This window comes from Anoplopoma fimbria, chromosome 1 (assembly GCF_027596085.1).
Source record: "Anoplopoma fimbria isolate UVic2021 breed Golden Eagle Sablefish chromosome 1, Afim_UVic_2022, whole genome shotgun sequence".
Lineage (NCBI taxonomy): Eukaryota > Metazoa > Chordata > Actinopteri > Perciformes > Anoplopomatidae > Anoplopoma > Anoplopoma fimbria.
Genome location: NC_072449.1, coordinates 5,047,780 through 5,119,868, shown reverse-complemented (window position 1 = coordinate 5,119,868; position 72,089 = coordinate 5,047,780). Strand labels below are relative to the sequence as shown.

At 39.6% G+C, this 72,089-nt stretch overlaps 5 protein-coding genes across 5 annotated transcripts in view; 4 read left to right on the top strand and 1 right to left on the bottom strand.

Annotated features, from left to right (window-relative positions):
* LOC129095621 (gap junction delta-2 protein) overlaps positions 1 to 6,465 on the top strand; it is a 22,091-nt gene extending 15,626 nt beyond the window's left edge. The window contains exon 2 of the mRNA XM_054604142.1: positions 5,415 to 6,465. Coding sequence (XP_054460117.1) covers positions 5,415 to 6,264 — 850 coding nt within the window. The 3' untranslated portion in view covers positions 6,265 to 6,465. The remainder of the gene's footprint in view (positions 1 to 5,414) is intronic.
* A 30,334-nt stretch (positions 6,466 to 36,799) lies between these two features.
* Positions 36,800 to 42,334, top strand: dmac2 (distal membrane arm assembly component 2). Its single transcript, XM_054603009.1, has 6 exons — positions 36,800 to 36,884; positions 38,235 to 38,425; positions 39,647 to 39,727; positions 40,579 to 40,718; positions 40,910 to 41,072; positions 41,163 to 42,334. Exons 1-6 carry the CDS (start codon positions 36,867 to 36,869, stop codon positions 41,335 to 41,337), a joined length of 768 nt encoding a protein of 255 aa, XP_054458984.1. The 5' UTR covers positions 36,800 to 36,866; the 3' UTR covers positions 41,338 to 42,334.
* A 1,210-nt stretch (positions 42,335 to 43,544) lies between these two features.
* sirt2 (sirtuin 2 (silent mating type information regulation 2, homolog) 2 (S. cerevisiae)) lies at positions 43,545 to 50,683 on the top strand. Its single transcript, XM_054597726.1, has 16 exons — positions 43,545 to 43,689; positions 43,812 to 43,855; positions 43,981 to 44,029; positions 44,707 to 44,817; positions 44,924 to 44,965; positions 45,086 to 45,192; positions 45,627 to 45,683; positions 45,844 to 45,912; positions 45,997 to 46,126; positions 46,210 to 46,269; positions 46,457 to 46,512; positions 46,612 to 46,688; positions 46,953 to 47,004; positions 47,116 to 47,183; positions 47,796 to 47,862; positions 49,494 to 50,683. Exons 1-16 carry the CDS (start codon positions 43,674 to 43,676, stop codon positions 49,635 to 49,637), a joined length of 1,149 nt encoding a protein of 382 aa, XP_054453701.1. The 5' UTR covers positions 43,545 to 43,673; the 3' UTR covers positions 49,638 to 50,683.
* A 767-nt stretch (positions 50,684 to 51,450) lies between these two features.
* rinl (Ras and Rab interactor-like) lies at positions 51,451 to 61,919 on the top strand. The gene is given in 12 exon segments (XM_054597595.1): positions 51,451 to 51,687; positions 51,847 to 52,110; positions 55,233 to 55,344; positions 55,961 to 56,033; positions 56,281 to 56,369; positions 56,489 to 56,571; positions 57,515 to 57,731; positions 57,885 to 58,568; positions 58,671 to 58,829; positions 58,832 to 58,987; positions 59,079 to 59,210; positions 60,415 to 61,919. Coding segments are annotated over 11 exon segments (2,382 nt in total). The 5' UTR covers positions 51,451 to 51,687; positions 51,847 to 51,894; the 3' UTR covers positions 60,876 to 61,919.
* An 8,898-nt stretch (positions 61,920 to 70,817) lies between these two features.
* Positions 70,818 to 72,089, bottom strand: part of meis3 (myeloid ecotropic viral integration site 3) — a 10,137-nt gene continuing 8,865 nt past the window's right edge. Inside the window, exon 12 of the mRNA XM_054600157.1 lies at positions 70,818 to 71,185. Within this exon, the coding sequence (XP_054456132.1) occupies positions 70,986 to 71,185 (200 nt within the window). The 3' untranslated portion in view covers positions 70,818 to 70,985. The remainder of the gene's footprint in view (positions 71,186 to 72,089) is intronic.

Below are 72,089 nucleotides of genomic sequence, written 5' to 3'. Positions count from 1 at the left end.
CGAAACCTTGCGCTCCTTATCGATCTCTGGACGATAATTTCCTCCTTCTCTGCCTCATCATCCTCCAACAGATTTACATCCTTTGTCCACAATTCCATGATTTGGTGCTTTTTCTACTCCGCGTCAACCTTTGTCCCTGTTTCTATCTACAGGAGGACAACATACTTTGTACTTTGCAGTGGACACGATACAAAAAAAGTGCCTCCCAACAAGTGTGCACATTTTTCATTCCTCACTTAGCCCTAAAACTTCAGCTCTAATGGGCAACACACAAGCTCCCACCTCACCTCTACTTCTATTTTTATGCAGCTCACCCTTTCACCCACTTGCCATGTAAATAGGGTTGGAGGTTTCATTAGAAGAGGCTGACATTAAACATAAAGAAAGATCTTCAATAATATCAAGGGAGCTACACAGTGATTGCATTTCAATTGCTCTGGAAGTTGAATATTGCAGACCGCCGGTGCAGAAACACAATTTGTGTGTGTGTGTTGGTGTGCACAAGGAAGAGGCTGGTGGAACTAATTCTCCTGTCACATGCACATAATTATTATTTTTCACATCATTGAACACGTTTAATTTTTGACAATTAACCCCACGTTCTCAATGAGAGCTTTGAAACTGAAAAACGCCCCCTCAGTGCAAGATATCAGCGTCAGGCAATGAGGAGGAGTGAAAGAAAAGACAGCAGGTCGGGGACACACAATTGCTGGAGGAGAAGAGGCGTTTTTTGGACTCGAGTTGCGACAATGTTCCTGCATAATCACCAGCGCCTGTGTGATAACACAGTCAACATATTAGTCAAAGGGAACAACAAACACTGTCTGCCGCGGGTGAGCTGGGATGTGTGCTAACATGTCTGCAAGCTGCATGTTTGATGCACTTTGAACTTTTTTAATCTACAATTTGTAAAAAAAAACATTTTTTTTAAATCCCATGAAAAGTCTAAAAAGAAATCCTAAAGGGATGTCTTCAAATTGTGTGTTTTGTCTAAACAATAGTCCAAAGTATTTAATTAACAATGACATAAAACACACCTTTGAGAAGCTGCACCAAGCTTAAATGAAAACTGAACATTGTTATCGATTATATTTTTTTCTGTTTCTATGGATTATTTAACTAATCAATTCAATAGTGACTTAAATGTACTGTAAACGTTCATTTCCACAAGAGTGTGAGTGTGCAGAGACGATAAGAGGGTGCCTGAGAAGGACTTTGGTGTTTTAAATGCCTCATCTGACTGTTTGCAGAGAAAGAATGCTCTTCATAGAAAAACTACAGTAACAATCTGGAGATTATTCCTGGCAGAGAGAGAAAGCGAGAGAGAGAGAGAGAGAGAGAGAGAGAGAGAGAGAGAGAGAGAGAGAGAGAGAGAGAGAAAAAGGGCCACAACAGGAGCCCAGGGACTGCAAATGAAATTAAAAAAACAGAAAGATGCTTTAGAGAGAAGAGAAAAAACAGGTGGGGGGTTTGCTGTGTGGCGTACGATAATCTAAAGCTATTCGATGGCATTAACATAAAAAAAAAAAAAAACTAATGCAAGAATCCTCCCTTGGCCCAGCCACAGATTACAGCAGCGGGTTCGCGTGTGGAAGCTATTATATAATTCATTCTCTATGATGAGATTTTCCTCCATTGCTGGTTTTTCCTTTTTCCCGCACTGGCAGGTTTCTCTTTTAATTTAAGGCGGAGATGTCCGAGCCACACTCGGTCTCTTTTTTTGGTGACTTTATAATCTTTTTATCCCTGTCTGGAACTAATTCATCTCAAACAGCGATTTGAGGTCTTCTTTCAGTACTTGAGTTAGTTCCAAACGGCCTTTACTCACTGTCAGGGTGCTGTTTTTGTTGTACGGATATGTGTGCGTGTGTGCATGTGTGTGGCCTTACAGAATACATGTGTGTGCACGCCTACTTAGTGTGCACGCCTACTTAGTGCGACGCCGTCTCTCTCTGGCATTGTGAAGTCTCCGCCCGCTAAGCTCCTTAATGGAGTCACTGCAAGGGCAAAAAGCATTCACATCTTTTTTCAGTTATTGTTTTTCTCCCTCCCTTCTACCCCCCTCCACATGCCAGCTGATCACAGGTGCACAGATTGGCATTAAGTCCTATATTTTTCATTTTGGAGGTCATCGCAGTTTTGATGAGATGGTTACATGTGAACTGCACGCCGTCAAAACTCTGGACAGGATTAACTCTGCCCTTCGACTCCACATCTGCGCCGCGGAAAGACCGGCAAAGCCACTGTGTGATTGGTAGATGACCCTCCGCACAGCCAAATGCCATCTAATGATTATCTGGCATCGTCTGAGGTGCCGGTAACGTGGGCCTCCACCGTACCGTCACAGTGTTGTCCACATAAGCAGATCTTTTAATTTGATACAATCTTTCACAAATAGAACTCTTTCTGGATAAATGCAGTGGATTCGGCCCGAGGTGAATTCACGTCACAGCTACTCTCTCTTGTTGATTCTATCTATTAAATCCAGACTTATCTCGAGGGAGAGCTGCAGGTGAAATGGAGGAGAGAGGTTAAGGTGGGATTTGAAATGTTAAGCTGTGTACTGAGGCGGCTGTTAGAGGAGAAAGTGTTTGAGAAATGTTCCACGTATGAATATAAAAAACACATGAAGCGTGAGGGACTGAGATTAAAATGTTTTTGAAGTTTATACATTAATAAATCTTTACTATATCTTCATTTTTATTCAGCCATTCATCATGGACATGATAAGAATACATCATCAACCTACAAAATAACCAAAATATCTGTTCTTGTGTGTCAATGTTGCCATGCAGCGACTATATTCCATTTCAGACATTGGATTCATCTGTTACAGTGATGGCATTCTGTCTTTTATGCATACTGCATTTGTTGCATGCGTTTGCTGGCATTGTTATTTATTTATGTTATGATTCACACTTGAGCTGAGTAGAACATTGTACTGAAATTTTAAAAGGTCCAGAGCATGCAGAATGATTTACATTCACACAAATGCCGCCTGGTATCCTAAAATTGTAGGTTGCGATACAACAAAAGTGCATTGACAATAATGCTTCAAACATATTTTCTCCAGATTACAATTGCTTAACAAATACATTTGTAAACATAGTCTGCATAAATCCACATAGAGAGGAGATAAGGGTGGGTGGGTGGATCATACAAACACAGGACTTTCACCCAGGAAACCGTTGTTTGTGTCTCGTGTGAAACCAAAAGTCAACATTGAATTTAATAATGTAACAAACATACATATTTTAACCCAAATCCTGATGTACTGACTAAACCTAACCAAGTAGTTTTGTAACCTAAATATAACCAAGTCATTTTACTGCTTTGTAGTTAAATTATGGGGCAATTTACAAGCTTAAAGACGTGTTTAAACTGCAACCGCAATCTGGTAGAAAACTAGTTTCCCTCGAAAAGTAGTTGTGAATGTAGTCTTGTTGTATGAAAATGGAATTTTGTAGGAGACAGGGATGAAAAATGACATTGTGTGCAATTGTGTGCAATATGTAAAATTGGTGGGGCAGCAATTTGCCATTGATGTTTGAAAGGCGCAAGTAAGTTTCTTGCGAAGCTTCATCTATTGAAATTGAAATGCTCTGTGTTCTGCACTGACTTATTCTCAGGAATGAGTGGCTCTTTCTACATCTACACCAAAGCCATATTTATATGTCATCATCTATTGACTTGAATGCACTTTTATAAAAACCCATAAATCCATGATAAATGTGATGAGGTCAGGTTTTGATGGGTTTCTGTGATGCCGTTCACTACGGGTTCATATGAAGTAATGACAGCGATTTATCATGCAGTTATTTATGGGATTATCATTAATATAAAATGTTAGTGATTAGTGAGAGTTGATCTCGCTGCATGCAGAACTCATATCCGTTGGATTGAACTACAACGCAGAGATCAATCAACAGATTAGCAACAATGTCCGGAGGCCCGTCTGCAGTCTGCAGCAGCCTCGGTCCAGACTTTAGTCACAGATTACAGACAGAACAACTGGCTGGCTCTGACTGGAGAAGGGAAATAAAAAGGCCTGCTGTCTTAAGTGCTTGCTTGGTCTCAGATCTGAAAAATAAATGAGGAGAAGAGAACAAAGACAGAGAGATGTCTGCAAGAGAAGGGAACAGAACAAGAGGGGGGGAGGAGTAGAAACCTGTAGTCCGTCTACTTTGAGTGACTTCATGAAGCACATAGACACGTAAAGACTTCAGGATATGCAAAGTCAGCGCATTTAAACATACGTTAGAATAGACACACGTTAACGTGCACAGATGCACACGGAGAGAATTGAAGTTAAACCAACTTCGGCAACAATTCTCTCTCAGTCTCAGCACACCCCCACACGGAAATAGCAACTAATCTGCAAACGAGGTTCACCTCTGGGTCACCTGCTGCAGAGAGAGAGTCGGCTACCTGTGCCAGTGAAACGTCAACAACTGAGGGATTAGTCCATATAATCGTTTGCGTGTGTGTGTGTGTGTGTAAACTGATCACAGATCCAATTTATGTGAGCCTCAATCAAGGCTGCCATGGTGACTTTGCCTGATGATGCCAAAGGACACTAAAATTAGACAAGATCACGCATCTTTTTTACCTGTATACACCCTCACATAACAAACACACACACACACACACACACACACACACACACACACACACACACACACACACACACACACACACACACACACACACACACACACACACACACAAACTGCATCTTGAGCGCTGAAGACACATCGAAGCTCAGCTCGCAACTGTTCTTCTTCTGGAGTGTTTACTTTGGAGCACTCTTCTTCTCTGGTTCTCATCAGGAGAAACAGTGACTTAATGGTGACACAATGTTCCCCCCTCTATCATCAGTACATTATTTTCTGCCTTCTCTCCCACTTCTCTTTTCTAATTAAGGAGTTTGACGTCCTTTACCAAGCTCACTGCTGTGATTTCAATCTCTAATCCCTCCTCTCAACCTTGAGTCTGAAACATGCAAGCTTTTGTCACAATAGCTCTCTGATCTGCTCTCTTGTTTTCTCCGTACTGTAACTCTTATTTTAAAGTAGAAGGTGTCACCAGGCCTTTAGGGATTTGCTTTTAAATACTAATAATAGAGAAGAATATTTTTAAACAGAGACATTTTTAACTTTTACACTTTGTTTTATATATTTTCTATTTATACTCTTTTCAAAACTGATTATGCAAAATTCTTGATGGATCATCTTTCTTCTGTTCAGGCTCACTTAGCTCTGTTCTTCATCTTTCTTGCTTAATCACACTTTCACACTCATACGTATCTGTAGAGGCTCTGCTGGAAAGGAAATCTGAGGACATCTCATCCTTCCTGACAAAGTAAATCACTCTGCGTCTCTGACCCAGTTAAATCTCTCTCTTTCTCCTTCTAGGATCCTGCTGACAGTAGTGGTGATCTTCCGTATCCTGATCGTTGCCATCGTTGGTGAGACCGTGTACGAGGACGAGCAGACCATGTTCATCTGCAACACTCTGCAGCCCGGCTGCAACCAGGCCTGCTACGACAAGGCCTTCCCCATCTCCCACATCCGGTACTGGGTCTTCCAGATCATACTGGTGTGCACGCCGAGCCTCTGCTTCATCACCTACTCCGTCCACCAGTCGGCCAAGCAGAAAGACCGGCGCTACTCCTTCCTGTATCCCATCATGGAGAGGGACTACGGGGGTAGGGACGGGGCGAGGAAGCTCCGCAACATCAATGGGATTCTAGTTCAGCACGGCGGTGACAGTGGAGGAGGGAAGGAGGAACCCGACTGCCTGGAGGTGAAGGAGATCCCCAACGCCCCGCGGGGCCTCACCCACGGGAAGAGCTCCAAGGTTCGCCGGCAAGAAGGGATCTCCCGCTTCTACATCATTCAGGTGGTGTTCAGAAACGCTCTGGAGATCGGCTTCCTGGCGGGCCAGTACTTCCTCTACGGCTTCAGCGTGCCTGGGATATTCGAGTGCGACCGCTACCCGTGTCTGAAGGAGGTGGAGTGCTACGTGTCCCGCCCCACTGAAAAAACGGTTTTCCTGGTGTTCATGTTCGCGGTGAGCGGCATCTGCGTGGTGCTCAACCTGGCGGAGCTCAACCACCTGGGCTGGCGCAAGATCAAGGCCGCCATCAGGGGCGTGCAGGCCCGCAGGAAGTCCATCTGCGAGATCAGGAAGAAGGACATGGCGCATCTGTCCCAGCCGCCCAACCTGGGGCGCACCCAGTCCAGCGAATCGGCCTACGTCTGATGACGAGTAGAAGATTAAAAAAGAGGAAGGAGGAGTGGGGAGAATGTGCAAGAGAGAGAGAATGACTTAATTATGATTTTAATTTAATGAAGATGGTGCGGAGATGACCCCCATCCTCTGCGATGATGTGAATGAAACAGAATGTAAAAAAGACAAAAACCTCCGGCTCTTCGACTTTGAGAGTCAAGAAGGAGGAGGGGAAGAGGGAAATAAAAAAAAGCATAAAGGGGACAAAAAGTCCTGCAAATGAACATGATGAACACATTTCGGTCTCATGGGGAGATACTCCAACTGCCATTTTATACTTTTGTCTTTTCTTTTCTTTTTTTTTTAATACTAATTACCTTCTCCTCTGCCCCTCATTTCTTTGAAAGCGGGGAATTAACTTCTCAAGGGGCTGGAGAAGGGAACGAAAGGATGAAGAAGATGAGAAGATGAGAAGAAGGGAGAGGGGAACAGATGAGGGGCTGTTTTGTATTCTTTGGGGATATTGGAAGACGACGGCGGTGTTTGATGCATCCCACGGTGCTTTTTCTTCTGGACTGTGTCAGCCTCAGTGAAAAAAAGGGGAGGACGAGATCAGGGATGGGACAAGGAGGATGAGCAGCAACATCATTAAAAGAGGAATGGAAGAAGTGTCAAAGAGAGCGAGGGGAGTTCGAGAGAGAGAGAGAGGGAAGGTGTGAAAACATACAATATACCCGAAGAGCAATTTCCCCGCTGCGGGACTAATAAAGGATTATCTTATCTTATCTTAAGAGGGAGAGAAGAGAGTTCTTCTTTCACTTCCTCTCCTCGTCGGAGACTCAAAGCAGACCGAAGCCAAGAGAGAAATATCTGCCTCTGATCAGTGTCAGCCTCGCCTCTGTTGGAACATCGTCACGAGCCAGAACCCGGGAAAAAGACTGACGATGTTTATGTTTTGTCTCTTGGCAAAAGATGATTCTAACACAAACACAGCGAGCACCATAAACACTCTGCTCTCAACGATCTCTCGCTCTCTCTCTGCTCTGCGGTTGGCAGCTATATAGAACCCAGAGGGCTTCTTCTGATGACAGTAATGACTCTCGCTGCTCTACTTCTGCGTAAACCTTGGAGAGGAACTAATGAACAAACGGACAAGCAGCGTGTAAACGCCGGCATCTCCTCGAGCACAAACCACACTTCCCTCCTCTTCGGCATTCCAGAGATGCTGAGAGGCGACGGAGAGACAAAGAGAGAGGAGGGAAGGGGAACAGGCGCTCATGGAGGAGAGGAACACATCACTTTATTACAACTTTAAACAAATTTTATAAAAATATATCACCATGAGTTATGATTTTTTTTTTCAGAGAAAGCGATGGTGCCATCCTTGAGATATTTAATTATTGTTAAGAAAGTTACATAGAGTATATCATGGTAATATTATTTATCCATTTAGAATATATCCAAATAGAGTTTATTTATCTTTGCGTTGGTTGGAACATCATGTTGATGTTTTTTTTTCCAAATGTATAAACTGTCTGTCTTTTTTTTTTTTGTCATTTTTGTTTAGTTTAAAGCAATCCTCATTGATGAAACTGATGAACGGCATGTGGGGGCGGGAAGGGGCGAGTTTGTGAGCTTTGTTTTGAAACGTACAGTATTGGGGCTGTGCAGCTGATTTTTTTTGTACGTGCAAATATTTAAAAGAATCTTCTTTGAAATTGTTACTTTCTTGCATTCAAAATGTTAAATAATGCATCTTAATGCGTTTTCTACAGAGAGCCTTTTTCAAAATCAGCTGCACAGGTTCGGGCGATGACGGCCTGTGAGCCATTTGAAAAAAAAAAGCATGTTTACATGATGCAATGTTTCTTGAATGAACAAGCTGTGTAGCCGATGAGTAGTTACTCCCTAGGGACAGTCGTGTTTTTGAATCTCAGTGGTTTTCATTTTGCATTTTCCTTCCTGACAGGATTTCAGCATGCATGCCTTGTAAGAGAAAAAGAACGTCACGAAAGAAAAAAGATGAAGATGACAGAGAGTGTTGCACCTTCATTAATGCAGACGAGTGGGAGAGTGGCAGACTGAAGGAACTTGTGTCGGCGGCATCTTGTCCTACAAGAGTGCATCATTTTAAAAAACAGGGAGCTTTCACACTGCGAGCCTGTGAAACCAGACATAATGACAGTTTCATTAGACAACATGTGGTGGTTTTTAAAAGAAAATTCACACATGTACCGTCATGTTCCTCATAGCAGTTCATGCATCATACAGCAGGTCTAAACACAGTGTAGCAGATCAGTGGTCTGAGCTTCAGCATCTTATCTACCACTGAAAACTGAACGGCCTTATGTAGCTCAACACAGTAGCTTAACACTGCCACGTTTGAGAGTTTGACTCTTACAGTGTTTGTATGGAGCGTGTCTATGTTCTCTAATTTTCATCTTCCCTAAACCCTATGTTTCCTTAACCCCTATGTTCCTTCAGCCCTGCATTCCCTTAGTCCTTAGTTCCCTTAACCTCAACGTCCCGCAGTCCTATGTTCCCTCAACCCTATGTTCCTTCAGTTCTACATTCCTTCAGCCCTATTTTTCATTACTCCTATGTTCCCTTAATCCTTTGTTTCCTTGGTCCGATGTTCCCTCAGGTCTTTGTTCCCTAAGCCCCAACATCATCAGCCCTATGTTCCCTCAGCCCTATGATGCCTCAGCCCTACGTACCCTTAGTCCTATGTTCCCTTAACCTCAACGTCCCGCAGTCCTATGTTCCCTCAGCCCTATGATGCCTCAGCCCTACGTACCCATAGTCCTATGTTCCCTCAACCCTATGTTCCTTCAGTTCTACATTCCTTCAGCCCTATTTTTCATTACTCCTATGTTCCCTTAATCCTATGTTCCCTAAATCCTTTGTTTCCTTGGTCCGATGTTCCCTCAGTTCTTTGTTCCCTAAGCCCCAACAGCATCAGCCCTATGTTCCCTCAGCCCCATGTTCCCCAGTCCTATGTTCCCTTATTCTATGTTCCCTCAACCCTACGTACCCTTAGTCCTAAATTCTCTCAACCATATGTTACCTCAGTCCTATGTTCTCTTAGCTCTACATTCCTTCAGCCCTATTTTTCATTACTCCTATGTTCCCTTAATCCTATGTTCCCTAAATCCTTTGTTTCCTTGGTCCGATGTTCCCTCAGTTCTTTGTTCCCTAAACCCCAACATCATCAGCCCTATGTTCCCTCAGCCCTATGATGCCTCAGCCCTACGTACCCTTAGTCCTATGTTGCCTTAGCCCTATGTTCCCTAAACCCCACCTTGCCTTACCTGCTTGTGCGCTTCCATTAACGATTTCCTACATTTCCCATAATGCCTTTGGACAGCCCCTTGGTCATTATGCTGAGGGTAAATAAAAGGAAAATGAGTTGCATCAGCACTATTCAAAACCCCTTATGTCTATCTTCAGTCAACTATAGTTTATACTTTTGTCTATTTTCTCCGTCTTTTGTAGCTTTCTTAAGAAAGAACTTGCTTGTCATCAAATGGCATTGCAGCTGCTCTGGAAATACCTTGACATGACAATAAGTACTTCTGTGTCAGCACCATAAACACACGTTAGCCGGATCTCCAGTGGGACTTGAAGCAACAGTGACAGCAACAGCTGACGTAGCAGAAGAAATCCCCCACCCCCAACCCCTGACTCTCTTTTCCACCATTCACTCCCACTGTCATAATCTCCGTGTTTCTTACAGGTGATTATCCCCAGACTTAGACTCCTCTGAGCAACTCTGTGGGGAACACTGCAGTCTACTGTATGAAGGACGAATGCGCTGAAGGGGGCACGCTAGAAATCCTATTAATAGAGGTTGAATCATGGCTTCCCTCAGTCGCTGATGCTTCTAGCGAAAAAGGCTTACACGCTGACCTTGAGCTTAAAGGCCAAGCCGATGTCCTGTATACAGGACAGCCACCGCACAGACCACGGTCTAATCGCCACAGAGCACAGGTCAGCGCTGGTGTGAGGCCTATTTCTGTGAATCCATTCATTCTAGAAAGAAAGAACAAGCACATCTGGACGTCAGTTTGGATTCAGTTGTTATGTCTGGTTTCTTACAGGTCAGAAACACGTAGTGGTGGGACATAAATATGTCCTGGTTCTCTTCGGTTAACATTTATCCAGTGTTCATTAGCGACTCACGACTCCTGCAGCGATACAGCGGTGTCTACACCACTTTCTTCCAACAGTCCACTACTCTCCACGGTCTACTTTTTTCTATTTGTCAATGTGAAATGAATTATGCAATTTTTTTTTTCTCATTTGCTTATCTTTTTTGACTTGTGGATTCATTTTGTTGTCTGTTGCTCTTTTTGTGCAGTGACATATCAAAAAAAAAGAAAGATGTTTTTTTTTTTCTATGTAAAGGAACAAAAGCTTTTTTTTGTTTTTTTAATTGTGTAAAATCAAGGGTAAAATGTTGAAATATAAGACTAGCAGAAAAAAATATGTTATATTTCCTCCCTTGCCAAAGTGATATGCAAAATTTAACTCATTTTCAAAGATTTTATAACTGCATGTGTAATGGCTAAAATAAGCATGTTTCTATGTTTTCTTCAAAGAGAGACTTTTTTTTAGTCCAAATTATGAAGCAAAGCTTTTAAGTCTTGATGCCAAGTGTGTATATTAATTACCCAGTTCTTCAGACGGTACAGAGCCAGGCAGACAATACCAACTCAGTGATGTTAAAAACTTCCTGTTACAGTTCATCAGTCTCAGTTTAGCCTCCCAAAAGATTTTTAAAACAAATACATACAGTAAATCTTCTACTTTAAGAAATTTGCACATGAATATATACCTTTATAATCTGTTGTAGAAGATGATTTATGAGCCAATCAGTCAAATGATTTACTGTAAAACACAGGGTACAGCGGAATATATAAGCCTACAGGTTGAAGACTGGCACCACGAGATGTCAGACGCCAGAACATTCCAGGGTTTAGTCCCCAGCACAATGTGTAACCACCCTTCAAATCTCAGCCTCTTTATGTGTTAAATGTGATGAAATCCCCACACTGACAGCAGACTCAGGAAAGAAAAAAACAATGCTGATCTTTTACACCAATCTTTTCTAGTCAAAATGCTGTTTTTCTGCATTGGCACACAAGAACGCTTTCAGAACTTCCCGTCGACCATCTTACCTTGTACTTAAGAAAAAAAAATGTCTCCAAGCCTGATTATTAAGCTGTTGGTGCTATTGAGGTTGGACTCTTTACCAAAAACATGAATTCAGACATATTCCCTTGTCTTCAGCACACTACTGCCCCACATATCACAGGTCATGTAGCAATGCAGGTCTCCTTAAAAAAACATCAATCTGTTACTCTTGACTGTTATAAACGAATCCACAAAAGCCACTAACAAACTTTGTTCTGCAGAACAGTAGCAAAGGATTTGATTCCTCAGGAATGCAGCATCTAATTGAGCTGCTTCATCCATCAACCCAGAGCTCTCTGAACTACCACTTTACTCTTTGTACTGCCAAAAAAGGACGTTCGATTAATTTAGAAATCAAACTATGTAGCCAGTCCTAAGGGCTTGTTGGTGGCCCTTGAGCAAGATTTGTAAACGCCCCTCTTTTACGGTCAAGGGCTTCTTACTTATTACAAACTTAAAGCCATAGTTTTTAAAAAAAGAAGCTTGACTCAGCACCTCATTTTGAAAGAGTACAATGTGCACTAATGAGAAAAAGATGAATCACATTCATATGTAGTCAATTAAGCGATCATCTTTGCATTTAAATTGAAAATAAGACACCCCGTTTCAAATGAAAAACGTTTTTATTGTCGAATGAGAAACGAAAATGTCCGTTATAAAGCTCTTTTTATCCAGATGTTCAGCTTCAATTTTCATTTGAGATATAAAATGCTCCCTCCTCCTCCCCCCCTCCACCCCTGTCTGACCGTTTCAGGGTTCAGAGAAGGACCTCTGAACCTCCCACCAATCTGTCATGATATCAATCGTGATTACTTCGTCTAATTACGCTGAGTGGCAGATACAGGCAGAGCGGGATTTAAAAAAACAAAAAAACACCATCCGGATTTAAACCAAATAGCCACCGGTGCACCTCTCTCATCTCTCTCTCTCTCTCTCTGCAACCACCTAACTGTCAGAGGGTTAGTGGATTTGAGATCATGTGACCTGAGAGAGCTGCAGTTTTTGGCTCTAAAATGCATTGTTGATTTATGGTTTTAATTGGAAAAAGTAGATGTAAATACCTCTCATCTTCCCACTTCCTGATCCTAGACCAGATCACCTCTATATCAGCTGTGTGAGAAGCTAGAAGTAACAATGAGAGAGATGAAAACCTGAATGGGGAATGGGGGAGCAGTGTCAAGTTTAGCCAATATTTGGCATCCTATAGTGGTAAATTAATATATATATCTTAGCCCTAGAAACTGGTCATTCTTGAGCAAAGCTTCTACTGTGACATCTGTACGGATGCAAAAGCACGGACTGAAAAACAGAAAACAGTGAAACGGACTCTCGAACACACTCACGCTTTGAAATCTTCAACTGCTGCATCTGACGGCAGATTTTATGGTGTACCTGAGGGACCTTCGCTGAAGGTTCGCTGTATATTTCTGACTGGTGTACTGTATGTAAAGACTGAATAAAACCTTGAATGTTACATCAAGCCTGAACTGGCCACGTGCCTTCTGATTTACGACCTGTAAAGCGTGTGTGTTCGTGCATTATGTGTGTGTGTGTATTGTTTCCCGTTCAATGTGATGTGTGTGTGTCTAGCAGTAAAAAAAAAACGTGACTGGGAGGATATTTGAGCACGTGGGAGTGATGCAGATTTAGGAAACAAAAAAAAGCCTGCTTTGGTGTGAGGGAAAGCAGACGAAGGTGGCTACGATTCATATTGGTGCAGCTCTATATTTAGCTGCATGAAAACAATATTTGCAGAAAACCACAGCTGGTTGGCGTGATGACATTTTTGAGCTCAATAGGTGACACTGAAACCTTTCAGCAGGATTAAAACCTTTAGACCATGGCCAGTGATGAGAGGAGAGGAAGAATGAATGTGTGTGTGTGTGTGTGTGTGTGTGTGTGTGTGTGTGTGTGTGTGTGTGTGTGTGTGTGTGTGTGTGTGTGTGTGTGTGTGTGTGTGTGTGTGTGTGTGTGTGTGTGTGTGTGTGAGAGTGTGTGTGAGTACAGTCCTTTTTCATTTAAACCCCCTCTCATTTAATGCACAGTTTATGTGATTGGAGCATTGTGTGTGTGCACGAACGAAATACTGTAAATGCATTTATGCGTCATATCACCAAATTATGGAGTGTGCATGTGTGTGTGTGTGTGTGTGTGTGTGTGTGTGTGTGTGTGTGTGTGTGTGTGTGTGTGTGTGTGTGTGTGTGTGTGTCCAGCCCCTACCCCCCACCCCTTTCCTCAGCAAGGTCACATGGTGGCTGCGCCGGACTGGGATTGAAGGCTCGTTGCCACGGCGATAAGCCAGCCGGTAATATCTCTAAGCACAGCCAGGATTAATCTGCCGACAGATGGCCGGCTGCTCAGCGTCACTTCCTGAAACACACACACACACACACACACACACACACACACACACACACACACACACACACACACACACACACACACACACACACACACACACACACAGAGGATTCATATTCACCATCATCATCATCATCATTGTTCACTTATCCTTTTTACATTACCACCACCTTCACTTCTCATGCATGCAATCACACACACACATTGCACATCACACACATCATCATCATCATTGTTCACATCACACACCACCTTCACTTCTCACATGCAATCTCACACACACACACACACACACACACACACACACACACACACTCAAAGAACATCATCATCTTTCTCCCGCCAACATCATAATCAAAGCCATCCACCGTTATCATCATTACTGCACATCCTTCATCATCACCATAGTGCCTCCATCATCCTCTTCCTCAGCCACCACAGCCTCCACTCTTCTCTCCTTCGTTGTCGTATCCATTACTAACACTATCATCTGAAACACAATGGTCATTATGGAAAATCACCTTCGCCCCGTTGAGGGATCAATACTTCCAGGCGGCTGTTAAATCTCCCCCTCATGCTTCTTCATGCAGCTTCCTCGTTCATCACCACATCATGGTGATAATAGAATCAGAGCCTCAATTAATGGTTCAGGGGGGGTTTGCACCTCGTCCACACATAGATTTACCTTCTGGAGAATCTCCATAAACTCATAGGTGAGAACATTGGAGCTTTAACGCATACATGTGTGGATAATCTTTTTAACCTGCATAGGACTGTGAGAGCTGAGAAATGGAGGTAGCATCTACTGCCACAAACCTACAAGCTTCTATTGAAGGGTTCATTCATAAAGCAGGCAGGTGATTGGTCCTATGTTTTCCTACAGTGCAGATTATGATGCAACAAAATGCAACATGCGTCACCAGAGGTCCACGAGTTCAACTGCTCTCTTTAGCTGGTTTAAGTAGGCCGAGAGGCGAGATGATTTATGATCCATCAGTTGTTCTTCAGTATTAAAGATCACTTCCAGACTTTCGAAACCAATGTATCCTCATGTAAAGATTCGTATGATATCTTACAAAAAGTTATTCGTAATTTTTCTTGTGATCTCCTAAAAAAGTCAGTTTCAATATCTGCTTGTTACATGCATACATTCTTTTCAAAATAAACTTCCGGCTACACAGGGAACAGCTTAGTTAGGTTCAGGCAACAAAACTGCCCGGTTAGGTTCAGGAAAAGATGGTGGTTTGGGTTAAAATAACTATGGAAGTGGCTTTACTTAAGTATGGAAGTTATGTGACAATTCTCATTTCACTCGCAGCACAAACAGCGACGATTAAATATTGATTGATTAAGTGAAATATCTTCAAATTACAGTGCATTCATTTTCGTAGGTATAGCTCCAAACACTGTTTTAGAAAAGCCTGAAAAACATTTTGTAGTAATAATTTGTGTCTGATACGCTCTTTCCACAAACATTTTCAATGATTTAAGATTCGTAAAGGCACATCATCTACTCTTTCTCTGTTGTAAATTAAGAATTCGTAAAAATATGCAAATACTGTATGTTTAATTTCAAAAGTTTAACCTCTGGACACAAGATGTCTCGTACTTCTCTGTTCTCAGTGAAAGCGCACCAGAGGTCTCAAGTATACACATCTCACCTGGCTTCCAAAATGAAGTCACAAATCAAACAGGTACGTATTCGGTGTTAAACTGATATTTAAGGTGAGCACAGAAGAACTTTTCCCCCTTGAGCAGATAAATGTTAAAAACAGCCTTCTAGTGTCAAACTCTGCACAGACATCGTTTTGCTCAGGAAAGCTCAAACAACCGAGTTAAAAACAACAACATTCTAAAGTGGAGGGAGACACTGAGTAGGTGATTTACTCAGCAGTTATAATTAGTTTTCATGTTTGCCTGAAACGAAGATCATACTGTGACTGTCTCTTAATTAGTTCCCCTAATCCGTTAGTCACTGAAGAGCACACTGCAGGCAGCTGTGTTTGTGTTTGATGACGTGGTCAGCATTTTGTAGCCGCTAGGGCTCGTCACAAAAGTGTTTACAAAGACATCATTTTGAACCAAAATGAATCGACAGATGAGGTTATATACAAACTTAAGCCAATTTAAACCAGTAAAAACAAAAGAATGAAGGATAACTATAACTGTGTGCTACAATTATGGGATGGTTGATACCAAAGTTTTTTATTTGAATATGATACCTATACATTTTGTTACAATTTGAATGACACCAATACTGATCATTTCATTTTTAGAAAACAAAAACATTACATTTAAAGGTAAATCACATGACACAAATCTAACTTAAATAACAGAATTATTTCAAATTTAAAAAAGTTTGTGCTATACATTTTTAAAAAAACAGTCCAGTATTTTTAGAGAAATACTATGATTAAATGATATTAAAATAGATAAATCATTCTCATTATTATTTTAAATGTTTGAAGCGGTTACTCATGTTGCTGTAGTGTGGCACGTTCTTGTCAGAGTGCACAGTGTTTTAGTTTTCTTTATAAAGAAACGACATGAAGGTTTTATTTCCTTTTTTCTTTTGTGGATGCTGCAACAGAAGACGATGGTTCCTTTCTTTCATTATTGACGAGGAAGTGTGCGTTTTATTGTCACGTAGGTTTCCACTGTCATGTGAACCAGATTAATATGTAAGGGCTGTTTTGGCACAAATGTTAAGAAAAGTACTAAAAAGGTTGCCCCACACGTTTTGTTTTTATATATCTGAATAAGTAGCTTGAAGTATCCATCCTGCAGTATTGATCACCCCATCCCTACTACAGATCCCATTATTACAAATCTTTTTATTTTATTCTAATTGCAGCGATTGGTCGATTTGCTTGCAGCCAAAGAGTCAACCAAGTTCTACCAACTGCAAACTCTCTGGTATATCTTGTGAACTTTGACGTAGCATCCAATTTTATACAATCACACTCTACAGTTATGAAGCAACATAAATGCTTTCTTTATCCTTTATAATGATCTTACCAGATGGCATTAGGCACCTTGGAGTTCTCACAGTAGTTATTCAACACTGTAACAGACTCATTGTTGTTGTCAGATGAATGAAGCTTCACACTGGTAGTTGCATATCGTTACAGTGATCAGACACTAAAGAGAGGCAAAAGAGGGACAAAGAGCTGAAAGAAGCTGGTTTCAGATCTTCAGCAAACTTATTATAAACTCTTTATGAGAAATATGAAATATCCACTTATTTAACTCCAATAAGTGTTTTTGTCCCTGTGTCTTTTATTTAAATGAACGTACTTTCATTCTTCTTTCTTTTTTTTTCGACCCACGCATCGACTCTCAAAGTGCTGCTGTTCATAATGTGACAGCCCTGTGGGCAAAGTAAGGAGGCAAGTAAGTCATTAACATAAACATGAACCCATATGTGACACTGGAAGAAGAAAAAAAAAATACTGCGCAAGCAAGAAGGGAGGAGAGGATGAGAGTCAGGGAGTACATACAAACTGAGCAGATGATGCTGAGCACAGAGGAAGCAAAAGCAAAGAAAGAGGGAGGAGGCAAAGGAAGCCATTCTGTTTGTGGTAGAAAGACAGGGAGGAGGGAAGAGGACTCGGGGAAGAAAGAAAGAAGAATGGCCTCGAGCAGTGTTTAGCAGGGAATGAGGAAAGAGAGAGAGAGAGAACGCAAGGATAAAGCCTTGGGCGAGGGAAGGGTGAGGAAGCAGAGGAGAGGCACAGTGGAAGCAAGGGAAGGAAGTAGAAGATGAAAATGAGGACATTAAGAGGACAAGAAATTAAAAAGTAAGAAAGAGAACGAGGATGCCAACGAGCATAACGTGTCCCGAGGCAAAATTAAGTATGGGGGAGAAAAAAGGGGGGAGAGGTTTGAGAGGGATGCTGCAGCCGTGGAGAGAACATGGGAACATGCTGGCTGTTCTGCCTGGATGCATCTGCTCTGTCTTCGGGGAGAGCAGCTGAGGAGGAGGAGAGGAAGAGGCTTAAGGATGGAATACAGAGCAGATATGGAAAGAGAAAGAGGTTAGGGAGGGTGAGGGTGAGGGAGGGAGACATTCTGGGGGGTTGAAGGGGTGAGAGAACTGCTTCATTGAGGATGATGAACTGGCTGTCAAGTCGTTAAAACAAAAGTGGCCTTCTGAGAGTTAAGAGGGAGAGCGGAGAGAGACAAATGGATGATGACTGGGGGGGGAAAGGAGCACTATGATAGAGGAACAGACATGGAAAAGGGAAAGGGAAATATCAAAAAAGAAGAGTGAAATGGGAGCAGAGATGGCAGAGAGGCATTTAAAGAAAGACTGTAAGAAGGACAGTAAGTCACGAGAGGAGAACAACAGAGAGAGACAGAGGAAGAAGGAAGAAGAAGAAGAAGAGGAGGATGAAGAAATAAAGAGGAGAGAATGGGAATCGTGTCAGAGTGATTGTGAGACGGCGAGGCAGTAGCTCTGGGCAGCGTGAGAGGAAGTGATGCGTACGCTAACAGGAAGGAGCAGATCTCCGCAGCACGCGCCAATCAAACACCAGTCCTCCCAGGCGCCCTCCTTGACCACCAGCACAAACACACACATACACACACACATATTATGAAGCATTGTGGGGGATCTGGGAACCACTTTGCTTGAACACACTTAAACAGACATCTAATACACGCACACACACAAAATAGAGGATTGGCAGGAGCATCGTATAACCTCACGTGAATGGTTCCCACACACACACACACACACACACACACACACACACACACACACACACACACACACACACACACACACACACACACACACACACACACACACACACACACACACACACACACACACACAGGTCAGTTGGCAGGCCCTCAGTGGCGTGCCACGGTGTCCAGGCGGTGTCTGGCTCGCTCCTCGAGCAGCACTGAGCCACAGTCACTTCACACACTCGTTATATGTATCGTATATCTATTGCATGAGATGAAGGATCACGCAGAGCTTTGAGTAAAGTGTAAATCACACACTAAGGCTGACTGATATCTATCTCACACCAACAGTTCACAGTACCACACACGTAGTAGTAGTAGTAATAGAGTATATCTTCTTTAAATGTTTTATAATCTTGAATTGAGTTAAGTTGTTGATCCAAGCCAGTAGAAGATAAATGCGTTTCATATCAGCCTTGTATCGTGCCTGCAGAAATGCTCAATGCAACGGTGTAAAACGATTGGTTAGATTTATGCAGCAAAACAACTTGATTATGGTCGGTAAAAAGATCATAATGTGTGTTCAAATGATAACATACTAGACGTTACAACATAACAATGTAATGTAACAACTTAATCCGACATCGTAACATAACAACACTTTAATGTAACATTGCAATGTTTTAACGTAACAGTCGTAACAACATAACGTAACAATGTAACCTAACAATGTAATGCAGCATCATAACATAACAAGGTAACAGCTGAACAACACAAGGTAACAACGAAATATAACAACGAAACATAACAACGGAACATAACAACGGAACATAACAATGGAGCGTAATGTAACAAAGTAAGGTAAAAAACATAACGTTACAACTTAACGTTATAACGTCATTATTCTAAGTGTCAAAAAAACAACAACTATTATTATTGAAATGACTGTCTTCCAATACTTTTTGAGTAATATTAATCATTAAACACTGATTGTCTCTTGGCGTAAATTATCATCTACATGTGACTTAAGCCTGTTTTATTTGTTTCACTTTAGATTTTCAGTCACCCTGTATTATGTAGCTTGAAACTCAGACATGTAAGTTGAATTTCCCTTTATATATAATGTGGTTTATAATATTGTACTGTAGTAATATGCATAAGTAGACTAATTTTACCAGATTCATTCCTTGAATCAGTGGTTTAGAAATAAAGATATTAGAATATAAGTATTACTGTGAGACACAAACCAACACCACAGAATCTGAAAGGTTAACAAAGGTTTCATACCATTATATTATGTAGGCTATTCATATTAATGTTGAGATTGTGACACGCACAGTAAAACATGTAAGGCAGTTGCTAACATTTAAATATGAACATAAGATGTCATAGCAAAGAGTTTATTGGAGACCAAAGAATAAACTAAAGGAAGTTTGTTCTGGCAGCAGCAAAATAAAATAATTTGGAGTGAAATTACAAGAAATTCCACTTCCAGAAACAGTCGTAAAGATCAGTCAGCAACACACAACCCGTTCACCAGGAACCAAAATGTAAACAGGACAGCCTTCCAGCGGCCATGACACTTTATAAACAGTCCGAGCCACCAGAGTTACTGCACCTTCTGCAGGAACATGGACGCCTCGTGACCGTAACATTTCATATTTTCAATCATTTTTGATTTATAGATGGACTTTAAAAGTGTATCAAAACATTTGCATTTTATATATCAGTGCCCATTTTGCTTAGCTTATTTTAAATCCTCTTATGTGACCTTCATTGTGTTATACAGTCAACGGCAGGTTGTGATGCATTGCACAAATATGGCATATTCAACCTGACATGCCCTTTAAAGCAGCCTGGCTCTAAAGGCCTCCAGCGGGCACTTGCACTGCATACTGTTTAAGTCATGAATATGAATAACGTCCTGTGATTTATGTGCATATTTCTAAACTTATTAATAGAATTTTCACTCCTTCAAAACAGGATTTTGACTAATTATCACTGTTACACTGATTAAAACAAGTGTTTTCTGTGCAAAGATGTTTATTTCCTCACAAAGCCTCATCTGAGAAAGTGTTTTAATTAATTATTGACTGTTCTCTGAGGGAGTCTGTCTATTCGTTTGGACTGTGATGCCACTTTCTCATCTCTTTCCTTCAGAGGCTTAAACACAATGTGCCTCATTGATAAAACGTTCTAATTCAAGCTCACAATCTAAATCCGTCCCAAGGTAAATGTCACTTAACGTCACAGTGATTTAACGAGCAGAGCTAACTTAAAAAACACAGCTATGATATCCAAATTAAGAAAAAAAGGCATTTTTTAATAGACTTTCGCAGCTCCTTTGATGTCTTTTCTCTCCACAGGAGCCTTTGTATTATTTCCAAAGAGCTGACACGCTGTAATCTTGTTCTGCTATGTTTAGGATTTCCAAATTTAGTCACCCACCAGACGCTAAAAAACCCAAATTCCAGCCTTTGCCCAAGGTACAGTGCTGCACGTCTGCAACTGATATCTTGTTGTTGGAATGATTGCATCAGGATGAAATCCAGGATAAAGTCGAAGAGCATGTTTCCTTAAAAGAGGCCCCAGTGTTTTCTTACATAATGCCCAGGAGCAGAGGGACAGTGGACATTAGACAGGAGCTCTTACCGGGATGCTGGACTTTGTCTGCTAAGTGCTTTTTAGAGAGAGACAGTGGCAGGGTGACTTACACTGACAAGCACACATATACAGACGCAGACATATACATCTGTACACAAAAAACATGTGCATGCACCCAATGAACCCTCCCCTCCTCCTCCTCCTCCTCCTCCTCCTCCACACATACACAGACCACAGAGATACACCGTTCATCTACATGACACGGTCTCTTTATATAATTTAACGGCGAGCCACTTTGTTTAGGGTGAGCTGAAGGATGTGGCACTGGCAAAGCAACAACAAAAAAAAACTGATGATGTTAATCACACAGTGCAGGTTTTGCATACATTTACAGCTCGGAGAAAGAACAAAGGTAATCCTTCACCGCTGTTCCTTTTTTTTAATCGCAGCGTCCCATCAGACCAATCAGGGAAAGGTTTTTGTGGGGCAATCGTTGCCTTCACTTGTAGGATGGACTAAGAAGCTGACAGGAAACAAGGGGAGGGAGAGGGAGAGAGGCAGTGGTGGAAGATGTACACAGATCTGTTACTGAAGTACAAGTACCAATACAACAACGTAAAAGTACTCAGTTACAAATAAAAGTCCTGTGTTCTAAATGAATATTCAAGTACTTAAGTACAGAAGTATTATCAGTGACATTTTCTTAAAGTATCAAAAGTAAGAGTACTTGTTATGCTGTGATATATTGTTTTTAATGACTATTAGACTGTTAAAACTGATGCATTTATGTGAAAGCAACCTTTTGCTTTCGTATTTAGTGGAGGTTGAGTAAGTTTAAACGGCTTTATATATAAAGGTCGGGAGATTATTTGTTTCTCAAATTTGTTTCTTCAATTACATGGTCAACATTAAGACTCAACAGCAAACAGAACCAAAATGCATCAGAATTAAAGACTTGATGTCGGACGTGTCACCTGAAGAATGACGTAAATTATTTATCAGTTTTTAAAGGAATAGTGTGACATTTTAGGAAATACGCATATTCCCTTTCTTGCCGAGAGTTAAATTGGAAGATACCAGCAGCCTGTTAGCTTAGCTTAGCACAAAGACTTAAAGCAGAGGGAAACAGTTAGCCTAGCTTTGTCCAGATGTAACAAAATCAGCCTACAAGCACCTATTAACAATATCTCATTTGTTGAATCCGTAAAAAAACAGCAGCAGGGTTATGTGTCGGACAATTTCTTTGCCAGATGCATTTCTGTGGTCTCTGCTGAAAAATCAATCTACAACAACTGACTGTTATGAGGTTTGATTATGATATTTTCAGATGTTTTTTTTGTCTTCTGAAAAACACGTTTTTGTCCTGAACATTTCTAAACGTAGAGACACTATCTGTACCTTTCCCTCTCTGTAATTTCCCAGTTAGTCTGTCTGCGTCAGTAGTTAGTCATCTGACTTTGGATGTTGCTATTAGCCAAAGCAGCATCAATAATTCTTCCCCTTCAGGGTTGATGGAAGTGAGATAGGCAGACAGATGGACAGATGAGTCAGTATCGGGAGAAAGCTGAATGTCAAAAAGAACTTGGAGAACATCTGTATTAGTGAGATTTGTGTGGGTTTGAATTGAACAAGCAACATCTGTTTGTACACACACATTATATATTTTAATTTACAAGTCTAATATGAGAAAAGATGGGGTGTAAACATACTGAAAGCATGGCATGGCTTCGGATCAGTGCATACAGTGTATAAATATGTCTAATATGTGACAGATAATACAACACGTGGCGGGAATTAATGACTGACTTTCACAGTCTGCAGTCTGCTCCAGCATATGCCGGCCTTCCAGACTCTTCTGAATCAGCGGGACGCTCTACAGGCCATCAGCAAGGACGACGCAGCATCACAGTCTGACTCTACTGTCAGTGTACACCTTCAGCCTGCATCCACTGCAGCAGATGGTGTGTGTGTGTGTGTGTGTGTGTGTGTGTGTGTGTGTGTGTGTGTGTGTGTGTGTGTGTGTGTGTGTAGAAGATGTGTTATTTCATGCATGGGTGCATACACGAACATGTGCCGTCATCTGTCTGTATGTGAGCTATTATTGCCGCATGATAACTGCATTTTATCATGTATATTTTATGCATTTAAAATTACTTTTCAACATCACATTTCCCCTCATCATGCACTATTAACACATGTGATGTTTGTCGGATTCAGCCGGGTTCATTTTGAAATCACTGTGGAGGGAATGTGCTTGTGTTTTGACACCAGATGAAAGAGAGTAAATCATGTGTGGGCTGAGCAGGCGGTCCAAACTCTCTAGACATGGTTTTTTTTTACTTGTTTTTCAACTGTATTGAAGCTGAGTAGACAAGCGTGACAAAAAAAAAAAGCAGCAATATTCCAACACAGTCTTGATACGTGAAATAGTCACAAAATACAATCCACTGGTTTTGTGCTGAACAACATGATTAGTCCATATTTTTATTTTTCGGGACGACATTAAGGTAAGGTTTAGGCAACAAAACAGGAAAAACCTCATTGTTGGACTTAAATGAACCACGTACAGTTACGTTTAGGCAACAATACGCACGTTAGCTTTAGGAAAACTGACACAAACGTATCGGATTGCAACAACTATTTGGGACTCGTGGTTAAAGGTCCTGTTTGTTGGACCAATCCACCTTCACTCCCACTCACCACAAGTGTTTTTTTCTTAATATTTAATATTATGTCACTAACTCTGACCGTTGCATAGTCACATGAATGTGTTTAATTTGTGTGTCCACAATGAGAAAGGATCCTACATGACGTTTCATTGTTATTGTTTTCATGCTGAGCGACACAAAGGAAATTGGTCGATTTGTTTGCCTGTACACAAAAACAAGAGATTGCATTACTATGCAATCTCACGACCCGCCATGATACTCAGCTTGTCATTGATGTTAAATTACAATATATGCATATGATATCTGTATCAGCCTGTTTGTAATGCTGTACATACATGTGCAGGACAAAATGTGATGTTTGAAACGCCGAGGTTAAATGCCCTTAAACCATTTTGCTGCAGCTGTCTTAAGTGGGAAACCAAGAGGAAGGTGGAGGCGGCAGCAATGAAGGGAAGTAATTGCAGCTTCAGCTGAAAAACTATAAAAGAACCAAGAGGAACAAAAACCAGAATAAACCAGTGAAAACCTTGTTCAAAACAAGAATTACCTCTGTAATGAACAGTGAACATACACATTGATGTTTCCTACATCTGGATATTAAGATATGATCTATGCATGAACTCACTTTTGCGGTCACAGAAAATAAGCTTGCCTGGAGAAAAAGCAATTTACTTTACTATATAAATATGCATCAAGCCAGAATGCATTTAGAGGAAGCAAAGATCATTTTTAATCAGTGGGGGAGTGTGATTTTCCATTTCTGAGGGGAAATGCAGAGTGGATTTTAGAACATTTTACTGTACTAAAGTTTACTGTACTTTTCCATTCAGAGTCTGTGCTAAAGTGACATAACTGACCTATAAGAGGAAGAGTGATTATAAAAGATGACAAATGGAGCACGGAGCAATTTACCATGTACTGTTTTAACAGGAAGGATGTATGTTGGAGATGAGGAGGCAGCGGGAAAAAGGAAGAGATGAGAGAGAGGAATAAAGGCCAGTCACATCAAATGACTACAGGGACATTAAACTGCCTGTTTATTATCTTTATCATTATCATGTTTGTGATTGCTTTTAGGAAACAAATGAAAATGCCCACACATGTAATTACCCTCTGCAATGTCTTTTGATTAAGAAAAAAAACATCTCTCATGGTTTACTTAAACATATACATATATATATATATATATGTATATATATATATATATATATGTATGTATATACGGCAATGAAATAGATGAATGAGGAGGAATCTTTATTAGTTATCTGTGGGAATGTGGATCTTTTAGATCAATTTGAGGAGCCTATGTTTTGCATGTTACACAACTCTCATAATAACGTAAGAGTGTCATGCAGTGGAGGAAACTCGCTGGTCTTGGTCCTGACCTGGTCTGGTTTAAGTGGTCTCGACTGCATCACTGCCAAACAAACTCCTGTGCTGTTTGCTTTGACCCTCAAATGTCATGGTCTTGGGTTTGGTTTTTTTTTTTTGCATCTTGTTTCCTATGTTTGTTTCACTTCCTGTCTTCCTGTTTTTTTCTCTCCTTCTTTCTGTGTATTACCTGCTTTGTATTAGTCTTGCTCTGTTCCTTTTGTTTTTGACAACCAATCAGCTTTCAGCCTGTCTTCAGTTATCACCTTTTTCTTGTTGTCTTATTTGTTAATCTGTATTTATATTTCTGTAATTTCAATGTTGGTTGTTGGTTTGTTTTTTAATCCTTATGTTAACTTGCATCTCTACTGAGATGTAAGTTCATTTTTTCATTAAATCAATCAACTGCCTCATCTTCCTGCCCTTTATGCGTTTGGATCCTTCCCTTGCTTCCTGCACTCAAGCAACCTTGACAGCAGGAGGAAGGCGAGATGAGTTAGGAGGGGAGAAACGGGTGATAAGGAGGGAGTGGTGAGCAAAGAGGACGATGCAATCAAGTAGTGCATCAACTTTGACCTTCAGTGATCTTCACAAGGCCAGTGACCCCAGCAGGAATCAATTACATTTTCAGAAAATGCATCTTACTTTAGAAAAAACATTCTCACATAACAAGCAGCACATAAACATGGTTCTATGTGTATGAAGGAAGGTGGTTGAATTCAGCTGAGAACATAACAAATATAGGAAAGAGCACAAAAATAATGCAATCTTATTCTAAAGACAGAAAAAAACATGGGCAGATAGAGGTGACAGAGGACAAAGTACAGTAGAGGAAGACGAGAACGATGAGTAGAAAAGTCTGACGGATGCAATATGCGCTTCTTCCGTTCTGGTTTCCCGACTTACAAGACGTGGAAATCATGGCTGAGCATGTATTGAGTACGAGCCTCGTTAATTAACTTTCAACCTCTGTGCTTCGACATGATAAAGTAAGCTCTGATGGCACGCATGGACGGAGCATGCAAGGGGAGGGATGAAGAGACGGAGGAGCTGATGGGAGATTTTGAATTTGCAAGCAGAGGCCGATTTCTGTTTTAGTCTCTTACTCAGAATAAAAACACCCTGAATCTCTATTGAATCAGACTTCAGAGATATGGAACGCACAAAAGCAGGGAGTGTGATGAAGAGGAGGGTGAAGCAAGCAGATGAAGAAGGTTGTCGCTGCATGGATGGATGGGTGCACGGTTGGGTGAAGGGTGAAGGAGGAAATTAAAGGGACATTATGAGTATGTCAGAGGGAACAAATGAGCAGAGGATGAGGAGCAAAGGACAATGATAGAACGGAGAGGGAGGCGGGTGAAGGACGAAGGCGGTCGGGGGAGATAACGATATTGGGAAACGGGAGGAGACGGAGAGAGTGTGTATCTCAGATGAGGATTGACTTTGTTTACGCTGCTATCTGTTTGCATTGGGGCCAATCATTTCCTGCAGCCTTCATTCGTAGTGATGTTGTTGGGATGCAGAGATGTTTTTCTGTCACAATGTATGAGATCTAAAAACAAGAATTTGATGTATTGTGTTTTCAGCGAATCATAAAATGACGTATGACACGTCTTGAAGAAGTAAAAAAAAAGACAAATTGCTCTCCTCTCGGCTAATACTCTCCCTCCCTCCCTCCCTACATCCTGTCTCTCTGTATTAAACAAACACGGACACGCCCAGCAGCTTCCCTTTGCTCGAAATACACTTATTGATTATCTGATATGAATTGTAAATCATATCATTCATGTATTGTCATTGATGTGTCTCATATCACTCCCAAGAGGTTAACAAATCATTTTTAATTCTGATTTTAATTCTGCATTCAATTTTAGTAGACATTACTATCCTTGCAGTCACAAAACATATCCTCATACAAATGCTTGTATGATATCTAAAGAAAAAGCAGCTTATTTTTTATGCATTTTCCTGCAAAAGTACAGCATCATGTGTCAAATTCTGCTCTTTACATGAATACAGTCTTTTCAAAATAAACTCCTGTCTTCACAGGAAACAACTTAGTTAGGTTTTGGCGACAAAACTATTTATGTTAGGTTTAGGGAAACATTGTTGTTTAGGTTAAAATAACAGTGTTGGACTTACATTTTTAAAAAGCATCAATCTATGCAGCAAAGCCTCATGCAGTAGTTCTACCCAAGACATGCAAACCCCGCTCTAACCGCTCCAACCGCTCCAACCGCCCTGCAGGGGATGCAATTACACATTTAATTTGAAACAACAGAGAATCAGCATCTGAAATTTTCATCAGATCAATGTAGGATTTTAGCATCTTTGATGTTTTTGTTTTGGTGGTGTTTTTGGAACTTAATTTTCAGCTGCAAAGGGGAAGCCGTTTTCAGCAAAAATCCATGATACCGATAACAGCCAATCAGCGGACAAAGTTAACGACTAGCTGGTGAGGGTAGTGGAGCTTTTAGCAGCTAAATAAACAGATGTTTCCCTCTGAGCTGTAAGGAGAGTGACTAATAGCCTCCATTTATCAGAATGCAAATGCTAACATATCAGTAAAATGCAAATGTCTGCTGGATATGCAAACAGCCATCTGTTTGCTAAGGCTTTTAAAAGGTTACAACTTTATAGGGTGATAAAAGGTCAATAAACAGATTAATTAATACAGGTAAACAAGTAAAGTTCCATTCAAACAAACGGTATATAGCTTATTGGTTGTTTTTTTTAAATCTGTACTGTGACTTCCTGATATGTTGGCTTTGCATCTATGTTGCCGCAGGTTATTTGACATTTCTGTAGTTTCTCTCACTAAGTGGGAGATATATCTTTCAGAAATTCTCTGACTTGGAATTATAACTCGGAGGCTGACGTGGACCAGATGTTTGCAGTCTGAATACAGTGAGACATTGATGAGTTAATGACCCGTGATAATGACGTCACATCATCAACGCGTTTCCCCACATTTAGGGAGGCTACGGATAAAATAAATGGAATTAATTAACTGTCAAACTATTCATATTTGTTGCTGTAGAGCTACATTCGTTTCTTAAGGAATCCTTCGTCATCGCATAGAAAACACAGCTGCAGGCAATAAACTTAATTACTTAAATACGTTGATTTAGGGAAGTTAATGAGCGACAGAAATTTACAGTATTAATGTCAGCGCTCGCTAATTGGCACATCCCAGTTGAACTTACCCTTTATTAATTCTTTCAGCTGCAGCTGTGTTCACCCTGCTCTGACACCGTGAAGAGCCTCTCTGAGTGCGGAGCAGCAGAAGTGTACTGACAAGTCATGCCAGTGTGATTTATCATGAAGCCTCAAATCACAAGTTCATCTCTGAGGGCTTTTTACTGACGTCAATTCCAGTCAGTGAGAAAAAGATCACAGTGCCTTTTTTACAGTCTGTGCTGGGAAGTTTTTCTAGGGAGCCGATGCTACAGTCACTTAATGAGAGATGGGCGGTCGTGATGAGAAACGTCCAAGCAGTTGTGGCTCAAACATTCTGACAGCTCCAGATGTGTAATGCCAAACTAACTAAAACATTTGAAGGAATAGTTATTAAGCTACACTCAAAAAACTGCTGGGTTAAAATAGAACTCGACTTTAACCCCACTATTGGACAGAACATTCGACTATTTAACCAAGCATGATGTTTTTTTTATAAGACCCAAACTAGAGAAATTGAATCTATTGCTGTGTTAAATACGATCCATACATTGAGTTATAACTTGTCTTATGCTTTGCTACTTAATAATAATTATACAAATAATATATTATTAATAACAATACTAATGATGATGGTTACCATAACAATAATAATAATAATAATATATTGCTATATTATATAATTATTATGGTGTCATAAATAATAATTTCACATAATCATAGAAAAATGGACCGCTGTAAATTTGCATCTGATGATTTTTTGGGTAAAAAATAATAAATAAATAATTTATTTCCAGGCCATAGAGCAGTTTTTACAGCCTGATTGCATATAATTTATGAAGTTTTTCAAAATCCTAATGAATAAAATGAATAAAAATGTATCACTCCAGACACTCAACAACAAAAAAATGTTGGGCGAAAAAAAATACACAGATGAGGACTCATGTCTATCAAAATGTTACACCGCATGCTTGAGAAACTCCCAGTTCCCTTGGCACAGCTGAGTTGGTGTAATTGGTGTCAAACAAGAAGAAACAAACATCTACAGCCGCCAGCAAAGAGTCTGTTTCAATGGCCTGAAACGACGAAGGCCTGGCACGTCGTCATCCCCAAAATGTGCTGGGACAGTTTGTGGTTTGTAAATACTCCCAGCTGTTAATTACACGTCACCAATCTCTTAGTGTTGCAATATATCTGACATTTTTGTTATTCAAAAAGGCTGCTGATGTAGCCGGTTCATCAGCTAATGTTATAGCATGCTGTAACCAAAACTAATTAGGTATTCATTAAGTATTCATCATAACCAACCATGAAATCCTGACAGTTTATGTGAACCTCAAGAGATGAATCCTGAAGGTTAGACAATTGCAAAAAAATTGGAATGAACAATCAGCTCGGTCAAAGTAACCCAACCGGCTGTTCAGCTGTAAATGAACTCCTTACAACCCCTTTGACTAAGCATTAGCAACCTAAATATGTCTTTATAAAAGCCCAAACAGGCCAGAATTTTGACCATTTATAGAAACAAACAAGTTTGATTAAACAAAAATAAAAATGCGCATCATCAATCAATCAAATTATCATGGTTGACACCCTATGTCATATCATGTAGAGAATATGTAATTCAGCCTTTGGGGAAAATAAGGCTCATAATGAATGTTTTATGTTATGGCATGCAACAAGTCTTAAATCATAAATCACTGCTGAGATTTGGGGTCACTGCCAGTTTAATCTATAAAAACACATGCATGTGCTTCCTAAACTGGTCATCTCCTAAGATTGAATTTGATCTCAACATTAAAATGATTTTGGGAAACCCGCAGCGGGATAATCTTCAACCGAATCCTCAGACTTGTTATTTGGGGCAGATGGCAAAAACCACTCGGTGTTTTCAGACATGGGTTTGGCTCGGCTTCATCACTGGACCTCCCGCTGTGCGTCTGGAGGTCGTCATCCCTCTAATCAGTTTATCACCTGCAAGGGCAACGGGTCATGATTTTTGGGTGAGAGGAGGGGGAGGAAACAGTAAGATTGGTAGATTATGTAATAACTCACAGTCTCCACATAACAGATTTAAAAGCATTTATAAATGACAATTTTATTATTTTACATCCGTGGCACTAAAGGTTTTATCGTGAAATGAGATACCAACAACCAGGCTTTAAAAGCTATTGATACATGCACAACCCAGTAGACCACAAGATACCCAAAAACGGTCTATAAAAATCTGTGAAATATAAAAATCTGTGCAATCCACTGTACAGTACTACAACTAATCTGTCTGTTTATATAATATTTTAGTTATTGTGGGTTTTTAAAGTTTTTTTAAACTTATTTATTATTCTTTACTTTCTTATTACTTATTTACTTATTTATAATACTATGTTTTTTACTTATGTATCTTGTTTGCACTATCCTCTCTGCTGCTGTAATCCTGCAAATTTCCCCGCTGCGGGACTAATAAAGGATTATCTTATCTTATCTTATACACCATCAAGACCATCTCTACATATCATTTTGTAGCTGTAGGTTTAAGTGATAAAACATGTATTAAAATGTTAAATATGTATATAATACAGTCCCTATACATTGTGTGAAGTCGCGCCTGAGTAAACTGTAGCCTAGTGGTGCTCAGTCAACGCACTAGTAGCAATGAAAGCCATTTATCAGTTAGATTATGTGGCGGTGAAACACACATCAGAGTGAGTTTGGCTGCTCAGAGAGGTTATTCAATCATAGTTTGAATAGAAGCACATATTGCCTGGTTGACATGCAGCCCAGAGTCCATTATCAGCTTAATGAAGCTACAGCGGAGCAGAAAGACAGAGACGTGATTGATGACACCAACGCCAACGAGCAGCCGGAATATGAACTTATTATTAGTTATTCATGACCCGCTGCTCGATCTCGGGAGTCGTTTCGAATCTTCTGTCTCCTTTTTCTCTCTCTCTTTGCTCCCTTCTTCTTCTTTTATTTGACATGTAGGCCTGTTTATCTGAGTGTGTGTGTGTGCGATGCATGTGTGCTTATTACCCACCAGAGGCTCAACTCAATATTCTGCTGACAAAGACAGAGAGAGGGACAGATTAGAGGAGGAATGTGAATGGAAATGATAAGGCATGAGCTGAATTTAAAAAACTTACTTGCATGTTACGGGGAAAGAAAAAGGAGGTTGTTGAGTGCAGAGAAACCGGCCGGATGGGCGTGAAAAGAACAAAGGCAGAGAGGATTATAAAGAAGAAACTGGAATAGAAAATGATGACAGGATATAAAGTGAATGAGATATATAATGCATTAACCCTAACTACATCTATTTATAGTCTTTATGTTAATGTATAAAACACATTAACTCCGTTCCACACCCCCCCCCATTGTATTGTATCAAAAATACATTTCATCATGAGGTAAATAAAAGCTCAATAAAGGGAAATGACTCATCAAAACAACCCACATGACAGAAGTATCGTTGTGTCGAATGCAAGGAGTAATTTCAAAACCCAGCAGGCGTTTTTGAGGTTAGCATCAGTTTACAACCTACATCTGATGTATCATAGCTCTTGTAGCGGCTGTGCAGAAAAAAGCCCTTTATTTCCTCTGCATTATTCATCTGCTGCTATGTAGCTGACACTTTGGAAACTCTCGTCAACCTAGCGGGAATACTCGTACAGTATGTACAGTCGCTGTGTTACAGAGGGAGACGAGAGACCTTTTTTTTTTTTTTTTACATGATACAGAGATATAGTGCAAACTTGACAAAATAAACATTCTAAATGGGCCTTCTGTGTATTTTCCTGTTGTAATGTTTGTTAATGCTGTATGTGGAAGGAAGTAAACTTGGACCAAAGCTGTTGCCGTAGTAACAGGATGGCAATGAGAAGGTCTATATATAGCGATCTATTCATATTAATTAAATGCTGTGAAGTCTCAGAGGATGTCCAACCCTAACCCCCCACTCTGCTTTTTATTTGATGCTCTACATCCTCACTAGAGCTGCTCATTCAGGGTCACACACATGGGAGAGTATTGATCTAAAGAAACAGAAGCAGTTTGCATCCGTGTCTTGCATATGCACGACCCACATTTAGTGTCAGTACAGTAGACTGTGCTTAGATCTTGAGTGAAGAGCAGGGATTCTAAGGTGCATCAGAATTTACCTGTCGCCGCAGGTCTCTATCCCATGACATGCCCCACCAGCTTACTCTATTTTTGGCTGACGTGCTATTTTAAGCGACATCTCCCTACAAGATAACGGTGCTGTATAATTCAAAGAGTGTGTGAGGACGGGGTTTTGGTTGGTGTGCTGTTCGTCAGCGCGGTAATTAATTCTGTCAATGGAAATTAGTACAGATGTGTGGAGGAGAGAGATAACAAGATGATGATTATGTGCTCTTGTGCAGGCACACACACACACACCAGCGGTATAGAAAGGTGTCTGAATAATGAGCGAATGTACAAAAGATAAGAGGACACACATTACATTAATAGACCAGCAAAGGAATGCACACTTAATTACAGAAGATGTGTGTGTGTGGAAGCCAATTAGGGTTTATTGTGAGTAACTTAAGCTTCAGCAAAGGAAAAATGGTTCAATTATGACAACTCTGTACCTATATTGAATCATATTTGATATCACATTTTCCATTTAAGTGATTTACATGCAGTTGGAACAAATATAAAGTCAACAAAATCATAATTTTAAGCATTGTTTTCGTCATTTATTTGCTTGTCGTGACCTTTGTGCCCTCCAGTCGCCCTCCCAGTGACTGTCCCTCAATGTGAGCGTTAAGCAATGGACCCAGTACGACTGTCCACTAATGGCTTCTTTGCCATTACTCTAGGGATTTTCAGACTCCACACCGGCCTTATGGGAGCTGGGTCAAAACAAAACAACCCTGACAGCCGCTAACAGGTCTTTGAGATTGCTGCAGAGGTTTGTGCATGTGACTGTGAGGTGTGTGTGTGTGTGTGTGTGAGTCTTCACCACATTTCTGCAAAAACAAAAGGGGAAGACGTAGGAGTAGAGAGAGAGAGAGAGAGAGAGACACCACTGGCTAATGGGTTTCCCACAGGGCCATCACTTACCGCAACTCACAGTAAAAAAGTGGGGAGCCACAGGGGGGCCGCTATTAGGAAACCTCAGTCTTGAACCGCTAACAAGACTGAAGAAGTAGTTCTGCCACTTTCCGCTTACAGGAAATGAAATAATCATAGTGATGAGTGTCTGTCATTGTTGAAAGCCTTCTATTCCGTGTGGACTAATGCTGCCATTATTACTCTGCAGTGAACTCACTGACACTCTTGCAAGCAAGTGAAGGGATAATGGGTTTATGTATAGGAGTGCATTTTCAAGTAGATCTAAGGGGGGGGGGAATAGATTAATGACATGGCATATTATCACCTCGGGCTCAAACTTACAATTATTTTCATAATAGATTCATTTGCCAATTATTTCTCCATTAATCTCCAGTAATCAATTTTTTTTCACGCTGTCGAGATTTGGATGATCACGCTCAAAACAGATTTCAGACATTTTTTTCACCACTGATGGTCTAATATAAGCCTCCCTTTTAACAACTGAGGGGGGTAGCACAGGGTTGTTTGCTGGGGCCATTGCTATTTAAAATCTTCCTGAACAATATTATTACTATAACATATGTTAAATCCGTTGTTATGCAGATGATACAATCATTTATACGCTTGGCTTTTCCTCTCCTCAAAAGTAAAATATCCTTCATTTTTTCAGATTCGTGCTTACTGCAATCTTGATAAATTCCAAAACTTTTGTAAGATTGAACAGCTTCAATTTCAGTACCGTTAAGTGTAATGACAGCAGGGAAATATAACACAGAATCACAGGTTTTTAAGATTAAAACACTGAAGAATGTTAAAGGCTCGTTTGTAATCTAGAAGTTGCTTGAGTTGGAGAAGAGCAATGTGCAATTGAGTAAAATTGTTTAAGAAATAGTTGGATGACAAAGAAAATCAATGTAGCTCAAGATCATAGACTATACTTTATGGAAGAGAATATCCATCTACAGTATGTGTTTGTCACTTTTCAAAGGTCCATTAGGACCACAATCAAAAATTCACAAGTATGAAAAACAGTTGGGGATGTGAGTACAGTGCATCAAACCACATGTAAATGATATGAGCAAAAAAATCCCATCAACAACACAGTACAGTGAATTTTTAAACAGATTCGCTTTTGATCTGAGCACATGAATATTCTTGCGGGTTGATATTTAAATAAAAAATGAGTTGTCATCTCAACCTGATGAAGATCGATTTGTTTTGAGGTGTTTCCAACCGGAGCTGCGTGCAGAATATTTATTCTCTAAAGCTCAAACGGATCAGAATCGATGATCATCAATCTTAATGTTGGAGTTGAGACGCATATGAACGAACGTACCTGCATAGAAAAACACACACACACATACACACACACACACAAAATAATAATACATTCTCTATCCGTCAGTGCTGTTAGAGCATTAACATTCTGCTCCAGTAAACAATCCATCTATTAAAGCATTCATCGATTCATTCATTCCCTCTGCCAGTCACTCTTAACTTCATTGGGCCATATGTTCATTCAACCAACCCTCCAGTAATGTGATTTGCTCGGGCTCCTCCACAGACCACACAGATCTTTGAATCTCCCACTGCCTTCATCCTCCATCTTGTTAACCCTTTTGTGAATCTCGCCAACTAAAACCAAGCAGCAAATTGTAAACAGTTTTCCTGACTTTGAGTTTATCATGTCGTTACCCTTCCTTTTAGATGTGACACATGTGTACAAATCTTCACGTTTTTGCAATAAAAAATGTACATCTGACAGTATGTTGTGTTTATGTTGTATTATGCATTATGGGCAGTTTGAACCAACTACACATACCTGATTACTACTTTACTAAACCCTTTTGGTTCGTCTCATCATCCACTGTTGCTTCTTTTTTTCTGCCAGTCTTCTACAAACACACACAGGAGAAGCGCAAGCCGTGATCTCATTTGTTAATTGTTTTTCACCAGCAGGTGTGAGCCGTCTGTCATATCACAGTCACTGTGAGGGGATCTGTGTGCATACATGTTTATATGTGTGTGTGTGTGTGTGTGTGTGTGTGTGTGTGTGTGTGTGTGTGTGTGTGTGTGTGTGTGTGTGTGTGTGTGTGTGTGTGTGTGTGTGTGTGTGTGTGTGTGTGTGTGTGTGTGTGTGTGTGTGTGTGTGTGTGTGTGTGATAGCAACAGAAGCAGAGTGGGTATGCTTGTTTTTCAGTGGCACATCTGTCAGACGAGGGAAATTCAAGCCGTCTTCTCTCCCTGTGGAGGAAAAACAGAAAATGCTTGGAGGAAAATTGGAGATGTAGTACAACACAGGCTTTTACTGCAGATTGAAGCTGTTGGCTGTCACCTTGGGGTGATTGAGTTGAATAGTGCATGATATATTTTTGCACAAATCAAGAGTGAGCTGAAATATTTATTGCATGGGAAATTATTTCAGTAGTGATACATCAATGTTTTTTTTTTCGTCTTGCAATATATAGTCTATTCATATTTTTCAGCGCAGGGTGTCACAGTATTGTCCTCTAACAATGTAGGCCGTTTGCTGGCGCTGCTCACAAATGGTGGCGCCATGGTAGTCATGGTGACCTGGGCATCATTTCAGTGGAGACAGCGGTCACCTGGGATGTCCAGCTCCTGGTCCAGGGCTCCTAACAGGAGAGCAATCCCTGTTACATCAAGGGGGAATTATTAAATGTGATCAGTTTTAAATAGTGTTTTGATAATGATTATTATTATATTCCTTTATTGATCCCCATGGGGGAAATTCAAGTGTTGCAGCAGCTCAACTACACAGACACAGACAATAAATACACATACTATACAACTACACAGACAATAAATACACATACTATACAACTACACAGACACAGACAATAAATACACATACTATACAACTACACAGACACAGACAATAAATACACATACTATACAACTACACAGACAATAAATACACATACTATACAACTACACAGACAATAAATACACATACTATACAACTACACAGACAATAAATACACATACTATACAACTACACAGACACAGACAATAAATACACATACTATACAACTACACAGACACAGACAATAAATACACATACTATACAACTACACAGACAATAAATACAATAAATACAACATACTATACAACTAACACATAATACAACTACACAGACAATAAATACACATACTATACAAAAAAAATACCTGAAAAATGTGAAAACTAATCATTATTATTTAACATTACTCCCTGTAGTCAGTCAGTTTGAGAGTGTAACACATGTTTATATTTATTTTTTGTATTTATTTGCTTGTTATTTTGCTTATTTTGTGCTGCTGCTCTGGTGTGAGGGCCTCTCCTCCCTCATAGGTCAGCTCAGGTTAATCTGGTCTGCGTCAAAAACGTGCGTGTAGCGACACCTAGCGGCTGACCTGGTGAACAACATGTGCCCGTAAACGCGAAAGAGCAATGTTTGTCCCTCACGACTTCCCGTAGAACGCAGCTGTCATGTCAGCCCCCTTCATGGTGAGTTACCCTTCACATTTCGACTAATAATACCAGTTTAGAGTAGATTTTAATGTATGATTTAACATGCTGAATGTGGCTGTTTGCTATAGTTTAACGGTGTAACACTGTATTAGTCATTAAATCTTTATTTGGGGTAAAAATGTAAATATATTCAGATATATATCTGAATGCATGTGACGTAAATGGGGTTCATACAGCAAAAGCGCTGTTTTTATTATAATTATTTTATTTTATTTATTTATTTAGAGTACCAGTCAAAAGTTTGGACACACCTTCTCATTCAACTACTTTGAAGAATGTAAAATATAAAACATATTCTGGTTTGTTGAGCATTTGTTTGTTTACCACATAATTCCATATGTGTTCCTTCATAGTTTGGATGTCTTCAATATTAATCTACAATGTAGAAAAAAATAAAAATAAAGAAAAACCATTGAATGAGAAGGTGTGTCCAAACTTTTGACTGGTACTGTATATATATATATATATATATATATATATATATATATATATATATATATAAAAAATAAATAAAAATAAAAGTAAAAATAAAAATAAATAAAAACCATTGAATGAGAAGGTAAACTTTTGACTGCTACTATATAATAAATAAAAATAAAATAAAAATAAAGAAAAACCATTGAATGAGAAGGTGTGTCCAAACTTATGATTTGACAGATTTAACTATAAAACATCATATAAACTCATTAAAACTACACCATTCAAAGTAATGCATCCATAAGGCTATAATAACTATAATTATTCTGTCTGTATTTATAAGATTTTTTTTTAGTCATTGTGGATTTTTTATTTTTCTTACTTACTTATTTAAAATACTTGTTTGTTTTTTCTACTATGTACCTTGTTTCCACTATATCTATGCTGCTGTAATCATGTAAATTTCCCCGCTGCGGGACAAATAAAGGATTATTTTATTTGATCTTATTTTATAATAATCCAAAATATGATATATAAAACACTGCAGATTAATATTAAAATACATACAGTACCAGTCAAAAGTTTGGACACACCTTCTCATTCAACTACTTTGAAGAATGTAAAATATAAAACATATTCTGGTCCAGTTTGTTGAGCATTTGTTTGTTTACCACATAATTCCATATGTGTTCCTTCATAGTTGTCTTCAATATTAATCTACAATGTAGAAACAAATAAAAATAGAAATAAAGAAAAACCATTGAATGAGAAGGTGTGTCCAAACTTTTGACTGGTACTGTATCTCATGTCTGTTTTGCTTATTCTTTACTTAGACTTTACCAGATAACAACTATGAAAAATATATATATTTTTTTTTCTTAAATATCTCTCCCATGTCTCCCTGTTCAGTCTCTACACAGGTGTTGCCAACGGGCGGCTCTCCTCACCGTTGCCAGGCGACCGTGGAGCTCCAGCTCGGTGTCCCCCCCTTCTCTGCCCTCCAGGTTCCTCCTCTACCTCACCCAGCGTTTCTACGATGTGGAGATGCTCCTGAGCTGGGGGTCCAAGCAGAGGAGGAAGGGGATTCAGAAGAAGAATGTGTAGGGAACCTTATTGGCTTCTGAACCTCGAGATGCATCCATACCAGTCCATGCATCCATACCAGTCCATGCATCCATACCAGTCCATGCATCCATACCAGTCCATGCATCCATACCAGTCCATGCATCCATACCATACAAAGCTTTGTGCAACAAACACCTTCCTGATTTCAATGTTATTTAGTCTCATATGTTTGCAATAAAAGTTCAACAGGCCTGCAAGATATTTCTTAAATATTTAGAATTTAGATCAGCAGCACTGTATCATATGTACAGTACCAGTCAAAAGTTTGGACACACCTTCTCATTCAATGGTTTTTCTTTATTTTTATTTTTTATTTTTTTCTTTTCTACATTGTAGATTAATATTGAAGACATCCAAACTATGAAGGAACACATATGGAATTATGTGGTAAACAAACAAATGCTCAACAAACCAGAATATGTTTTATATTTTACATTCTTCAAAGTAGTTGAATGAGAAGGTGTGTCCAAACTTTTGACTGGTACTGTAGATGGTATTGTACAACATGCTGCAGTAAATTAGTTAATAATGTTTTGTTAAAAAATATATTTTGCACAGGTTTTCAAGCATACAAAAAAATATTTGCTCATACTCAGTCAGGGCCTGATAGTTTTCCCACAAACTAGAAAAGCCCTCAGCCCAGCCATGACCCATCTACTGCATCCAACAGCGCCCTGAATTATCAATAAATAAATTACACACAGGTTTTGAAGGAGTCTTTAATGGAGACTAGACTTTTGACTCAAATTGTGAAAGACAGATTCCTCTGCAGTGGTATGGGAAAGTTTGCCTTGGTGGAAAGCCAAATATTACTTTGCATTTAAAGCGTTTTGTTTTTGAAGTTTATTCCAAATGTCCACTGTTGCCTTATGTGTTTTAACTACATTTATGTAACATTTCATACAAGTCATGACGTGATGGGAGAATAGTTTTCATTAGTTCATTTATTTTATTGTATTATTACTTGGCATCAAATGGAAATGTTGTCATATTTATGATTATGTATTTCTAGCATACATTGCCATGTTTTTCAATTGTTCTCCTCTCTTTTTATCCAGCTCATCACAAGTCTTCTTTAGGCTTTGTGCTCTGAAATAATGGTTGTCACAAAGTGCTTTAAGCTCCATTTTCAGACGCAGTTTGTCATGTGACTGTAAATATTGAACCATCACTGCTTTTTTCCCTGTCTCTCACAGTTACTATGGCTACACTCAGAAGTTCTATGGTGCAGACATAGCAGCAGCGTATTACATCTTGAGTCTGAGGGGAGGATTTAGGTAAGTGCACCGCTACCTCGTGTCTGTACTGATTGTCATATGATTGCACTGTAGATGTAATATCTCTTTTCTTACTACAGCCTTCAGGTTCCATTGAGCTTTCGGTGATCACACATAAAATGTTATTACAACTCTTAAACATATCATGACAGCTGAACCTGTTGTTTACGGGTTTGACATTGCAATTTCCTTTTTTCCTGTGTAAGAACGCTGCAGTGAAGTATTCATGTTCGGCTACAAGTAACAATTATTTTCAGCACTGATTCATTTGCCAATTCAGATAATTCAATCTATTAACTGTTTGGTTTATAACATGTCAGAAAATTGTGGGAAATGCCCATCAAAAGTTCCCAGGATGGCTTCTTCAAATCTTTGTTTTAGCGTACAAATTTGAATGTACCTGATATGAGACAGAGCAAATTTAGAAAACCCTCGCTTTATAAAGAGATTGTTTGGAGTTTTGGCTTAAAAAATGACAAATAACAAATGATCTAAAATAGTTTATTCATTTTTCTGTTGACTGACTTATTGATGGGGTGTTTATGTTTTACTTCTTGGATCTGATGCCATAACAGAATGACTTCCTGTATGCTATCGGCTGGTTGTCAGACTCTTTATTGGCATATAATGTCTTTAATGAGTTCACAAGCATTGAACACATTTAAAAAGATTGTTTGGTCCCTGAGTTCTCCTGGCTTTAATTATCATATTAAGCTATTTTGTTTGCAGCATAAGTGGCTAGCTGTAATATGTTTGTAGATAATCTGTAATAATGCAGCGGAGATGACAGTTTAATAGCCGTGTCTCAAATGTGCCGCTCTGATCCAGTTGTCATGTGATCGTCTGCTTAGGTTTGTTGGCCAGTCAGAGTGGTTCCAAGCAAACCGGAGGGGCAAATTCAGTTGGGACTTCTTGAATCACAAAGAAACACTCCTAGAGGAAGTGAACATGAGCTACACAGTCATCAACTTCAGTGGACTGGTGAACCTGGGTAATGAGTTCTAACTCAGCCTTGTTTTTTTTTTTGTTTCTCTTTATTTTTTCCTTTAAAAAATCCCTCTTTCTTTACTATAACCTACCTTTCTAACTGTGATACTCTGTCAGGCACATGTACTTTGAATTCATTTCAATAATATTTCGAATGCGTGTCCATTGTTATTGATCCGCTTCGTTCTCTCTCAGAGGGGCAGAAATCTTTGCGGACTCTGTCGGTACGAGGATGTCCTGAAGTGGACGACTGGTTCCTGGCCAGGCTCCACATGTTCCAGGACACTCTGGAGGAGCTGGACATCTCTCACTGTCCTCGCATCACTACAGGCGGCCTGGCTGCACTCAGGAATCTCAAGTAAGTATCCAAACACTTATAACAAGGTAGTATTTTTCAAAACAGTACATTTGTATTAAGTTCTTCCCTGTTTGTGTTTGTGTGTTGCAGGGGACTGCGGCGTCTGGACGTGTCGTCCCTCCCCGGGATCTCAAGTCCTGGGTTGTTGGTTATCCTGCTGGAGGAGATGTTACCACAGTGCCAGGTCGTCGCCAATGGCTACGACCACAGCCTGAGGCAGGAGGGAGGAGAGGAGATAGAAGAGCACATGCAAGGGCAGCGGTAGGGAACGGGAATCAGAGGAACCAAGAGACTGGGTTTGGAAAGAGAGAGTCCTCTGGGAGAGCTTCGCTGTCAGTTCAACCGTCTTCTGACAGAACGGGCGCCGATGGAGCAAAGAGACATGTACAGAAAACATCTTGCAGGAATTCAACCGTCACAGCTTTTTTCAGGTTTGGACTAATTTGGTTGTCACAGATAAAGTCCAGTCCATTTTTCCAGTTGACTTGTGCACCAGTCATGATCATGGATGTATAAAAAGAACTACGTCCGAGGTTGCGCCCCGTTCTCAGCGGTGCATGAAGCAAAAAAGTTGGACTTCTGAGTTCATAATTTGGATGGAAACACCTGAATCTTCATCATCCATGGGTCCCATAGAGCAAGCGGACTAATGTTTCCTTAACCCTGCCTCCCAGCCCTCGTCCCGGCCTCGATCTCTGACTCATTCACATGAACAGAGGAAGGAAATATCTCTGGATTTTGGCTATTGGAGCATTTTGCAACTTTAAGGACCTTATGATTTAAATAAGGGCTTATCCTGTGTTCTCACTGAGAAGTGTATTGAGCTTTAATAAGAAAAATCCACTGAGTTACAGACGTGTCTTTCCGAAAGTATGTCTATGGGAAAAAGTTTCACATGACCGACCCTGAAATTCCATCATTTGGCCACTATGTAAAATTCACTTTAAACATGAACCAGTTATTCACTCTTATTCGATTGGACACTGGCAACATCCAATTAGACATGAGCATGTGAAAAAGAAAAAAAATACAGTAAGTGTTGAAGAATAATGTACTACCACAATTTTATTGAATTATTTGGCTTTGTAATCTAAAATACAATACATGTCATCATAGTCTGCTTGTGTTGTTTCCACCCCAGAATCAACTTGTTGTCTAGAGTGTACACAGTTATGATGTAAATGCAAAATCATCTTTGTTTCAAGCAAATTAAGCTTTATCTGCAAATGTGGTTATGGTGTAATCTTCTTAAATATGAATGTACAGAATAAATATTTTATTGTAAAATATGGTCATTGCAAATGTATTATCTTTACGTAGAAATTCACAAGTCCTGTTAACAATGAAAACCATGTGGCCACACATCTTCGTATGTTTGTATGTATGTATGTTCTAATCTTCACAGTGGAGGCTTATATGAGGAAAATAAAGCCCATAATCCAGTATGAGCCTCGTACTGCAGCGATGTCAGACCGTACAGTGGGACGAAGACAACAGTAAGACCGGGAGACGAGAGTGGATGCGGGATGAAGAAATCCCTGCTACTTTTGTATGTAAAGAAGTCTTCTGCAATGAGTTGATAGTGTAAACTTGTTTATATGAACTAATTATACAGTACCAGTTAAAAGTGTGGACACACCTTCTCATTCAACTACTTTGAAGAATGTAAAATATAAAACATATTCTGGTTTGTTGAGCATTTGTTTGTTTACCACATAATTCCATATGTGTTCCTTCATAGTTTGGATGTCTTCAATATTAATCTACAATGTAGAAAAAAATAAAAATAAAGAAAAACCATTGAATGAGAAGGTGTGTCCAAACTTTTGACTGGTACTGTATAAATACACGATTATCAATGATCCAATGGTATAACACTGACAATAGCCACTCTGCATTATAATTATTTATTTCTTTTGATAGGCTACTTTTACAGAAGATACTTCTGATATTATTTTTAAATCTGGAATGCAGGACTTTTACTTGCAATTTTTAAACTGTGATATCGCTTCTTTTGCTTAAGTAAAAAAATTGTTTTACCACTGTTGTTGTAAAGTAGAATATATATAAATGTATATATATACAGTACACGTGAAAAGTTTGGACACACCTTATCATTCAACTACTTGTGAAGAATCTAAAATATAAAACATATTCTGGTTTGTTGAGCATTTGTTTGTTTACCACATAATTCCATATGTGTTCCTTCATAGTTTGGATGTCTTCAATATTAATCTACAATGTAGAAAAAATTAAAATAAAGAAAAATCATTGAATGAGAAGGTGTGTCCAAACTTTTGACTGGTACTGTACATCTTACTGTTTATACTATATACAGTACCAGTCAAAAGTTTGGACACACCTTTTTTTATACCCACTATAAAGTGTGAGTTTAGAATTTTAGGTGATGTTTTCAGTGGTAGGAACCTTTGTGTCTTGGGGGGTCACAGAGAACACGGACGGTATTTCCGACGGACCACAACACGGAAGTCCAGCCGAATGTTCGCTGTAGTAGAAAACCTGTCGTAACTCCGTGAAATCTGGGCTTTGAACTCATTGTCATTCGGACCCTGGTGGTTGAGGGTCTCAGTAGACGGTTCAATGTCTGATTCCTCAGGTAGGAAGTCTGATTTATGAATGGAATAACAGCTTTGTGGCTGCTACATTAGCTAGCTAGTTTAGCTTGTTGTGAAGCTAACAGAGACACATCTGTTGAGGTATTTGTTTTTGCATTTGCAGAACTTCCTAAAGAAGAAGAGGAGGAGGTTTCACCTGAACCAGAGGTGAGAAACACATGAGTGTTAGCAGATAGTCATGTTATGTGGGCTTCTTTCTGGCCTTTTCCAAACAAAGCAGTGGTCTGATGTCATTGATGTCATTAAAAACTCATGTTTTGTGTGTTTTGCAGGACCAATCCGACGACAGCAGTGGGGAAGAGGCTGCAGGAGACACAGAGAGTATGTGGAAACAATGGCAGGGGTGCAGACAAGATCAATAGAAAGTTACACTCTTTTACAGTTACATTACATTACAGTCATTTAGCAGACGCTTTTATCCAAAGAGACTTACAATAAGTGTATTCAACATAGGTATTCAAGAGAACTACTAGTCACCAGAAGTCATAAGTGCATCTCCTTTCTTAAACAAGCATCTTAAAGCATAAACCAGAGCAAAAGTACAATAGTGCAGACTAATATGCAAATTAAACTACGAATACAATAAGTGCAACAAACTAATACGAATACAATAAGTGCAACAAACTAATACAAATACAATAAGTGCAACAAACTAATACGAATACAGTAAGTGCAAAACAAACAATAAGTGTAACAATAAGTGCAACTAAACTAATATGAATACAATAAGTAAACTAATAGTGCAATAAGTGCAACTAATACGAATACAATAATAACAAACTAATACAATAAGTGCAACAAACTAATATGAATACAATAAGTGCAACAGACTAATATGAATACAATAAGTGCAACAGACTAATACGAATACAGTAAGTGCTAAGTGGAAGGCTCAGGGTAGTACTTCTTGACTGAAATTGATTTGATCTGCATACTCAGTGTTTGTGTTTCTACTCTTGAATGCATCATCATCTGGTTCTCCTTTGTGTTTTTTCCAGTGGATTTCCTGCGTAACCTCTTCTCCAGCACCCTCGGTCTCGGCTCGGCAGACAAAGTTCTGGATGAGCTGACTCTGGATGGAGTGGCGCAATACATAAAGAGCGGCAAATGTGAGTGCTTCAAGTTGGCTCGTGCATAATTTGATTTATTTACTGCTTTACAAGCCTGTTACCATAAAGCACTTTATATTATTTATGTATTTCTGAATCCTAACAGGTAAAAACATCATCTGCATGGTTGGAGCAGGAATATCCACATGTGAGTATCTTAGTTTTAATAACACGAAGAAATAGCGACAGTATCAAACTACTTTCAGTATTCATTGTTTTGTTTGTTTGATTTTTAATCTGTAACTGTCTACATCCTTTCCACTCATAGCGGCTGGGATTCCTGATTTCCGCTCACCAGGGACTGGCCTGTATGCAAACTTGAAAAAATATAACCTGCCTTACCCAGAGGCCATCTTCCAGATAGATTACTTTAAGGTGTGTGAACGATTGATTTTTTTGAAAGTTTGAAGAATGACACTATATAACAGCTTTCTTGGAAGTCCTTGACAGTTTTGACGATTAGAAATAATATTGGAACCTTTATTATATCTGTATTTAAGATAAAAGATTTAGCTAGGAAGTCAGCCTCTTGGATTTTCTTTGTTTTGATGTAGTGTAATGCCAAATGCCATGATTATGCCACTTTTATGTTGTCACTTTTAAGAAAAAACTCATCATTGAGTAAATCATTGAGCAGTCAAGTGAGAGTTGGGATTGTAACCAAAACTCAGAAACAAAAACACTAAACGGGATACATTTGTACAGTGATCTGAGGACCATCCTGATTTATGATTTGAGGCAGTGCTTCTCCTTTTTTCACTGTTGCTACAATAAAATAAAAAAAGATTTTTCTGCATCTTCTTTCTCAGAAACATCCAGAGCCTTTCTTTGCCTTGGCCAGGGAGCTTTACCCGGGACAGTTTAAGGTACAAAACCCTTGTTGCTGCCCTGTAGGTCTCATATTGAGTGTTGGAAACACGTATGAAATTAAAAATATATTTGAGTATTCAGGCATAAAATGTTACTAAAGAAAACTGCCTCACATGTTTTTGTTCTCACTTGTGGTTGATTTTTTTTGGTGTTTAGCCGACAATCTGTCACTACTTCATGAAGCTTCTGAAGGACAAGGGGCACCTGAGACGCTGCTACTCACAGGTAGGAACGAGACTCCACTTCCCATACTGTATGTTTTAATCTTTCTGTTTTTGCATTGACGTTTATATGTGTATGTTCACTCAGAACATCGACACTCTGGAGCGTGTGGCCGGGCTGGAGGGAGATGATCTGATTGAAGCTCATGGAACGTTCTACACGTCCCACTGCGTCAGCTTCACTTGCCGCAAAGAGTACAACCTGGACTGGATGAGAGGTGCCTTTCTGTCTTGTTAGGATTGTTGAGTTGTTGTGATTTCAGCCATTTGTGACTTTAACATCATCCTTTTTGCTTTGCAGATAAAATCTTTTCTGAAGACATTCCTCGATGCGATAAGTGCAGCAGTTTAGTGAAGCCAGGTCAGTGGGTCTTTGTCTCACATTGTTCATTTAGAGTCTATAACATTTTCCTGCGTCATCTTTTTAAAGCCTCATCAACCTTTCTGAACACAATTTGATCATTTTCATACTTTACAAACATGACTGCTAGATAATCTTGTCACTAATAACCTCAGTATCTCTGTGTCCTTTGCTTCTCTTTACCCAGATATCGTCTTCTTCGGGGAGAATCTACCCACCAGGTTCTTCACGTCAATGAAGATGGTGAGCACATGACGGTGTTTTGCTTACATGTTTGAAGATAATTTGATATAACCCCTCTGCAGAAATGAACTCTTTCCACCGTCTTCCTTTACCTGTCAGGACTTTCCTCGCTGTGATCTCCTCATCGTCATGGGGACGTCTCTGCAGGTCCAACCGTTTGCCGGTCTCGTCGGCAGGTACTGCAGATAAAGTTCTATATTCCTGAGATAACTACTGCTGAACACAGACACTGCTGCAGTAAGAATCTGGCAGTGAACTGTAGTCTACCTGCCAGAGAAACTCTCCTGCTTTATGAATAATTCAGGCTTGATGCCAGGTATATTCTTTGTAGTAATGTTTTTGAGCATGATGCTGAGGCGCCCACTCACCCACCTTGTGGAACTTACTGTTTATATTATTTTGTTTGATTGATAGTTTCTTCTTTTTTCCTTGTCATTTAGGGTTTCAAAAAGTTGCCCCCGTCTGCTCATTAACATGGAGAAGGCAGGGCAGGTGAGCCTTCATCACTCCATCAACAATTTCCTGCCCTTATCCACACTCTTCTTTCTGTCATAGATGTATTTCTTGGATTCTCTGTGCAGCATTGTTTGTTTCTCTCTGCAGTCCGATCCTCTGTTTGGGTTGCTGGGTTGCGGAGGAGGGATGGACTTTGACTCAGACAAGGCGTACAGGTGATACAGTGATGCTGCTGCTTCCTCTCTGCAACTGTTTTACCATCTTACCTTTTGTCTTCCCGTTGCAACTTATATCTGATAGCAGGAATTCATATTTCATTTGAATCTGATAGATTGCACTCGATCAAAAAATTTGAGGAAAAAGGTCTTCTGCGAAAATGAAACATTTTAAAAAAACTGAGCCACAATGTTTAGTAATTATTAATATATTAAACATGTGCATGTGTTCTGTGCATCACTTTAAACTTACAACATGCAGTTTACTTCCGCACCACCAGAGGGTGCCAACGCTTCTTCCATGATGATCATATAATGAATTACTAAATTTGTGCTGGTTACACATACTAAATCATTCAGCTTAATATTTGATGTAGTTACTGAGTAACTCACTTTCTCAGTTATCACTCAATAGTTATCATGAAAGTCAAACATTGTTGCTCATCCACAACACCAATGAGAAACTGTCCAGTCATCTCTGACAATGCAGGGTTACACAAACCACGAGAAGAGTGTTGTCATTTTGTGATGTGCAATACTGCTGGAAATGAAGAAGTTTCTTGGAGCCCTGTCCAGGTTTAACACGGTGTCCCTTTTTTTTCTTGTCTCCAGAGACGTAGCTCACATCAGTACATGTGATGACGGCTGTTTGGCTCTCGCTGAGCTGTTGGGATGGAAGGTAAATTACACAATCATCTCCAATAGATCCTCTGCTCATTTTAGGTTGCACTTTTCACTATTTATTACAGAACAATCACTCATGACTTCTGATGAAATATGGCCTGGGAGATAATTACGCCAATATACCACTGCTGTAGTTTGAACTCGATATACTGGCACTGTTTCCTTCATAGGGCTCATAAAAGTTTAGTGGTCTAATGATTGAGGGTACGTATCTGTTATTTTAGGTTGTTGTGCCTCTCATTTCCTCTCTGATTGCATTCTCATTAAATGTGTTACTTTAAGCTCTCCCCATATCCTGCAACACAAACTGAAATACTGTACAGATGCACAGTATCATTAAAGCTTCAATCAATATTTTCTTGTATGACTCTTCCCACACAGTATAAAGTAAACACGAGAAGTTCCTGCTGCTTTAAATTAAAGCATACTAACAGGTTATTTTAAGAAATAATCCTGTTTACAGAAGAAAATCTATTCCTGTAAATCATACCAAACTGTATGTGTAATTAAAATAACTTAAATTAAATAGCTTGCTTAGATGTATGCCACTCAGTATTATCAACTCCATGTAGAATTAAATAATTTGTTATATAAGCACGTTGTATAAAGTTTGTTTAATCTTCAACAACCGAATAACAAAAAACAGAATTTATGCTTTTAAGTTGGAGCTACGTACTGCAACTATTTCTTGGTGAACAACAGCCGAGTCTTGTTCTCATTGTGTGGTTGCTAGGCGATTATCTGAGATGCTAGAGCCATGTAACAACAAAACGTACAGCAGTAATACAAAAGTACTTTCCTTACTGTAAGGAAAATACTTTTTTCAAAAAAAAAGAGAGACTGCCTGTTAAAGACAATCTTGCTGTTTCCTTGCTGAACCGGTTTCTTGAGAGAAATTCAGCAGCAGCATCATAAAACTCACCTGGGTCAAGTCTGTCCCTTTACTTTCTTCGAGACACTTATTATTATTTTGCTCAAACCATCAAAAAAAAGGCTTAAACGAGTAAGTTAAGCACCCTAAAGTCTAAGTTTAAAATTTAGAATTGGAATTTAAAGTTTAGTGCAATCAAATTAAATTGAATCTAGGTCTGAAGTAAAAATTTTACTGATGTTTAAAGAAGTTTAAATTTAATCTTTATTAATTTAAAGTTGCTTATAAAGTTTGGTGCAACATGATTTACATTTGAACCATGATTTACTCTGGTTTAAAAAGTTATCCTTGTTGGTGGACCCAAGCCTCAAGGTTCATTCAACAATAATGATTTTAGTTTGGTTAGTGTGTGGTCTATTTTCCAGATACAGACTTTATAATTATTGGCCATATCAGTAGCTCTCATCCAGACACATCTGTATGGATCCACACTAATATGCCTAAATATACAGTAAACTATTTAGTACACAGTAAACCTGTGGTGTTCTTGTCAGTATAGATCTGCAGCAGAACAAATAAAGGTGAGGACTTTTGAAGTGTCAGGGAAACATATATATAACTTTGCTGTGTGATGTTGTGGTCGCAAGTGGTAGGACTTCTTCTCAAGCTGTTTATCTTAAACACTTTCTGTTCCCCACCATGTCCTCTCATGTCTCCATGCATTAGTCATGTTAAACCCCTTCTCTTCTCTCCAGGCGGAGCTGGAGGAGCTGGTGAAGCAGGAGCACGCCAGGATCGACAGCCAGGACCAGAAAGAGAAGTCCGGTGAGAGCAAAGGAGCTGCAGCCGAGGTGAGCTCTGCTGCATCCGTGGCACCAGAGCCCCAGAAGGAGGAGTGACTTATTAAAAAAAAGCTCCCTTTCTGAGAAAAGCTGCCGTCACAGTGTGGAGATGGCCCTTAAAGGGGAGATGATGATGATGATACCAGGGTTTCGAAGGGTGTTGCGCTTTCATTTTCCACCTGCGGACATTTAATTCTTCTGAACAATCTCACTCTTGACATCCCTGTGTTTTATGCTTCTGATTTTATCAGTTCTTTGCACCTTACTGACGTTAATCTACTTATATATTTTTTGGTTTTGCACAAGTTTACACCTGTCTCAGCTGTACATTTCTTTCAGAGGCAGTTAACTCTATGCATGGGCAGATTTTACTGCCACTTCATTGAGTTTGTGATTTCAGTTTAAGACCCCAGAAAAGATAAACCAGGCTATTGTGTCATTTTTTCTCCCCCCAAGCTGAAATCTAATGCTCTGATTGGTCAACGATCTCTTAAAGGGATCCTATGTTTCACAGAATTAACGTCCTGATAGGAGAGCTGAGGTAGTTGTAAATATAACGGAGGGACAACAGGTTAAGTGGAACTTTTAAAATGTTTTAAATTAACAGTGTTTTTCTTCTTAACAACCTTTAATTGATCTCTATAATTTCTTCTAACACAATGTTAATGAGGCGAGTTAAAGCTTATGGAGCAACAAACTATTAACGAGGTGCACAACATGATTTTGCAGTCAGGACTGTAGTTGATTCTGCTTTTTGAACCTTTGGGGATAGTTTAAGTTCTGCAGAAACACAAGCAAGATAACAAGACAAGAATTGCTAAAATACGTACAAGAAGTAGTTTCATAGGAAACTAATTGGGTTATCTGGAAAAAAAGCATGAATTGTTGCATAATGAAATAAAAATACACATTACCATCTGTACAAAATATTGGAAACAATACAAAAACCTTGCAATAAATTTGACCTTTGTAAAGCTGATAATATTGATTTTTGTTGAGACTGTGTCAGAGAGGAGCTGATTCATCTCAGTGGTCCTTTCTCATCCTTTAGCTAGCAGCAGATCTAAATGTATGCAGTCTATAGAAACAGATTGCACCCTGGATTATGATAAACTATGCCAATATTTGCTGCTAACATGGCTAAATTAAAAAATGCGATAAAAATGTGCTGGTCTCTGGCTTCAAAATTCAAATAACCTTATTGAAAGTGATATTTATTTAGGCTAACACCCTTAAGGGTTATTAGTTGCGCTCACTATTGGCTTCATTGGTGCCAGCCATGTTGGTCATTGCCACTGTGCAGATCTTGATGTTGGCAGGAAACAAAAAAAATGACATCGCTACATGTAAAAGGAAGGCGATGAGTCTCCTTGTGATGAGTCTCCTCGCCATGGAAACGCTGACCAATAAACAACACCTCCTAATGCGGTTTCCGTGAGAGGCAGGACTGTTGGACCAGCCAGCGAACCAACCTGCATGTACACGAAACTCCCTCTGTGCTGCTTCTCTTCTGTCTCTCTCAATTATATTTTTTTGTATGTTACCATCACTAACTGATGTATTCAAATCAGAGTGTTTGCATCTGTGTGTGCATTTACTCCTGAGCTGCAAGATTAAGAACCACTGTTTATGGTTCTTAATCTAAATATGTGAGCATACGACAGAGACGGGCCACACACATGTAGCTCTTTAGAGTTCATGCAGTGTCTTCTCACTCTTCTCACGGTTCTCACTGCTCACAGAGCTGGGTTAACCACATGCAGACTTTAGGGGAAGGGGAGGGCGGGGAAGGGGAGGGCAGAGAAGGTGCCGCGACGAAACATCAGCTCAACCTGTCACATGAAAATTGAAAGTTCTTGTGCAGGAGACAGAAGGACGCCTCAGCCGCACAACAGTTACTAAAAAAAATGCTACGGCAAACTTCTTGAGGATGTTAGTCTGAGGAGCATGTGAGCTTCCTTTTTTGCCCTATTGGCATTCTGAGCTCTTGAGCAACATCTTGCAGGAAGAAAGAGTTCAAGAGACTGAAGATTGCAACATGTGGAGAAATGTGCTAATAGTGTAGAGGAGAGAAGATACATGAACTAACTGAACCAGTACAGCACATGTGAGTATCAACCTTTTTTCATACCACAATAAGCTTTAATGTGTTATTATAAAAGAGTTTGTCTGATTATTTTAAAATGCATGTTCAAAAAGGCACATTTTACATAATAAACACCATAAAAATCATAGTATTAACCTTCATTTTTATCTGAATCTTTAGGAATGAAGCCATCAGCAGATCATCCAACTTGTGGCTGATCTCTTGTGGATGCAGACGGTTGTACATACACAGAAAAGTGTCCGTATGTCTGCGTCCAGAGCGGTTCACAGTTCAGTCAACGGGACGACGGCCATCCCGTGGAGGAGCAGCAGGAGGAGGCTGACGCTGCTGGAGCAGCTGAGGGGCTGTAAGGAGGCCTGGTGCCCCGGGGCCCCCTGGGACAGAGAGGGGGCCCACGCTGCTATCTGTGGAACGCCTGCTGGGGTGAGCTCATCTCCTCCTCCTCGCTGCAAATATCTATCAATCTAAGAGTCCTATCTTCATTATTTAAATGCAACATCAAGTCTTCAGCGTGATGGCGAATGACGTTTAATGAAAGTACTATTTTCTTTTCTTCTTGAAGTGTTTTATACTTTAAAATTCATAAAATGTGTTAACTAGTGAATGGAATATATATCTTGAACTCCAGCGATAAGTCATCCAACAATAATGAACATTTAAAAAAAAAGAATCTGGGAAAAAGCCTCCTAGCAGGTTGTGTTTTTATCACAATGCAATAAATCCCATTTTTTGATTTTGCATGAAGCACACAGTATTATTATGACAAAAATCCCACTTTTATATTATCACCAAAATCGAATCAGCTGACCTTAAATGTGCTGCAGGACTTTGTCCACAATCTGCATTTGTTACAATCTAACTTATCTTACAACACGAGAAATTAAAGAATATATTTGTTGAACACTTATACTCTTATTTACTTATAATCTTCTTTTCTTGCCCAACTTTCTGTTCATGTTTTTGTGCACATTTTAGAGGGATTTTTTGTGTCCATTTAGCTCCATTTCTTCTCTCACCTCCCCTAATCTCTTTGCATGTCCTTTCACTGCTCCAATCATTTCTACCTAACCTAATTCACATCATCTTATCAGCTCTCGTTTAGTTTCCTGCTCATCAAGTGTTTTATTAAACTGCGTAGCTTCAAGCTGGGCCTCAAACAAGGAAAGCAAACGCACTGAGGGAATGTGTGCATGCTTCACGATGTGTCACAACAGAAATATTCTTGACCGGTCTGAACACTGACATGCACATCTCTGCCACACGAAAGTAGTTCCTTTTTCTCTATGTGACATCTCATAACACACAATGAACACTTTGTTTTTTTGGGGCTAAATGCAGAAGTAGTGTTTAATAAGAGGTTGTGCATCTTGGGGATAATGACATTACAAAACGGATACATCTGCAGCAAACGGTGAAGGTGAGTGAGTCCGAAAACCGTAGTGATGAATGTTTGAAAGAGTGACATGCAAATATACAGCGAAAGATACAAATGTCTAACTGGAAGCAGCAAGTCATTGAATCGTGAGTATAAGTTGTCATGGGGAAGGATAGGATGTTTTTTTTTTGTTTTTTTTACTGCAGGCCGATTTAGTCAAAATGCTGAATGGAAAAAGTTAATTTCTGCTTGAATGGTTTCCATCTTCTTCCTATGAATCAGATGCGTGAATGACTAAATGTTACTGTTATGAATTAACAGAGTAATTGCTCATAACTCATTACTACTGCCAGTCTGCGTGTGTGTTTGTACTCAAAGTGAGGTGACTTGCAGTGAACTTGTCTCTATTTCTGTGCACACTGACTGCCACTTCCTGTGTGTGCGTGTGTGTGTGTTTAAATGTATTTGAGAACGCCTCTGAATTCAGTTGTGGTGTTGTAACTACCTCACTGAGCCGTTGGTGTGCTGTAAATGGGGTTTCATGTGCTATGTTTTACCCAAGTTATTTATGTGTCAACCGTCAGCGTATTCTTCTTTTTTCTGACTGAAATGTGACACAATGTCTCTAAAAATAAAAAATGTCTCCGCCGTTAAAGCAAAGTTTAATGTCTTAAGTAGAATATAAAATGATATGCTAGGAATAAAAACACTTCTTTTTTTTTATCATAAATGGCATAAAAAGCCTTATTTAAAGTTCCAAAACTCAGCTCCTCTTTCATCATGACTGAATGGTTCAGTCAGATTGAATTGGCAGCAGCCTGTCAGCACAAACCAACAACTCACTGACTGTCAACTGGATTCAAATGTTGCTTAGATATGATTGGTTCGTGGACATAACTGGCATCCCCTTTTTCTAACTGAGCCCTGCATACAACAGAAAAAAAATATAGAAATATTTCGTGTGAAATAACCTTTTTGTTCATGTGGCACCCCATATTAAAAGCAAGACGATGATAGGGAAAGTATTTTTTATAGGGCCTTTAATCCAAAATATTTCCTATTTTCCAACCTACATTTGTAGATTGTAAAATGAGTGAGCAATCTTTGCAAATGTATTCTAAATATAAATACAGATTGACAGTCATCTCTACAGCGCTGCATTAGTAAGTTAGTCAGTAGTTCGTCTTCAGCAGAGAAGCCTTTCATGAGTAACATAAAGAGGAAGTTTGGCAACAGGACACTTTTGACACTTTTTGTTCAGTGTAATGACCACGCAATGGGGCAAATGTGTGCTAGATGCTCATGCTGGTATGCTAATATGTTCACAATGGGAATGCTAGCATGCTGATGTTTTGCAGGTATAACGTTTACTGTTCCAACCATGTTACATTTGCAAATTAGGGCCAAAGGAAAATAGTATTAGTTTTGCCGGTGTTTGGTCATAAACATATTCAAATACATTTTTTTTTTAGTGTAGCTAAAAAACTAGTTACTGTACTTCGCATCTCTTTGCTGAAACCATCCCTAAGGTACACATGGTAATGCTATAAAGATGCTTTTTTAGTAAGTAAGGTAAACTCGGGTGAACCAGAAAGAGTTTCAGCTTCAGTTTCAGATGAAGTCAAGGTCTTCTTACTGGCATGGTCTTTCCACAGCTTTCAGTTTTACCACACTGTTTTTATTAGCAGGTGGGACTGTCATGATGTGTGAAAAGTTTGTAGGAACATCATCAAGAGCTTTCATTACTGCCAATGTCAAAAGCTCTACTTGTAGATACATGTGCGTATGTTTTAGTTTTTATTTTAAGTATGTTTGGTCAAGGAACAACTATAAATCAACAAAACCAACATGGGTCCACACCCACATGTTATAAACCAGCTTAATGAGTAGGCAAACAGCTCTGCATCACTTATCAGCTCTTATGAAGCCGGGGGGGGATTTACTGTTAACCTGACTTTGTTTTATTACAACCTGTCATCATGACTGATTATCAAGATAAAATCGCTCCAGTCACGGAAACGCAGAGTCTTTACCGCACACTTTTTTTGTCTTTCACCAGTCAGTGTTTCTCTTTTTTTTTTTCCTGTGAGCATTTAATATATAAAACCTGCCCAGCGAGTTACTGAACTGTTTCATGTACTGAAATGAGTCACTGCGTGTCTCCCTCCAGAGTTTCCTGGTTGTTCGGGACTCTGCGACGTCTCAGCCCGACCTGCTGTGTGTGTCTGCTGGAGGAGAGAATGGAGCAGTTGTTGATTATGACATCAAAAGCAAAGGCACAGGTACGGACCAACAGCACGCCAATGCATACTACTTTATCTCTCTTTTTTGTGTGTGTATGTTTGTGTTTGTGTGTGTGCGTGATCCAATCAAACATCCCCATGCATGTGTGACTCTAAGTGGTTATTTTATGAATCATTACATCTGCTGCAACTGACAGATTAGACTGATTAACGGTTGCAGTAACACGATAACATCAAAAGTTGTGTAGTTCTGCTTTTGCTGCTGTTGAACTGAAGTGTGCTAATAGTAAAAACCTGACAAACAACTGTTACCTTTATTAAACAGGCTCTCAAACTGCAAATACTGGTTCTTTAAACTGAGCTCCTTTCACTCATTAGATCTGGAGCTGTCGTTTTTTGTTTTTTTTGGCGTCTTTTACGGCTCTGCAGAAGCCGGTTTTTTTTTTTAAATCACAGGCATGAAGACATAAAACCCCACTGACAGAAAATAAGACTCAAGAGCTCGTGTGAAAGATAAAATTGATGAAATGGTCAAGCCCCCTCCCACCCCCAACCCTCATTCTTCCTGTTTAAAGCTTCAGTGTGTTTCCAGGAATGTATTTTTTCAACAGAAATGAGACTTACCTGCCTACTCTTTCTCTGTGTGTCGTGTCAGTCTTCCAGCTCTCTGAGTCTCGTCTGTCATTCTCTGACTTGGCTCAGCTCGTGCTCTTCTACTCTCTGACCAGGTAAGAACCTAATGTGTCACAGATTACTTCTTTTTTTATTAGTTGTGTGTGTGTGTGAGATTGAACTTCCATTTGAACTTTGGCTTCTTTAACGTTTTATTTGCAATAACATAAATGCTGCACCATCATCTCTAAGAACATCTTTATGTGTTTCCTCATGTTCACCTTGTAAACATTCTAACTTTTTTGTATTTTCTATTCAAAAGTATTATAATTGATTCATTTCACATCTCTTCCTGGGTGCCAGGGATGTGTTGGCTGTCTGTCTTTCCATTCCTCGCTGGATCTACAGTGTAACCGAGACAACCAAAGAGCATCTCTCTGAACTTGAACCCAGTGAGTCCTTCCATCTCTTTTTCTGTGTCATGTCCTTTCACAGAAGCTACGTCAGAACCACAAAACCAGGAAGATATGTTTTAAGAGCTGTCTCATTTATAAAACCTCCTCTAATGCAGATACTTGGCTCTGCACGCCGACCGACCAGCACACTGAAGAAATGACCCAGAGGGAGCCAGGCGACGTTATGTGCTCCATACAGGTATTTACTGTGTGTGTAAAAGAACAAGTGAATGCAACAACTTCCTTATTTCCTAGTGTTTTAGCTAGCAACGCAGCATGTGTCTCATTGCTTTAAAGCTGCATTAATCAATGTTTTTAAATTAACAATTTATCAAATGATTATGGGTAATATGAAAGGAGTCACTTATAGTGACAAACCCACAGGAATAAGCTAGCTAGTGACTAACTTTGCCTAATATATTTGCCTAATAAACATAGTGCAGCATTTAGCAGATTTAATGTTACGTTTTATTTGGTTTTACTATCTTATCTTAGTTTATCTATTTCATTTGATTTTATTGATTTTATTCATTTACTTGATTCTCACTTGTTATTTCAGTTTAGTTTTATCCTATCGATTGTTTTTAATGTTTCATCTATTGCACTGTTTTGCTGCCTTGTCTGTCGAAGCACTTTGTAAACCTTGTTTTTAAAGGTGCTATATAAATAAAGTTATTATTATTATTATTATTATTATTATTATTATTATTATTATATTATTGTTATTATTATTGTTATTATTATTATTATTATTAGACGGATTACTCTGGGTTGGTGGAGACCCAAAACTGAACTAAAAGTAGAGTGAATGTTGGACTTGCACTCACCAGGTGGTAAAAAAAGACAACTTTGAATGAATGCTAATGTTGCTTCACGTCTACTGGATGCTTTAAAAGGCATATGTTTCCTAACACTTTGACGATATTAACTTTATATTTAAGTGATAATATGATATTGTTGCGTTTACAGCTTGTTCCTTTGCCCCTAAGTGGGCAGAAATTCAATTTATACAGCCTTAAAGAAGAGGTTGCAAAGCTTATTTTGCGCCACATTGTAGTGAGCAGTGTGTCAAAGGAAGCATCCTATTTATTCACTGTTTATGTATGTGTGTGTGTGTGTGTGTGTGTGTTTTGTTCCTTTAGCTGACTTCAACCAACGGGGCCCTGTGTATCATCAATCCCCTCTACCTTCACGAACACGGAGATGATTGGCTGACCCGCCAAGACGCGCAGCCATCAATCTACAACAGACGAGAGCGCCGCCTCAGCACCACCAGATCATGGGTGGGGTCGGGGTTACAGAGTAAACGAACCATCTCGTTGGATCAGGAACCCTCCGCTGCCAGTACGGAGAGTTCTGGTGAGGAGGCTGTAGCTTCATAATTAGCATCCAAGTCCCAAAATGTTGGAACTTTTTCTTTATTAACGACTATTTATTCAGGTGAAATTTCTGTATATTTTAAAAACTTCAAACACAAAGGCCAACATGGTGTTCATCATCCATATTTTCCAGGTCTTATCAGAGCCATGTCTGCTGATTCATCAAATTGCCCAACAACCCCGTCAACACCAACGGCTCCAGGAGGGGTGGTTCTCCGGAGGCCCAGCAGAGAGATGACCTCGGGGAGCCTGCTAACGTCTTCTCCCTTCACCCCTGGAATTTCAACTACTGCATTGTCTGAGCCGCAGCCCCACGGCAGCCCGGTGCCTCAGTCTCCACACAGGGTGTCCTGGATTGAGGATGGAGTCTGGCTGCCTCCGCCCAGGCCTTCCTCTCTGCTCCACCCGCCGTCGCTTGAGCTCGACTCGCTGTCGATCAGCAGCATCGAGGAGGAGCAGGAGTGCCAGATGGCGAGCCCCACCCTGCACCACCCGTGTGCACACAGGTTGGCCGACAAGGTCATTAATCGTCTCTCGGCGGTGGGCCAGGCCCTCGGCGGGCTGGTGAGTCAGAGGAAGAGACTATTCAATCGCGTGCAGGAGCTGAGCGAGCGGAAAGGTGCGGCGTTTGCGGAGGCCGTGAAAGGATTTGTGGACATGACCCTGAAGAAGGGGGCCGATCCCAGCGGGGTCACGGGGTCAGAGTTCTTACAGGAGGTGAGGTCATCGCTCACATCGCTGAAGGACACGCTTTTGGACTACCAAGAAATCCAGGCGTTGTTGGACAGCATCACTGACATGAATGACTTGGAGATCGGTGAGTGAGCTGAACATCTACATTTCAATTAAGTGTTAACGTACTTGTCAGAACAACTGTTATTTATCGTGCAACTCCAACCTTTCCCCCCCCCACCTGCAGACTCCCTGGTGGAGCTTTCCCTCCACAAGGTGGCTGTGAAGCCCGTCTCCGAACACCTCTACTCCTGCATTCGTATTTCCCGCACTAATGATGGCACCTTCGAGCGTCTCCAGAGCAACATGCGCGTGCTGGAGAAGAACGGCGTGGAGGAGCTAGGGGGTCGGCGGGAGTCGGAGTTCCCGACGCTGTCACCCTGGAGCGGATCCAGCAGAGGTGGTCTAGTATGCATGAGTCCTACTCCCCGAACAAGAAGGTCCATATCCTTCTCAAAGTCTGCAAGAGCATCTATCACAGCATGAGCGCTAATGCAAGCTCAGGTAGCCAGCTGTTCTTTTTAAATCATAATTTCATTTATTTTTTTATTTGTCTGTTAGTCACCCTTTAAATTTGCACTCACCTTTCCTGCAGTTAAGGCGTTTGGAGCAGATGATTTCTTGCCCTGCCTCACATGGGTGCTGCTCCGTAGTGACGCGGGCACCTTGCAGCTGGACACGGACTACATGATGGAGCTGCTGGACCCCACACAGCTGCAGGGAGAAGGTAGGGCAGACACAAGCAAAAAGAACACACTGCTCATTCTCATAAACACAGTACAGCAGACCGGTTAGTTGATTCATTTAGTTGCTGTGGTTCCTGGTCTCGGTTGCAGCAAAAGTGGAGCATTAAATGAAAGCATGTTGCACCACACAAGCTTTCTTATGTGGAGATTAGTTTAACGTTCGCTTGCTGAAATATGACCAGTTTATCTGGCTCAAGACCTGGCTCAAAACCAAACAATTTTAGATTCCATTTCACAAAAACAAGACAAAAATCAAACAATATGCCATAATGACCAAATACCGTCAGCTCGGTTTGCATAATCAGATTTTCCCCACTCACCACAAATCCCCAAAACAAGCGAATCAAGTAGATAAAGTATTGCCTAGCTCACACTGCACAACTTCATGCCCTGATTTTACACTCGCAAACAGCTTTTGCAGCTCTCGCACAAAAACCCCAGATCAGATTCGGTTTTGTCAGCTGTTTAAAGACGGTGCTTTGCAGACGGATTCCAAATGTCTAGCAGGTTAAATATCAGTATCTGTTAGGGAGTCTGTCAGGGAGCTACAGCCAATGAGAGCACAAGACACGGGTTGATGGGAAACCTGGCAGACGGGTCGCCTTTTAAAAATAGGAACTCTACTGTATGTGTTGCATTTACAGCATGGACCAAAGTAGTTGTTGCACCGAGAGGACCAGGCTATAAATGTGTAGAAACAGGCTTGTGTGAAAGCATGTGTGAAAACAACAACATCAGCAAACATGACTGCGCCCATGTCACTTCTTGCATGTATTTTTTTTATGACAAAACGTAGCTTGGAGACTTCCTAAGGGATTCCTGCTGGTGAAAAATCGTGTTGTGTGTGACTCCCTGTCACCTTTCATCTGGTATGAAAACCACAATGACTTAAAGAATCACGATTGCAAGACAGCTAGTTGTGTAATGTGAACTTTACAGCGAACTGCAGACTTTTGAGAGTCATGTAGTGTGAACTCGAATTACAGAGAAGGACTTCACACACTAAACTTAGCGATAGTTCTAACAAATAGCTGGTGCAACTCACTTCTCCTCTCCAAATAGAGATTGTGAGAAATTGTGCTCTTTTAGTAGATTGTTTCTACTGATTCTAAGGATTTAGATGCTGTTTAATTACGATCACATGTCTCAGACCGTCTCCCTTTTCTGCCTTCCCCATATCAACAGGTGGCTACTACCTTACAACTCTATACGCCTCTCTTTACTACATCAGCAGCTTCAGGCCGCGCTTGGCTGCCCGTCAGCTCAGCGTCGAGGCCCAAAACTCTCTCAACCAATGGCATCGCAGGAGAACCCTTCACTGCAACCAATCGCGACGCAGCAAGAACCGGCGGACCATTCGCAGGCAGGCGTGCAGGGACAGGGGGGCGCAGAAATCTGAGAAAGACGCTGAGGGTAAAGAGGAAAGTGGGAAAGAAAATGAGTCTGTTGATAGCGAGGAGTCACAGCAGCAGACGGAGAGCGACGCAGATGCTCTGCAGCCGCTGCAGGAGGAGACGAGCAGAGGATCTGAGGACCAATCACAGATGCTCTCTGTAGCGTCGGACTGTAATCAGCAAGACGTGATGAGGAGCACACAGGAAGATGGACAGACTCTGTGTTCAGAAGGAGAACAGGAGCAGAGATGATTGTAATGCAGAGAAGAACAGTAATGCAAGGCCATTAATGCAAAGAATGGCGACTTGTTGGCAATTTTTCAGACCGTTTCCGAGAGGGTCAAACCTCCTGAAAGTTGCAACATAAACCACAAGCATGTTTCATCCTGCTGAGATTCCTCTTTGACAAAGAGCAAAGAAAACTTTTCATTAATGTTATGATAATGAAATCATGGTCAGGATTCCTTCTAGGGGTCTTAAGATAAATCTGAAGGAGTAGTTTAAAGGGAAAAGGAGATTTTTGAGAGTCTTTACTTCTCTCAAACTTCAGCATCTTTTTCTTACAAAGTACTTAATATATTTTACCTCTTCAGGAGTCTGACAATCATTTAAATGGAGATTTCCAGGGAGAAATAATCACTTTCACACTGCCCATAAGTGGACGCTAGTCCATTTTAAGTGTTCATAAGGTTAGGAAGTGCCAGCCTTGAAGTCATAGCTTTATTATAAAGGAGTTCATAAATAGTATTACTAATATATTTATTTGGGAACAAATAAAACGTTTTTTGAGGCTATTTTAATATGTAAGGTGCAGCTTGAGTTGGATTTTTTTAATATGCTTAACTAAAACTAATGTAATTTTTGATTTGTATATATTAATATTATAGTAACAATGTGCAAAAAGAGTACGATAATGAGACAAGTTAACAGTTTTGTTTCGCTTTCAATACCATTCCCAGCAGCAGCTCTAACTCTCATGTATATTTTTTTTGTGGCAATAATTTGTTAAATGAGCAAACAAAGCAAACAAGTTCGCTTCAACCGCTCATCAACTCTATAGCTGGTGAACATAGTGGAGCATTGAGCAGCTAAAGATCCAGATATTTCCCTCAGGAGTTGATGGAGACAAAACAGAGCTAAAAGAGAAAGAATATTGGAGTGACATTTATCAGAGGGACAGAAACAAGACACCAAATGTCTGCTAATGTGCCTCTGTATCTGCTGTTTGCCAATGTGTTGTTGATGTGTCATTTCTGCTTAGAGTGGAGTTCTTCTGAATATATTTCTTTTAAACTACCCCTTGAGATTTTGCCTTTCATTTATTTTCTGTTTCTTCTTTGTACGTTTATCAGGACTCGACAAAGATGAGCTCAAATCCTAAAACAACACGAATATCTGTCTCCTCTTTGGACCAATAGAGGGCAGCATTAGACCTCCTGTGAGATGTACAGCTGCTTAAATGTTGCATTTACAGTTTGCAGAATATACAAAGGTTTGATTTTTAATGTATGGATTAAAGTGTATAGTATTTGTACTGGGGAATATATTAAATAGAAAAAAATATGTAAAATCTGGATTAATTGGTGCAATTTTCCTAATGTCACTGCGTTCAGCAACTCATGTCAAGGAAATATGATGCACACACAATTATTGCATACATTACTATTAATAAAACTGGCATGTATTGTGGGTTTACAAGGTTTTAAGTGCTGCAGAAATTGAGGTTAAGTGGCCATCGTAGTAGATGAAGTAGGTGTTTATGTCAAAGCATGAAAGTGATTGAACGTAGGAGATAAAGATTAAGATCTGGAAAATTTGAAATGGTTTTGAAAGGAGCAGCTAAACATTGAACGGAGTTGAACGAGAGGTTGAGACACTTAAAAGTTGATAAAAGCTGAATGACGGTTAAAGTGTAAAGAATTTAAGGAGGTGAAGTGGTCAGAAGTGCAATGAAGTTAAAGTTGGCTCCAAAAAAAGTGTTGAAGCTGAAGCACTGAAAGTTGTAAAAGTATTTGAAGTTCAAGTACTTAAAGTGATAACATTTACTGTGAAGGAGAGGAATGTCATGATTATTGTTTTACTTGCCTTTTTTTTAAAAATATTCTAATATTTTATTTATTGTTAGATTGCCTGATCTTTTCTTTGATTCTTTTTCTTTTTGACTTTGAGCAGATTATTTTTAAATTAAAGATGTTGTATAGAAACAGTTTGCACAGAGGATAGATAAACTGGCAGGTGAGGTTTAAGGTCTTCGATTAATTAAAGTGGAAGTGAAAGCAACTAAAGATTCTACACACTGGCCCTTTAAGAAAACAAACACCTTAAGAAGTGAAAGTTTGAGGTTGAAGTTGACAGTAATAGTCAAGGAGTTGAATTAACAGTTTGATATCGATGCAATACAAGTGTTGACTGAATGTGAAACACTTACCCTGACAGATGTAGTGTTGGTTCCTAAAAAGGAGTTTAAGTTAAAGGAGTTGAAGTGAAAGCTAAGGTGTAAGCAGTTAAAAAAAAGTGCAAAGTAGCAACATTTTAGTGCAACTTGCTATTTCATCTATTTAACTTGAGTATACGTTTATTGTTTTCTTGTAATTTTCTGCACAATTTCCTGTTATAACATCTTTACGTAGTTCTATTTTTTTTTTCCCCTCACTGTGTAATTAACAGCCTGTAAATTCAAATATTAACTGAATAGTTAATGCATGCACATACATCAGGCATGAACACATGTGAATAGTTATACAGGGGGCCTCTTATGTAAATGCACACACACACACACACACACACACACACACACACACACACACACACACACACACACACACACACACACACACACACACACACACACACACACACACACACACACACACACATATGGAACTGTATCATCGCTGCATTCTAAATGACCGAGCCAATCAAATTTGCCTAATGAGACATCTGGCATTCTGCCTGCATGTGGATGTCAAGCCTAGAAACAGCTGGGCCTTCACACACACACACACACACACACACACACACACACACACACACACACACACACACACACACACACACACACACACACACACACACACACGTACACACACTTCCCTGTTTCTCCTCTCACACTTTATCAGATCTGGTGGAAAGAATGAGATAGAAACACTGTGATACGTGATGGATCACACATTGATTGGACACACACACACATACACACACATACACACACACACACACACACACACACACACACACACACACACACACACACACACACATCAGCATTTAGGGACTTATTGAGGAAGGAGTTGTGGTCAAGACTTTACTGGCCACTACACAGTGTCGCACATTCGTTCTCCCACACACAGTTCTTTTACACATGTGATATATTATGCATACATGAGTGTGTGTAACGCACTCACCGCAGTCATAAATTAGATATATGGCAGTGGTGGTGGTGGTGGAGGAGGAGGTGGAGGAGGAGGGGGTGGGGGGTGCAGAGAGGAGTGTGTGTATTTGTGTGCATGCGAAATGAGGAGGGGAGGAAAGGGGGAGGAAGGGGGAGGCTGTGGCTCAGGCACAGATGGCTGTGGCCTGAGGCATTCGAGGTACTGCAGCTAAACATGGAGACTGCAACACACACACACACACACACACACACACACACACACACACACACACACACACACACACACACACAGAGGAGATTAAGTGTTGGGGGGCTGCTCATATATACAAACACTTCAACATTTACTGTTTAGAAGGAAAAAATAAGAGACAGAGAGATGCAAACTACTGTACTTAAATGCACATTTAAGATACTTGCCACATCATGCTTTATTCTTCTACTCCAATTTAATTCAAGGATAAACATTGTACTTTTTACTCCACTACATTTATTTGACAGTTTTAGTTATTGATTACTTTATAGATTAACACATAAATACTGTTTGATACATTGTTTTAAATTAAGGTAACACTTTATTTGAAAAATTCGCCCACAAGCTGTTAGTCTCAAACAGATTATTTTGAGTAGTTCAAGTTCAACTAAATAATTATCACAATATGTAGGCGTGTTCATTAATCATCACATAGACTCTATAGAGATAATCTGTTAAACAAATGCAGACAAAGTGAAACAGTTGATTTGTTGAAATGCTGCATACTCTATAAACTAAACTGTAACTAAACTTGTTGACAGACTATCAAAATAAAGTGTGAGTTAATTAAGTACCTTAAGGTATATATGTGTGTATGTATTAAATAATACAGTTCAATATCTGAGATAAAGCTTAAAAAAATAGGTTACTTTTACTTTTGATCATAATAATACCTATGTTACTATCTTACTTTTCAATGAAGGACTTCTACTTTTGATAGAGTATTTTCACAAAGTTAAGTATACATTTAACTATTTTCTCCGCCGCTGTTTGTCCTGTTTTATTTCCTGCTTGTACAAAATTTAAGTCACATTCATATCAGTTAAGAAACTGCAGAAAACATTGTGCTATGAACATTAGAATTAGTGATTGAAAGTATGTGAACATAATGTTTTTCTGAAAAGTTAAAGAAATAGAACCATTATTTATTATTTATTATTTATTATTTATTATTTATTATTTATTATTTATTATTTATTATTTATTATTTATTATTATTATGTATGATTATTATTTATTATTACTCGTTTTGTTATTAGTATTGTTATTTGAATTATTAGTGGTAGTATTATTAGTAATATAAATTTTTATATTGTCATTATGACTATTATTATTATTATTATAATTATTATTAGTTTTGTTATTATTATTATTTTTATTATTATTAGTAATATTAATGTTTATATTGTTATAACTATTAGAATATTTTTTTGTGTTGTTATTATTATTATTATTATTATTATTATTATTATTATTATTCCTATTCCTAGACATAACAAAACTAAATTTGCTTGTTTATCATGTGAAATGTCTTTTTTTTTGCCATATTCTAATGCCTAGTTTAATATTCTTCATAAACCCACATTGTGCTCAAAATGCCCCTCTAGATTAATTTCACTGCTTCACTTTCTGCTCAGTTAATCGTCTTAAATCAGGGTGGAGGAGTTTGACTGTCAGCCTCCGTCTCATCCGTCACTCGTCCCCGATGATTCATGTAAGTGTCTCTTTGTCTTTGCTTCGGCCTCTCGGATGCTGTCGCCGTCCAACAGCTTGCCTCCGTCACGGCTCGTTCTCACACTGCAACACAATAAAACTTTCTCCCATTCTCTTTCTCTTTCTCCCCCCTCCCTCCCTCTCTCTCCTCTCCTGCTCTTCCTCCTCTCCCCCGCTGCATTCCCCCATTCCTTTCTCTTTCTCTCCCACCTCCCTCCCTTTTACTCCCTTCCCTCCCTCTCTCTCCCACTTGTCTGAACTCTGACAGGTGTGTAATTGAATGATTAATGACCACCACAGTAACACCCCCCCCCCCCCTCCCTTTAAACACACACTTTATGTTAAAATAGAATTGTACATATTTATGCACACACACACACATATTCACGCGCAGGCACACATTTTCACATTACACATGTGTATTCATTTTGCTTCAAATGGCCCAAATGGTCAAATTCAAACCAGTGGGAGTCTTGAAATGATGGAGACATTATAAGGAGTGCAGCAATACGCCGAGTGCAACATATATTATCTCTCACACTGTGAAAGTGCTGCCCATTCTGAAATGACACTGTTGTCATTTAAACAAAGTGTTTTAACAAATACATTTCCCACAAAAATGTTATTCATTTATTGTCATTTTCTCAAAATTCTGCAAAAACATCTCTGCTTTGTAAAGTTGTATTCTGCTCTAACCACAGTACACAACAACAATGAAACACAATGCACATAAATACATACAAAGCTCCTTCTCCCCCCTCCTTCATATGCCAACATAAAGGCAGATTTTATGCAGCGTAATTCCCACCGTCTAATGGAGTCCATGTTGGCGAGAGGAAAAGCCTGGCAATCTATCTGAACCAATCACACGCCGAGGCTCTGACTATGAATGATAGTGTGTGAGAGAGAGCTCTACACTGATGTATGAATAAAGGCGGTGTTTGTTGATTTATTTATTTCTGTCGGGATCCCTGTCGTGGTTGCAATGTTGCAGAATCCTACATTTTAGGATCGTTGTTTTCAAATAGCCATAAATACATTATGAAAGGTGTGCACCGTTATACAGCAGATCAATAGGTTCAGTTGTTGTAGGAATACAGATTTGGTGTGTGTGAAGTAGAGAATGATTTTTGTTTTTTTTTACTAGTGGTTTGAGCGACTGATGAAGTTTTCTGTATTGAACCAAGAGCACGATACGTCCTGAAACGTAACCTACGAGAGCTGAAACAGAAACATAAAAAAGTTTTTTGAATGGATGTTGTTAGAAAAACATTAACATACTGAATATTTTACTGCTGCATTGAGGATCAGCATCTTTAGACTTGACAGATTATAGTATGCAATTTTGGGTAATTGTTATATTTGTGTTCTACTTCTTTTTTTTCAATCATGGCTATTTTAAAAGAGATTTAAATAAAACTGTGTGATTTGGACACCAAATGTATCACATGTGCTTGAAATAGTTTTTGCCCCAAAAAAGAAAAAAATTAATAATTCAACCTTCCATTTAGTCGATGTCCCCACCATGTTGCACGACAGTGAAAAATACCTTTGAAACTTGGATTTTGAATTTGTTTTTCCAGTCCAGAGAAGTGTAAGTGACCCTCAATATTTGTATTGAACTCACATTAGTGCAATTTGGCTCTCCATATTTTGGGAGGCCGTATTTCTTTGGGCCCTCTGCATTCTACTGCAGGTTAGATTGATTGTTTAAACTATGATTAGTCAGTCCATAAAATGTTCAGCTGATATTCAAACAGTGATAACCCCAAACTAACCTTCTATTTCTATTGTGGAGTTTTGAAAAATAGCTTTTATTTAAATAAATCAATTAAATTCTGTCCTAATTAAATCTCCACACGTTGCTAATCTTCCAGTTTCTATTACCAATGATTTCTTCGAATCTTATTCAACTTTTGCTCAGAGGAATATATGGAGTGTTTTGTTCTCAATGTACAAAACAAACCCTTCATACACAATTAAATACAGATATCAAAGTCATGAAAGGCAATCATCTCAGACATTTAACTATAAGCGTTTATGGCAGGCAGCTCTAAACCTTTGAACGGCAGCGTTTATTGCTTTGAAACTTTATTCAGACATTCATAGTCCCCAGTGGATGTATCTTCATGACTTTGGTTGTTCCTTTGACTTTTAATTTAACGCCAGCATGAGGTTGAAACTTGAAATACTGAATGAAATATCTTGACTACTGTTAGATTTATTGGTATGAAATTTTGTTCGCACATTCATGTTCCCTTCAGGATGAATTTTAATAAGCTCTGTCTGCACTTTCATTGTAGTTTGCATTGTTAGTGCTCTTAGCACCATTAGCTGTTCTGGCCCTCCGTCAACATGTTGAAAGCTGATGAGAGGCGATGGAAATGCTTTTTGTTTTTATAAATGACAATGCGTCATAGAAGGGAAAAATATGTTGGCTTTGATTTTTTGTCTTTCTTTTTTTGGGTCTGAGGAAAGATTTTAAGTGAGTCATTTTTAAGAGCAGATGGCAGAATGTTGGTCTAAAGCAACATTCCTAACATACCGTGGATCACAGACACAGAGTGTGAGCATAGTCTCACATGTGACCACATTTCTAACGGAGGTAAAAAAAAAAACGATTGACTCATCCTGACCAACATGCCCTGAGAGTGAATGTGTGGATGGACACAGAGAAATTAAAGGTCAGGACCCGGGTTCCAGGGAGAACAGCCATTTCCTTTTGACCTCTGTTTGAACTCTGGCCCCTGACCCCCCCTCTCCGTCCTCCAGGCCGACTGGGGGGAGGGTGAGGCGGGTGTTATCAGTGTTTGTTGTGTGTTTGGAGTGATATGGGTGAATGCAGGGTGGAACTATTTATGGATGTTTGAGGACTAAAAGGATGAACGTCAGAGAAGGGGTGAAGGTTATGGATACAACGTGAAGCGAAAAGTTTGAGTGTTCGTACGTGATGATGATATTATCCTTTACTTTAGGTGATAAATAAGTAGGAAAGAAGAACGAACTGGAAATGAGATAATCCTCCCCGTGTGACGGATGACTGCAGCTGCAGCCTGAGGCCTCTGTCAGAGCCTCACAGATAGTCAGAGGACGTGACTTATGACCGAGAAAAGAAGGAAGGAGATTACACTATTTGTCAAGAAAAAGGCCATGTGAAGGTGAGGTTCTCTTATTGTGGTTTATTCAAAAGTGTTTGAACTTCTCATGAAGGAATCTAAATATTCCTGAGTGGTGTTGAACATTGTAAATCAAGAACACCAGACATTTTTTTAATCATTTCTGCCATCTGAAATATGTGTTTTGGGAAGTGGTGATAGAGGAGAGGATGACGCATGAAAGTGTGTGTGTGTCTTTCGTTGATCCTCATGAAATCGTGATGGTGCATCGATGGTTTGTCCTCTAATTCAAATGTTAGCAACATTTTGCACATAAAATTGCAATTATTGAGTCATTTTTGGACCAAACTGACTTTTGGAGAGCCTAAACATTGGCTGTGTCCCAATTCCATACTAAATACTATAACGTTTAAAATGAATTGAACTACATACTAATCTTCTTGCAGAAGAATTCAATCCTATGTGGGAGTTCATTGGTATACATAAGTCAGGAGTACTTGTATGTGCAGGACACAATAAATAGATTGACTAGCTAACTAAATATCCAACAATGCTGTTTTTACAAGTACTTTATCCTCTTAAAAGAAATGATAGAAAAGATTTTGCAAACTATTTGCTAATTCAAAATATTTTTTCTTATTTCTTTTTCAACTCAAAAGATTTTCCTGGAGTAGTCTCACCAAAAATCTGCAATTTTCCTCTTTTTAAATCAATTGCACACTGAATAATAAAGTAAATTATGCATAGTACAGACTTCTTTGAGTATAAATAATTAAGTTAGTAAAAACCTGTATTTTCTGTTTCTTTACGCTAACTAAGCAGTCCCTTTAAACATTAAAAAGACTGTTTCTGCCGTCAGAAACTTAAAATCCATCCCCTCAGGCATCAGAGTAATAAACTTTACTCAGGTAGAATCAGACAACACACACAAACAGACAGCCAGTGACAAATCTTATACAAAAAAAAACATTTTTTAATACTTTAACTGTTTTTCCCATCATCATCATCATTCAGAAATGTTTCAGCAGTCCGAGCAGAGTGGAGAGGGAGCCGAATGTTTAGAGAGTCCTTTGGCTGCAGCTCCCCTCACACACCGCCGTGACACACACACACAAAATATGGACTAGAAATGCTTACAGAAAATTGTGTGTGTGTGTGTGTGTGTGTTTGTGTGGAAATGGCTTTCAGTGTAGTGTGTTGTGTGTTGTGTATGTTGTTGTGTGGTTGCATGTGTGTGTGTGTAGGAAAGATCCTAAGGTAACGGACACCTGTTGGCGTCTTAAGGAGGTCAGTGGTACGAGAGCGAGGCAGACTGGAAGTCATTCATAGTGTTTAGCTTCATGCTGAGGAAGAGCACTAATATTTAATCCGCCTGCAGTGGCACACATAAATATAAAAATAGAATAAGAAAGAAATCAGCTTTAAGTAAACTGTGTGTGTGTGTGTGTGTGTGTGTGTGTGTGTGTGTGTGTGTGTGTGTGTGTGTGTGTGTGTGTGTGTGTGTGTGTGAAGGTGTGTGTGTGTATGTGTGTTTCTTTGACAGTCAGCGTGTGCAGGAAGACAGGGAGAAGTGAAGAAAGGCTTGTTCACAGGATCGAGTCCCATCCAGTGACGTCCATGCGTCTTCCTGTGGTTCAGCAGGCATGATGGGAAGTGTAGTTTAAAGCAAGTGTCTCACCCACAGGACACAGTGGAGACATTTGGAGAGGAGGAAGCACTTCTACTCTGAGAGAGGTATGGCTTAAACCTGTGGGTCCAGACAGTGTGGGTGTGACAGTGTGTGTGTGTGTGTGTGTGTGTGTGTGTGTGTGTGTGTGTGTGTGTGTGTGTGTGTGTGTGTGTGTGTGTGTGTGTGTGTGTGTGTGTGTGTGTGTGTGTGTGTGTGTGTGTAACAGCTACATTGAGGTCAGTGTCTTTCAGTGGGGAATGTAAACTTTCTGGGCGGTGTGTCTTTTTTTTTGTTTTCTTTAAATAATGTTCAGTATGCGTCATTACACATACACAGACACACACGTACATATCTCATCGCACACACTCACACATGCACTCATACAGTAATTTGCCCTCATACACACACATACAAACACACTCCGACTCCTCCCCCACAATAACTAGTGTGCGTGTATGTCCAGTCCCTGGGCGAGGAGCGGCTCTGCGGGGTGTGCGTGTGGCGGCGGGTGGAGCAGCATGGCGGCGTGCGGGTGTGGGCCCGGGTAAGGGTGGAGGGAGGGACCGGGGTGAGGCGGGTAACCCGGTTGGGAGAGCAGAGCGCCGGGGTAGTCGCCCTGCAGAGAAGACATCCCCTGGAGACCTGGAGGATAGACACAGAGAGAGGAAAAGGTTACAATTTGAGTTTAACGTGGGATATTTCTTTAACACATTTGGCTACATTGAAATTTATTTACAACGTACAGTATTTAAAATACTAAATCCTGTTACTTTAACCCCATAACATACGGTTTTCTGCCTTTGTTTCTCTCTAAGTAGCTTTCACTTTGTGGTAATCATCTTATTCCACATTCACATAATGACATAGTAACACATTCATATTATGTATCAGCTCATTCCAGGTCGTATCATGTTAAACATTTAATATTCAAACGGATGTATTTGGTATTTTTCAAAACTTTCAGATCTCTACACAATTTCAAAATAAAGTCCAGTGGGGTTTGAACAATGTTTGGCTGCAAAACAGAGTTTTTGTAATTACTGACCCACATGTACATTGTTAAGGGCTTTTTAACAGCAGCAAAAATATTAAAATCCTTAGACTAGATTCATTTATCGTCCAGTGTTTTCAATAACTAAAACACTTGTCCGTCAATATATGTTCCAGTCATTTGTTGTGATTTTTGTCCAAACCTTTTTGTTCACATTTAAAGCACAGATTGATCTTTTAAAGGGTTCAGTCCACAACTTTCCACACAGCGCTGCCTCCTCCAGAATCAGGACTTAAATATTATTATAAAATCAGTCGTAATTATGTTCAAATTACAACAAACAGTCGTGGGAGGCTGCGTAGGAGTTTGGACAGAAACCACTGATAACACATCACTAAATAGTACTCAAATAGTCACCCATTAATTCTGCCTATAAATATTTATGTTCTTAGTTTTTATTGAAAAGGCTTGACAGAGAGTATAAACATTTACGTCTAATATTAGATTACTCCCTTCAACTCTGTCTACTCAAGGCCGTATTCATTGATGTGCTCT

Excerpts from the sequence above, each read along its gene's own strand:
- sirt2 (XM_054597726.1), top strand. Across the intron at positions 44,818-44,923 it reads ATACATAAAGAGCGGCAAAT|GTAAAAACATCATCTGCATG; the intron begins GTGAGTGCTTCA and ends GAATCCTAACAG. Across the intron at positions 45,913-45,996 it reads TGAGACGCTGCTACTCACAG|AACATCGACACTCTGGAGCG; the intron begins GTAGGAACGAGA and ends ATGTTCACTCAG.
- dmac2 (XM_054603009.1), top strand. Across the intron at positions 40,719-40,909 it reads CAGTGGACTGGTGAACCTGG|AGGGGCAGAAATCTTTGCGG; the intron begins GTAATGAGTTCT and ends GTTCTCTCTCAG. Across the intron at positions 41,073-41,162 it reads GCTGCACTCAGGAATCTCAA|GGGACTGCGGCGTCTGGACG; the intron begins GTAAGTATCCAA and ends TGTGTGTTGCAG.